At 35.5% G+C, this 62,880-nt stretch overlaps 2 protein-coding genes and 1 non-coding gene across 3 annotated transcripts; 1 reads left to right on the top strand and 2 right to left on the bottom strand.

The window, feature by feature from the left end:
- Positions 1–7,102: 7,102 nt before the first annotated feature.
- LOC138701136 (acyl-CoA-binding protein-like) lies at positions 7,103–44,048 on the top strand. Its single transcript, XM_069827739.1, has 4 exons — positions 7,103–7,242; positions 24,018–24,089; positions 41,453–41,567; positions 43,406–44,048. The coding sequence occupies exons 2-4, from the start codon at positions 24,075–24,077 to the stop codon at positions 43,546–43,548; spliced, it is 273 nt and encodes a 90-aa protein (XP_069683840.1). The 5' UTR covers positions 7,103–7,242; positions 24,018–24,074; the 3' UTR covers positions 43,549–44,048.
- TRNAS-GCU (transfer RNA serine (anticodon GCU)) lies at positions 25,808–25,880 on the bottom strand. Its single transcript has one exon. It is a non-coding gene; the product is annotated as a tRNA-Ser (tRNA).
- Positions 44,049–53,456: 9,408 nt separating the features above from the next.
- LOC138702160 (probable serine hydrolase) lies at positions 53,457–58,061 on the bottom strand. Its single transcript, XM_069829767.1, has 2 exons — positions 57,977–58,061; positions 53,457–55,152 (listed from the first exon to the last, which is right to left on the bottom strand). Exons 1-2 carry the CDS (start codon positions 58,059–58,061, stop codon positions 54,320–54,322), a joined length of 918 nt encoding a protein of 305 aa, XP_069685868.1. The 3' UTR covers positions 53,457–54,319.
- Between the last annotated feature and the right edge of the window lie 4,819 nt (positions 58,062–62,880).

Genomic DNA, 62,880 nt, shown 5'->3' with positions numbered 1-62,880 from the left:
TGAAAATTTAATTGTATCCGAAAAAAATACAAATATCACGAAGGTAATCTAAAATATGAACGACATTTAACCGCGAAATGTAATGATTTCAACGAAATAGCTGTTTTCTGAAGCTTTGCGTCAGTTGTAAACAACGATCCTACGGCGTCTTTGGAGAGAACGAAGAGTTTGAATACTAGTTCTAATTTGCAAGCTCTTTGAATCAGAAAAGGATCACAACAGTTTTCTTTCAACATGTCTTCGAGTGCTGTGGACTCAGGGTGCGAATTAACGGGGTGGGATGGGGGGATTCTCCCCCTGTTGGAAAGTTACCCCTTCTCATAAATTCATATTAACGTCCCTGCCAAGGATAACTTCTATCCCCCTCACAAAATATAATTCTTTTAATACGAGTATACTCTATAAAATATAAAGTAAGCAAAGAAAATAATATTGGTGTATTATCATCACTGGCAATCTGACAACAATCAATAACTTAGGAATTACACATCTTATCTTAAGCCTACTCATGGATGTAATTAACTCATTCAACTCAACTATTTTTAAAAAATGTGATCCAGTCTTGACTTAGATGTGAGTTTATTCATTACTTTATTATTCTTACTTCCAATGTATACATTTCATCACAGTAATGTCAACAGCAATAATAATAATAATAATATTATTAATAATAATAATAATAATAATATATGGTATTCTCTATCCAGGATTCTATCCCTCCTCAACAGAAATCTTAATTTGCACACTGGCTGTGGTTTTCTGTCTCGAACATTGCTAGTGAGAGAATTTTCGACACGTAGGCTATTTTTATCTAATCGACGAGTTCGTTTGTCATGTTCAAATGATGAAACTCTTCTCAGCATTAAAATATTCGAGAGGAGGATAGTTAAGTGTAAGATTTGTCGCTTGAGATTAGATAGAACTCGCCCCGATTTGTGGATTAGGCAGAGTAGCCTACTTTTCAACGTTTTTTTAAACGAGTGTGAACTGGCGATAATCTGATTTTTCCGTATAGGCCTACCTACAGCCTTTAATTTTACGCAGAAATCTCATTTCTAGTACCTGAAATTTAGGCTTACTCTTATCCTTTTCTGTCATTATCTGTTATTCACTTCCATACTACACAGGACTGGGCTCCTACAAAAGACCATTCCGGTTTCGAACACATGTCATTTACGTTCTATGAATCTGAGATACATGAAAACAGCACCAATGGAAAGAGAAACTCAAAACGTTTAGTTGTGGCAACATTGTTTTCCTAGTTGGTGACAATGCCTCATAATAGCGCATATAAACAAATTTGTTCATTGTTGGGGCGAAATGGTTGCTACAGAGGACAGAATAGCTTGATTTCCATGTGAACCAGTCGGTTATTAATGTGCAACGGCATTGCCGAACAAAGTTTGATGCAGATCCACCCAGTGTGTCTACAATCCGTAAATGGCACACCGATTTAAAGGCAAGATTCTTCGCAAGCGGTTGGGATTTCATAGGTAGCGACTAACAGTTGCTGCAAGCCCTAAAACCAGAGGACAAAGTGCTACGAAGAAATTTCTGCATAAGTATGCTGCAGACCTTAATTGAAAACAATGATGAATTTATTCGTTCCGTGATGTTTTCTGACGAAGCCACTTTTCAGCTTTCTGGTAAGGTGAACAGACATAACCTCAGAATCTGGGGTAGGAAAATCCGCGTGCCTACGTGGAACTTGACTATAGGTTTGATGTGTGCCGTATTACCAAGGGGGGACATATTGAACTAAACTTTTTGAGTTTCTCTTTCCATTGGTACTTTTTTCATGCACCTCAGATTCATGGAACGTAAATTACATGTGTTCGAAACCGGAAAGGACTTTTGTAGGACCCCTGTATATAATATTAATTTTGTATGGCATATCCTAATATTTTCACGAAATATTGACCCAATCCTTCGTATTTCCACGAAATATTCACCGAAATTATGATAAAATAAGCACCGAAATAAAGATAAACTAACTACCACAAAATCATATTCCTAAATATTGTCTTTAAAATATTCCTTTTTTTCCTTTTCTTAAAAAAAAAGTAGAAATTTCCCGAAAAAGAAAAATTTCCCTTGACGTACAAACATTGGCTGGTAGAAATTTCCCTCGACTTACAAACATTGGCTGTAAAACAAACTTCTACCTGTTCTGCTAACGGTTATATCGATATACTCATGCGTAATTCCTATTGATAAGCACGAGTCAGGAGTTCTCCAGAGCTCGTTTTATCTTTCCGACTCAGTGAAAGCAGTACAATGACTCCAGCCACTTATCGGGAAGTGACACGGAAGACCTGCTAGCAGCAACTGCTTGCTATGTTCCGATACGCGATAATTCAGTAACGCCTTATTACTGTTAGTGGAATTGGCGCTTCAACGATTCCAGAGCATTGATTTCTCAATTCCAGTGTATCAGAGAACGGAAGCGTACGAACCAAGACAATGAATTCCTATGCTTAGAATGCGACTACATTTGTCAAGTTATAAATCTCAATGGAGCCAATATAGGACACCGAATAGAAGCAATTGATATTAATTCCTGAGAAGTTCAGCCTACGAGAATGTGAGAGAAATGACAAAGTTTGTTTCGTTATGGATAGTAGTCATCGGTGCTGTAGTGCATACCATTCTTGCCTATGGATCCGAAATTCGCGAGTTGTAACCTCGTCTGGCGCCATCGATTTTAAAGATCAATAAAACCTTTAGGACCGCTTTCTTGAACTGGAGTTAATCCTAGTTTAGTTTAAACTTAAGAATTTTTCTTGGTTTAAACTGAGAATGAATTTCTCTAAATTGGTTTAACTCTTAAACTGAGATTAAAGTTAAACCTTCAGGAAGGTAGACTTGCAAGAAGGTTATCAATGGGATTGTTTATGTTGCTTTGCAGCTGTTAGTTTTGCAGAGCCTGTCTCAATAAATTGCAGATACTTTTTTTTAATGGATTATTTTACGACGACGCTGTATCAACATCTCAGGTTATTTAGCGTCTGAATGAAATGAAGGTGATAATGTCGGTGAAATAAGTCCGAGATCCAGCACCGATAGTTAACCAGAATTTGCTCATATTGCGTTGAGGGAAAACCCCGGAAAAAACCTCAACCAGGTAACTTGCCCCGACCAGGATTCGAACCCGGGCCATCTGGTTTCGCGGTCAGACGCGCTAACCATGGTTTTGTAGATACTCTAAGTCATTGGCTAAACTCTAAATGTATTTATTTTATATTTGTTCTTCAAAAATACTGTAGTAGAAAATACACTCCCATACTAGTAATATGCTGTTGACGAAAATGGCATTAAGCCAACGAAGTGGCTCAGTCGGTTAAGGCGCTTGCCTGCCGGTCTGAAGTTGCGCCCGGGCGTGAGATCGATCCCCGTTTGGGCTGATTACCTGGTTGGGTTTTTTCCGAGGTTTTCCCCAAAACGTAAGGTGATTTCCAGATAATCTATGGCGAATCCTTGGCCTCATCTCGCCAAACACCATCTCGCTATCACCAATTTCATCGACGCTAAATAACCTAGTAGTTGATACAGCGTCGTTAAATAACCAACTAAAAATGGCAGTAAGTGTTATATTACAATTCGGAAAACATTTGGATTCATTGTCGTAAATACAACTGCGACAGGGTCATTGAAGGAAACATGATTTTTAAGCTCAATATTAGAAAATAATTTTAACAGCTGTTCTCTTTCTTGGGTGAACTATTTTTTATCACCAAAAAGAACTTTCTCAACTACTGTAATTTCTTTTTGTTGCGGAATGGGAAATATTTTCTTAGTTTTAATGTTAATGAATCAATATATTATTTTGTACTTTCAACATTATCGGACAAGAATTCATCATTAGATTCTATAAAGTCGCTGGGAAAAGGAAATGAATCGAATTCTCGATTGTCAGCTCGGTGAGACTACAAGTTTAATAAAATGTCTCCATCGTTACTTCAGTCTTATTCTGAATACTGTTCAAGTTGGAACCTGAAGATTGAAATTTAGAGAATTTAAGAAGTTAAAGTGGCAGATAGGTTGGTAACACATGCCAGCCAAGAGAAATACTTCAGGCGATCCCATACTCATTAAACTACGTGTCTCAGTAGTCTCCAAAAGCTATAAGATCAGAGAACATGGTAAACTTAAGCTTAATTAAAAAAACAACACATCTCAGTTCCGCTGATCGCTGGACTCTAGCCCACACAGTCAGCGGCAGAGACTTGTTGTCATAGTAGCAGCGTCTATTTGAAGTACCCTCTTGGTTTGAGGCCCCTCTACACGGCCTGCGAACATAAATTGCTACCGGAAATGCTCGTTGTGAAAGCTTGTAATTTAACCTGTGCATTTCTTTTCGACTGCCTCAACGGCCTTATGAAGTTCACGCATTGCGAATTGTTTTAATATCCGACTTCTTGGAAAATCTCCACGATCGTGATTCGGTTCGAGGTTATGTGACAGTGCTGTACATGCACAACTACTCCAAATAATAGGTGTAATTAAATATTGTTCAGGCATGACTGTTTGACTTCGAATTCTCGCCCTGTCAATAGGTCGCTTCTTCTTAACTGTGAGTGCTTAACGCTCTCTAGCTTAGTGTATTAAGCTCTCACACATTTTCATGAGTTCCACGGATGACACATACAGACAGTCCCCGACTTACGTATAGGCAATGGAATCTGATATTTGAACGGCCAAACCTTGGATTAATGTCCAGCGTTGCAATTGGGATTTGACACGAGCGCCAGCGTCCCTTGCTTCTCTCACTCATCCCCATCTGCTACTTGTTATGCTAGCTTTCGTAATTTGTTAAATTAACAACTTCTTAACTTTGCTGTGCTACTAGCAACAGGCATCTATAATGAACACCGATCAAAATACCCTCATATATCATGAAAAACAAAAACTGAATAGACTCTAGTGGACTTCATGTTGTCAGCAAACAGCTGGATACATTAAGAAGATTGATTGATTAACTTTGCTGTGTTATAATTGTAACTTTTAGTCAACTGTCCGAAGACAGGTTTGAACCTCATAAGTAACATCAATAAGGCATCACTCATGAGGCAACTAGGCCAGGAGATAATGGGGTAGAGTGGCCAGTTCCTTTCCCCCTCCAATACATACATCATCGATTAGCTACATATTCCACTAATCAGATTTCAGATGCATACAAACAATTGTTCTTCCTCTGACACATCGTCAAGTGAGATGTACTGCCTCATAATAGATATACATATCAGCCAGAACCTCAGTCAGAGGTATTGGGCTAAAGAGTCATGGAAAAAAAGAAAATTAGAAAATGTGAGAGGTTAAAAAGGGATAGGAAAAAAGAAAAACAGAAATAATATATATGAGGTTAAAGGAAGAATAAAAAAAAATAAAATCAGACAGAAATATTACAAGGAGTAAGAATTCAGAAAAAAATATATAGGCATACTTCAAAAACGAAAGGAAGAAAAATAATGAAAATAGTTCAAATTATGGATTAAATAATTAATTGAAAAAAAATGAATTAGCGAAAGAGACAATTAAATAAAGGATAGCATATAAAAAGAAAGAATGAATGGAATATGAAAATAAAATAATGTAGAATGAAAAATACGATAGAAAGAAGGGTGTGTGAAAATGAAACAGACAAAGGGATATAAAAGTAAAAAGAAAACCATACACAATTTATGAAAGTTTAAGGCAATAAATAACGAAAGAAGATCAAGCGAAGCATAATTAATTAAATAAATAAATGGATAATATTTGAAAGAAATAATATCTACAAGAAAATGTGTAACAGAAAGAAAGAAAAAAAGAAAGAATGAGTGAGTGAGTGATGGAAAAAATTTAAGGAATGAGTATGAAGGAAACTACACAAAGAAGAACGAAAGAAGGAAAGATGGGGAAAACAATCATAATAAATTGACAGGATAGAATACAGAATTAATCAATGAAATGAATGAAAGAATGGAAGAACAGAGGAAGGAACAAAAAGATAATGAAAGAAGAAATAAAAGGAAAGGAAATAAGAGGCAGAGAATATCAACAAATAAGAATATAATAAAATGGAAGGAAGATAGCGCTAAGAAAGAAAGGAAAGCTACCGGCGTGGCTCAGTCGGTTAAGGCACTTGCCTGCCGGTATGAAGTCGCGCTCGGGCGCGGGTTCGATCTCCGCTTGGACTGATTACCTGGTTGGGTTTTTCCGAGGTTTTTCCCAACCGTAAGGTGAATGCCAAGTAATCTATGGCAAATCCTCGGCCTCATCTCGCTATCACTAATCCCATCGACGCTAAATAACCTAGTAGTTGATACAGCGTCATTAAATAACCAGCTAAAAAAAAAGAAAGGAAGAAGCTAGTATGTTTTTTTTCTGTCACTTGAAAGTAGGAACAATTATTCTACAAAATAAAGAAATATGAATGCTTATATTTGACAATGCTGGGAAACGTGTTCTGGCAACAGGTAAGCAAATAGGCCGATAACCTAGCCTAGAGAGATAGTATTTTGATGGAACTATACCAAAACACAACGTATTAAATTCTGCCTTCGTTTACATAATAATAATAATAATAATAATAATAATAATAATAATAATAATAATAATAATAATAATAATAATAATAATAACACAGTCTAGTAAATACAGTCACGAAGCTCAATACGTAGTAAATATGCAAACATTAGGTAGTTGCTCACCACTAGGATCGCTAATATCGCCTCATTACAGGCAATGCAAAATAGTACCGGCACAGTCTATTGTTTCTAGCACCCTCAAAACTCAAGCTTCGTGGCTGTATATAGTAGACTGTGATAATAATTCAATTCTGCAGTAAAAATTGTAAACGTTGCAATTAGAATACTTTGCTTTCATTCTTCTTAGGCATATGTTCACTCATAAACCGCAGATGTGTAACTAATAATATAGAATCTGCATACATTATCCGAATGACATTCAATATACCATAGACGGGTCTGTCTTCCTCGTTACCCGGGTGACGGACGATCTGGCGCTTGCGCGGATGGCCTGCCAAGCCGTTATCATGTAGACGCGCACGAGTTTTTTGCCGTTGCCTAGACAGGCTCAACCTTAGCTTGAGCACAGACCAACTTGAAGAACGGCAGCTTGGATCGTGTGTAGCTCCGGCCGGTTGTGTTGTATTCATTATCATTTTCATTACAGTTGGGCAGTGCTTCGCGTTGGGGAAGGAGCTTGCTTTGGTAGCTGAATAAGATTATTCCCGCGAAGGTAAGGTTAATATTATAATGTAAATACAGTAGTGGTATTGTTTAATTCAGAATGTTTACGTATGTTGTGTATATGCGTGGCTGTAGAAGATGAATTTCCAGGAATAAAAGATTTCTACTGTGTGATATGTAATTGATGTCATAAGAAGGCATGACACTAGAACGCTGCGTGTTACAGACCCTGAAAGAAATATAGGCCTAACAGTTAACCGGTATTTTGTTTTAATTCCATTCTAGTTCCGTTATTATAGATTTTGTTGTATGAGTATTGCATAGATTTTTAGTGTCTTAACTTTTGTGTGTTTTGGATTTTGAGTTTTGAGAGAGGGTGTATATGTACAGTTCAAATAATAATTTAATTGTATTTATCAGTATAATCAATATCGAAGGGACTAAAGAAATATTGTCGCAATAAACAGCCGTCACTATAAGAAAATATAAATAACTACAGTATGATGTCAAATCACTTAAATAATCCCCTAAACTAACCGGCAACTTTGACACATACCTCGGCTTAATGTCAACTATCCCTTATTGAACCCATCTAACCCATAAAGAACGTACGTAAAAAGTTCAGGGGATTATTTAAATGCTATGACATAATACCTTTCAATCGCATCTTTAAAATTACCCAAATTAAAAAAAAAAAAAATTAATACATTCACTATATTACGTATTTTGTACATTGTTAAATTTAGGGCTAATTTGTATTTTGTATTTTTAGATAATTTCCCAGAAAGAGGTTTGTTTAGGGTTTTAGCACAGTCTAGTATATACAGTCACGAAGCTCAGTACGTAGTAAATATGCATGCATAGATAGTTGCTAACCACTAGGATCGCTAATATCGCCTCATTACAGACAATGCGAAATAGTACCGGCACAGTCAATTGTTCCTAGCATCCTCACAACTCAAGCGTCGTGACTGTATATATTAGACTGTGGTTTTAGTATACACTAAGTTTAGGTTTATGTAAAACTGGTCTACGTGCAGCAACACATTGTGGTGAATTACCGTATTTTTATATAGGCCTAGAGTACTACAACTTTTGAATGCCGTTTTTATTTTTCTTTATTATTTTTAAAAATAAAAATACTGTAATAGGTTGCAGAAAATAGTGAAATACGTAGTAAATTCTATAATACAGTATAATATACATACACTACGCACAATTAAGAAAGTGGATTGGAGATTTCTGTGATTTTTTTATTCCGATTTGCAAAATACTGCCTCTGTAAATCATTCTTAATTTTTCCCTAATCAAACCAAAACCATGGCAAACGTCCGCTTCATTCACTTTAGTCCACACCTGTGGAGTAACGGTCAGCGCGTCTGGTTGCGAAACCAGGTGACCTGGGTTCGAATCCTGGTCGGGGCAAGTTATCTGGTTGAGGTTTTTCCGGGGTTTTCCCCTCAATCCAATACGAGCAAATGCTAGGTAACTTTCGGTGCTGGACCCCGGACTCATTTCACCGGCATTATCACCTTCATTTCATTCAGACGCTAAATAGCCTAGATGTTGATACAGCGTCGTAAAATAACCCAATAAAAAATCATTCATTTTATCTCCACACTTAAAACTTCTCTTTTCGTTGCACCTTGCTCCATTTTACTGTATCGTATAGAATATCTGTTTACAAGCTGAATGTCAGAAGTAAACAGTCTGAACTGAATGTCTGGATTACAGTACTGTACACAACTTGGTCTGCTAACATTTTGCAAAAGGTTGTTAGAACGACAGAAGATATATTTACAATTACTAGTAGCGGGTACTTGATTGTTCGTTATTCTCCCATATGAAGCCAGTTGTGTAGACCGTAGATCAATTTACCGACGTCATTGCCCAGGATGCGCCATAGGAGGCTTGTCTATGCTATATCCGAGATGAGACGAGATGTTGGAAATTTGTTGAGATGTCACAGGCAACGAGTTAGAAACAGAATATAGAGCGGCCATTGCGCCACCATGTCTGAAGAAAATTGAACGACCATCCGCCATTAGCTTAAGCGCCCAAAACAAATTGGGCATGGCGATAAGTGAGGTTGGAATCGTCAAGCTCTCAAAATTTCGTTTGCATAAATCAGTTAAACTGAAGTGGAAAAACCTAGTATTTGGTCAAATACGTGCTAGTAACTTAATCTAAAATAAAGAACTTATGTACGCTAAATTTAAAACACTTGAGCAATTCCTAGAAGGAAAGCTTAAAAGAATAACCTAAGCAAAATTGGCATGTACGTCTGACAAGAAGTCCTAGCAAATATACTGAAGAAAATGTTGAATAAACAGAATGGTGAGTACTAAATATTATATGTACAGTTAATTTAATCGCATTAAATCTATAGGCTACTATATAACCAAATCGTGAATTAAAAAAAAAAAAGACATGGCGGTATATAAATATTATAACTATCTCCTGACGTCATCAAGGACATCATACCTTTCCATCGTATCTTTATATTTACCCAATCTTTATTGTTTCCAACATAATAAATGATCTGAATTGTTGCAAAACGTTTGAAACTTATGATAAAGTAGGCCTACATATGTTGTTTTTGTGACGCTAAATTTTTGCCAGTATTGTTATTTTGCTTTTGCAATGTAAGAAACTGGGATGGCTGCCTGACCAGTGTTCATTGTGTAGGATTGTTCTGTATGAAGAGGTGAGTAATGGTGAATTATTTAGATGTTTGAATTTGTATGAGCAACCTTCGAAAGATTGTGATTGTCCTTCTTTAACCAGCAATTGAAAAAGTCCAATCGGACCCTCTGCTGAATTTATATAGCTACTTTAGAATGGATTAATAATAAACGAAGTGCAAAATTTCATGTTAGGCATTGGAGTTACACAACATTTGAAACAAAGGAAATCTATGCAAGTCGAAAAAGTCAAGAAGAAAGCTATGCGAGACGAAAGAAAAAAACCTGTCGACAGGACAAATGATATTGCAGAGTTCTTGTTGATGAGGCTAAGAGAAATCAATGCCGCTGAAAGAAAAAGAAAATAAAAGATTTCTAACCAAACCAGCTCTGATTCGAGTGTCCTGCCTCTGTAATCTATACGCTTCGTCTCTCATTTCTCCAGTCCTTCAGCTTCGTATTGCTTATAACGTTAAAAAAAAATCACGAGATTCGGATTGTCGCGTAAGACTTACATGAAAACATCAAACATTAAAACTTTTTTTTTACAAAATTGAATCAGTCGGAGCTAAAAGGAACTAAGTCACTTTTCACAATCTTTCAGGAGAAACAAAAAATATTCCACTAATAACACAAATATTATATTTTTATGTTATAGAAGACAAAAGAATATTTAAAAATCTTAGTTCCTTCTTCCACCGTTCGATGCGCATGACATCCGTTCAAATTGTTGCATAACCTAAAACTGCATTTTTACTTAGTTCCTTTTAGCTCCGACCGATTCAATTGTATTGCGTTAATTTTCCATAACATTTTCAACTCGCAATAAACCAGAAGCAATAGGTTTATGATAGGCTAAAGTGCGGTTCATATACTTGTGATCTCTTTAGAACACAACGTCGATAGTGGTACTTCCATTCATTATATTCATTGTTCAATCAGGCTCATTTATATTGCCGTAATTCAAAATTATTATGTGATAAATAGCCTATTAAGTTTATAAAGTAGCTCAGTCTGTTAAGGCGCTTTCCTGCCGATCTGAAGTTGCGCTCGGGCGCGGGTTCGATCCCCGCTTGGGCTGATTACCTGGTTGAGTTTTTTTCCGAGGTTTTCCCCAACCGTAGGGTGAATGCCAGGTAATCTATGACGAATCCTCGGCCTCATCTCGCCAAATACCATCTCGCTATCACCAATCTCATAGACGTTAATAACCTCGTAGTTGATACAGCGTCGTTAAATAACCAACTTAAAAAAAGTTTATAAAATACGTAGCACAATCTTCATATTCGGTTATGGATGTAATTGTTTCCTTCGTTAAGAATTTTCAAACTGTGGCGATTATTTAAGCTCAGTGCCATGTATTTTTTTTTCAAGTAAAATCCATTGGTATTTTTTTTACTAAAATTATTATAGTTAATAGGCATCATTACCGGAAAAATTGAGTCTTAGATACTGAATATAAGCAAAATCCGATATCACAGCACTTTCTCTAAGGAGAAAACAAAAATCGCAAAATATGTTTAATGATTATGGTGTATTTTCAGAAGTTAGTCATGCATTGGAACAAAGTCGTGTGCGTATCAGAATTATGCGTGCAGACTATTTCAAATAATCCTTTATCATTTGATGATCCTCTTCCAGAATGGCTCTTAAAAACTGTACAATATAATATAAGTTGCAAAGTAACACGTTATGTATTCCCGGATGGGGTCCGTCGCATACAGCAGCTGTTGCGAACCGTTGCTCATATTGAAGATATTCCATGAATGCTAGTCGACATGTGTCCGTATGAGTTACCGGGGACGCAAAAGAAAAAAAAATCCTGAGCAGATGTTGATAGTCATTCAATTCAGGAACCTCCTTGTTCATCTGCCTAACGTTAATATTAATTGTTCATATTAATATGTAGGTTGTTGTTTAGTCAACTATCCGAAGACATGACATCTGAACGTCGCAAGTGATACCATCAAGGCACCACTTATGAGGTAACTAGGCCAGGAGATAATGTAGTAGGGTGGCTAGTTAATATGTAGGTATTTCCAAATATATTGTTATTATTACATTACCACGAAGCAATGTGACTTAGTGGTCATCACTCCCGTCTTAATACGAGCCTGAAGGTCTGGGACCGGCTATCCTGATTTTGGTTTTCCGTGATTTCAGAAGCTGCGGTAGCACCAATTGCAAAGGGTCATGACCCGCCTCCTTTCCAATCGTAAATAACCCGTCACTATGACTTCTCATATTAGACTATATACCAACCGACAATCTTCGGTAACAGGCCTGCCACCTATACGTGAAATATCGTCCCTCTGTGGATATGACTGTGAACTACGATAAAGTGAAGAAGTACAGGAAAATATTATTTATCACGATATTCTCTCTGGATCATGCACTGGCTTATTATAAGCCCAGAAGTCCCTATTGTAGGTCGGGGGTTTTCTCCAACTGTAAGTCGGATATCAGGTAATCTCATCGTTGCGACGGCGGTAGACTTGTTTTCAGTCCTTGAAGCGTCAAAACTGTTGTGGGATTTAATCGATTAATCGATCAATTTCTGTTGTAAGATTAATCGATCAAAATATTTAATCGAATAATTGAGTCGATTAAAATTAATTAGTTGTACTTGATATTAATTATGATTTTGTTAATACATTCTGCTGTTTTGTTGCAGTTTCTTTACTGAGTTTGTAGATGAAGCGTGTGTGTTTAGTTTGCTAAAGGAAAAAAATCAGATTTCTATGGTCTGTGAAAAGTAAAAACTCCATTATGTCATATGAGAATTTGAGAGGTAAACTCGGTGAAATGTTTGGATTTAAATTGAACAATCGTGGAGAAGTGCTTGACAGAAAGAATGTTCTTTCGTGTTTAGTAATGCAGGAAACATTGTTAGTAAACGTAGAGCGGCACTTAATTCGGAGCATGTGAATGCACTCGCATGTTTAAAATCATGGATGAAGCAGTATTGCTATTAACTAATGTTATTACTGAAAAACTAATATTAACTACGTGAGTCTTCATACTTTTTTATTTGTGTTTGTCTCAAAATCCCCTGAAAAATTGACACAATAAATTATAAGCCTACGGACTGGAAGGTCCGGGGTTCGATCCCAGGTGGTGACAGGATTTTTTCTCGTTGCCAAACTTTCAGAACGGCCCCGAGGTTCACTCAGCCTCCTATAAAATTGAGTACCGGGTCTTTCCCGGGGGTAAAAGGCGGTCAGAGCGTGGTGCCGACCACACCATCTCATTCTAGTGCCGAGGTCATGGAAAGCATGGGGCTCTACCTCCATGCCTCCCAAGTGCCTTCGTGGCGTGTTACGGGGATACCTTTACCATTACCTTTACATAATAAATATGTTAGTAAGTAACTAAAATAGTACTGTTTTGTAATATAACGATGCAGTATAAACAGATATACAACATTTTATACTTATGCTTACCACCAAACACAAATTAAATTTTAACAATAATTGTGTATTACAGTATATTAAAACTTTTTTTCAGGTCGATCAAAGCTAGATTAATTTGTCGATTAATCGATTAAATATTTTGAACGATTGACAGCACTAGTCAAAACCGGATCAACACGTTGCTATAAGCGAAACTGCTCTCATGTCAGAAGAGGCAGAATACGCTCGTGTAACCATACTGGCATAGGCCTAATATAACGCGTTATCGCCATATTTCCTCATAATTAGGCCTGGAATATATGGGCGTAATTTTTCAGTCGAAATGGGCTGCACGTTTAGTTGGCTTGCAGTCGCGTCTTGCAGCTTTTGAAGTCAAAAGGGACGGCTGCAGTTCGTTTGCTGCCGATCCTCGCAGCACTGCGACTTCATATTTGCAGTCCACTCTACAACACACTGTCGTCTGCCGGCAGACTGCATTCTTTCCTTCGTTTCTGTGCAAGATGGACATATAATTCGATCAGAAACTCATACTTTCCCCAAGACTTCACCTCGATCTATTTTTAACTACTGCACATGATACATGAAATTAGGGGGAGGTGGAGAGTGTTGATGGAATGGTAGAGGGAAACGCGAGTACCCCGAGATAAAACCATCTGCCTTATCCATCACAAATAGTCTGACCGGGGATCGAAACTGGGGCTCCTGGGTGGGAGCCATAAATCTACGATACGGTCCTTTCGTCTTTACTTCCCTTCTTGAAGATGTCATGCTAAGGATTTTACATCCTTTAAAATCCATTACCTTTGGCAGTGTTCAAACCCGCGAAACCTGAATTCAATGGCCAACGTGGTAACCGCGGAACCACACAAGAATTTTCTCTAATACTCGTACTTTCCTGAAGTCTTATTAGTGTAATATGTAGCTAATCGGCGATGTATGCAATGGAAGTGGAAAGGAACTGGCCACTCTACCCCATTATATCCTGGCGTAGTTGCCTCATAAGTGGTGCCATGTTGGTATCACTTGTGAGGTCCAGACCTCTCTTCGGACAGTTGACTAAACAACTCATATTTTCAATACACTGTTCCCGAAGTGTAACGTGAAATAAATAAAATTACTGTGATTTAAACGTACATTCTCATTTTGAAATATGCTTTAAAGATAATTTTAATATGTTATTGTTCTTGTTGTTAGTAGGCGGCTTCTACACTGCGCTCTAACATCCGCGTACAACGCGGCTCTTAACGATGCTGTGATAATTGCATGGTTATCTTATACCGTTACGAAATTTATTCTTCCTCCTTTTGTCTTGCTTTCAAGTTAGTGTTGGCGCTTTGGATACGCTGTTTTGAAAATTGTTGACCGGCATTATATAACGACAAGTAGACGAACTCGTTGACCATGTGGCCAATGTGTCGCAAGGCCAGGCGTAAGAGCACAGCTGCGGAGTTGGCATGCTGAACTCTCCAGGAACTGCAAAGCTCGAGAACTTTGTACCAATAAGGCCGCCTTTAACTGGGTCTTCCGAGTAATTGTGTGATAAAACATTAATTACAGTATTTTCCTAATTATTATTGTAATCGTTCTCCGAAATTACTGACCTATAGCACAACTACACAAAAAAAAAACTTGAAAATACTAGAATTAACGCAGGAATGATAGAAGGGGATGATGTGAAAACTTATCTAACGTCACTTTATCCGCTTAGAGTTGCATTGATCGATCGACCAATCGATCGATATAGGAGTCATTACGACTCAACCCTTTAACTGGTCCAGTGTATAGTCTGAGTCTTCTTACTATATGGGCTATTCCATATGAAATCGATCAGTAAAATCCCTCGCATTTTTTATACTCTAATTTTTTCCCTATTTATACAAGGTGCTGAGGAGAGTGCATTTTCAAAAATATACTATCGAAAGTCAAACGGTTTTCGTATTACTGAGCGACAAATTTAGCGTATTTTATAAAAACAAGCCTCTTTCAGCGCTCAGAACTCTGGAACCATTTACTGCAGAATTTTGAACGAGAGCTCATTTTGAAGCTGACATTTGGTAGGTTATGTTAAGAAGTAATCCTTATTTTTATTGTATACAGAGAGACAGATAATCTGATTTTACTTACTTTTAGGCTTTTTGCCAGTTTGTAAAAATGTAAAAAAATATTGAGAGAAAGCCTTGCATTATTAAGAGGGATTCGGTATTGTTTGCTTAGTGGTACGGCAATAAGTTTCGAGGGTATTAAATAGATTATTTTCAACGCCTAGACTTGAACGGCGCAGTACCGCACGCACTGGCCGAGAGCTGAAGATAAGCGAGTGTTGGGCGTCATTTTACTCCTGTGTTTATGAAAACTTGTGATAAAGCTAGCACAGCCATGACTGATAGACGACACATCACGTGTTTGTCTCCTGGCCTTGCTTACCTCGGCTAGCTCCCGCCTCACAGCCAGCTGGTTAGTTCACGCGCGTACTATTTATTTTCTTTATTTGATATTTTCAATACTTTGTTATAAACGTGCCACCAGTAAAAAATGTGTTTATTTGTACTTTCAATGCTGAATCTAACTATATATTTTTAAAATACTTTTTCTTGGCAAAGGCGTCTTAATGAGGTAAAATCTAAATTTCTCAATTTCCATAAAAAGTAAGAAAATCTGTTTATATGTCAATATAAACTTTAATTTCTCAGCATCAAAATAAACCATGATTTTAATCATTGGGTGAAAGGGTTTCGAAGCTACAACAGTTTAAATTTGCAAATTTTATGAAAATGCGATAAATTTAAATATGTTTAATTTAAACACTATGAAGTTCTGATGCCTCAAACTTTGCACAAAGCATTGTATCACAGTTCTCTAAGTACAAAAAAAGTTTTATTGTATTTAGAAATTGTAAGGTCAATTTTCTCTATAGACTATTTCAGTCGATTTGAGATGGAATAGCTCATATACCTAAATGTGAAATCTAACCATTTTCCCCTTGTTTATATGCTAGTCGATTATAGAGATTTTTTAGTTGTCAGGTTGAAATTTTTTGACAACTTTGTTTCGAATTTGCGTACTGAAAGATAATACAACCGGCAGTTGCTTTTTAACTGTTACGTTGACAGCATCGTTTGTCTTTGAAAAGGCTGCCAACATTCATGAAACGAAAGTTAATGGCGAGTGTTATTTGAAATTTGAAAGTAATTGATAATGAATAATATTGATATTAATAATAATACAGTAACAATTCATGTAGTCAAACAAAATAAATTTTAGTTTAGATCTCATGAATCATAAACTGTTTAGTCAAACCAATTAATTTCATGTCACCAAATAAAATACATTTTAATATTACATCAATCAATCATAAATAATTATATAACTATTGATGTAATTTTACCTGCTTTGATGATATCTAGTAAATGTATGCAACATTGAAAAGACGGCCATATTAGCTATTTAGAAGTTAATCTGAGTAAACACCACTATACTACCTCCCATAGTCCCATTCTCAAGCACAACGGTAGATTGTACTGAGGTTCTCTGTGTGTATAATGGGGTTCATGTGAGATTAGTTCCTGAAAGCTAATATGGCCGCCTTTTTAATGTTTCAAACTATTACACAATTTCTAATTACTAAATTGTTCACCAATATGCTTGAGTTAAATCCCAAATCTCTCCGCAGTGCATATGAAGAGAAGCCATTTATGTCATTGTTGATAGTGATTCGTCCGTTGGACGGGGACGTTAAGCCTTGTGACCCCTTCGGTGCTATTCGACAGAAGTAGGCTACATGCCGGCACCGAGTTTCCCCTTCTCCCTTCCGCACCTTCATCATCCACCTTACCCATTCCCTACATTACACTTACACGAACATTTACACATACACTCACCCTAGTACACGACATAATTCTTCACAGATACACATCATGCATAACGTGGCCCGCCGAAGTGGTATGCAACTTGAAAATGGGTCACAGTCCTGCCATCAATCCGCAGTATGCGGAACCCGAATGACGCAAGTAAAATGGGTAGGCATTAGATACACACACACACCAAATACTCGTATCATGGATTCAGGTAAAAGTACATAACCATGAACAGAATAATAATAATAATAATAATAATAATAATAATAATAATAATAATAATAATAATAATAATAATAATAATGTTTGATTGATTTTGTCTGTAATTGGTTTGACTAAACCATTTATCATTTAATGATCATGAGACATATCCTAACAATTTATTTTGTTTCACCATATGAAATGATTAGTTCACACAAGACTGCTTTTTGAAAGTTTAAGTTCAAATTTACTCCGGATCATTTTTTTCTCGCATATTTAGTCGATCTCGTCGCGTTCGATCAATCATCATCCCAGACATCCGAATCGATTTCAGATCTCACAATTCTCTCATTTTCTTTTAAGAAAATCTTTTATGTTGATTTCATCAATAAAACTGTTTTCATAACACAAGGATTAACAAAATGTATTAACAGTTAAATTGTTACCATAGCAACAATATCCATAGTACGTCTATACAGATTTTTTTCATAAGAAATAATGCAAATAAAACTAAAATTGACTCATTTTTTGCTTTCAATGCTCGAACACGACAAATTTAACATTTTGAAAGGAAAATTTCACACAAAAAAAAAGAAATAAAATTTTCAGCCATTATTGTACAGGGTGTGACATCAAAATATTAAATTTGACGTATTCGAGCATTTAAAAGAATGGGTTAATTATAGTTTTATTTGCATTATTCTTTACTTGTGAAAAACCCTCTATAAAACCAATGAATTACTACATAAAATATACTCTTTCAGATGATATAAACAACTATAGTCCGTTATTTAAAAAAACCTCGATGACTTGTGAGTAGTACAGGAATAGTCGAATAAATATTTTGTTTTCATAAAATGATTCCTTTCTAAATACAAGGTTGACGTCTGGTGTCTGTTGTTGATCTACATTAAATAAGTGAAATTGCTTAGGGCTCTTGGAGAAAATACAGACGTCACATTAGCTACGAAGAAATATTACTGTCGCCGGCTGATTTCGCACCCATCTCCAAGGCTTCCACGTAGAGTTGAAGCTATTGTTTATCCACTGCATAGCTGTGGCAGACAACCTCACGGTTGGTTGATATAATTCCGTTGGTTTTTAATATTGTTTCGGAGAAACGTCCATTCGTAAGACTTCGAGTGGAGTGTACTGGATGCGTATGTATAATCCGCATTGCAGTACGCCGCTAAACGATGTAATTGGTTCAGCATCGCGTCACACTACCATCTCTACTCTTACGCTGTTGAAATGTTGGAATTGGGTGTTATTTGGGGGTATATGTACAAACATACACATATGTTTTACTTTTTTCATTCTATGAACTATGAAGTATCCTGATGCTGAAAACGATATTGTTATGAAATTTTCATAGAACTGCAAGTTTTCAACATTCCTAATAACTTAACTGAAGTGGTTTTCGACTTGACTATCAAACTATGTATGAGGACCTTGCCGTCCTCTATTGAATATTGTGTAATCAATGATTTCATGTAGTCATTCACGTAGATTCGTTCTGACACCGGGAATCGAACCCAGAACCCTCAGCTTGGCGCGCTGAGTGCTCTTACCATCTGAGCTATTCCCAGAGCCGAGCCACACAGTGCCTGTACAAAGAAAGAGAGTTCGGCCGGCACTGTGGATCGGGTCTCGGAATAGCTCATTTAATAAAAGCACTCGCGCATCGAGTTGAGGGTCCTGAGTTCGATACCCGGTGTCGGAACGATTTTTTTTTTTCCACTAATAAGTAATGACTATTAAACTGTTCGCTGTGATTTCATCTGAACTATTGGACGTATTTTGTTCATATTCTATATCTAGGAGTCAATTCATTTTGGAATGATTCAATTGAAATACTGTATATTTAAATAAAAAATTAGTAATAATCTACTTTTAAAATACAAAAAAAAAACAATGACGATCCAATTCAGATCTGTTTTCTTTGTCTTCTTTTCTTCACGTGTAACGTCTATATGCGACCTACATTAATAGAAAAAAATGACAGGATTTGATGAAACGGAAATTATACTTAGGCCTATCGCCATGGAAACGTTTACGTCATACTTTGTAAACAGTGGCTAAAACTGTAAACTCAACAATGTGAATGAGTCCATTCCGAGTTCCTACACGTAAGGGAGGGAGGGGGAGAGAGAGATATTTGATTAAATCGTCAGCTCTCCAGTGAGGGTGACCACAAGGATCCTGAATACAGAGCAGTTATGATTTTTAAGTCGATTAATTAAAAAAAATTACTAAATTTTGGATTTGGGATTCGCTAGATGCCAAAATGTCATGTTAACAAAATTATCTTTCTTGAAAATGTAAATGATAGGTGAATTATACATACATATACATACATACATACATACATATATACATACATACATACATACATACATACATACATACATACATACATACATACATACATACATACATACATACATACATACATACATACATACATACATACATACATACATACATACATACATACATACATATTTGCACACATCTGTTATTGGTTTGATTTTATTTTTGAGTACTAGAATTTGGTTGGTTTTCTAACGAAACACTCTTTTATAGTTACAACAATTTCACCTTGACCTAACACCACCTACCTTGTTGCTATGTCGCATTCTTTTTCCCACAATTATATGCGTTCTGCTCATGACTTCCTATCGCGTACAGTTCTCATGTAATCATTCTTGTTCTTTCAGGTTCATTAATAGTCTATGCATTTATTCACGTACGTATAATTTCTTACCAGCTATTGAAAGCTCGAAGCTCTGTACGGGTGAGGACACACTTCGCATGTCCCTAAGAGTCACCAGGCCAAACCAATATGTTTATTTTTTAATTAAAATGGCATTATTATTATTATTATTATTATTATTATTATTATTATTATTATTATTATTATCCTACTTGTAGTCTTCCTACTAACATATTTGCATCTCGTTGTTTAGCACGTTAATATTATAAATGAATCGGTGAGAATTAAAAGGCACTAAGTGACATTTTTTTGGTAAAGTGAGTTATACATTGTTTCTTATGTTAAAGATAGTCCTATCGATTGGTAATGAAAGGGATTACCTACAACAACTGTGTAGGAGAGTAATTACAACGTATTCTTTAGAGTTGGTGAAGAAAGGAACTAACTGTTGCACTTAGTTCCGTTCAATTCCAAAAGTTGACTTGACATTGGCTGCATTTCTGTGACAAATAAATGAATATGTACCTGCATGGAGTAAACCTTTATACTCTTTTAAAGTTTAATTTGTTAGCTTTGCAAGATTTGTTTGGAATTGTTTAGGAAAACAGTAGTTTGGAATGGATCCTAAAGAAGCACAAGTTCAGTTAAGACTTTCTTGGTAAAGGGAAGACTCAAACCATTTAAAAATTTATAGAAAAACTTTCATAAGTCTTCACTTTATACCACAGAAAAGAGTTTCCACTTTTGATCTGAGGCTGTTTTCCTGGTGGAGGACATTAGTTCTTTGATTGTGATGGGACATTTAGCCTTACAAAACGTGCTGTACTTTTATGTTTTCAAAACTAACAATAAAGTAATCTAAAGTGCTAATTTATTGTCTGATACTTAAGTAGAATTGAAAGGAACTTAAGTACAATACATTCATTTATTTTTGTAATAACTCTAATAATGATAATGATGTCTAATCTGTTTAGCGTTATATCTACTTATTATTACAGAGGTTGCAATTTAATTTTATGTTTGCAAAAATAACAATAAACTAATCTGAATTGCTAATTTATTGTCTAGTACTTTCATGTAGAATTGAAGGGAACTAACTACAATGAATTAATGTTTTTCTCTAACTACAGTAAAGGACAAAATTAATATATTTTTAACTAATTTCGGCATCGCAGCCTGAGGCTTATTGTGCCTAGACCCACAACTCTACTGAACACACGCACACACTGCAGGACTCCCCCGTAAAATTAATATTTACATTCAATTTTTAACATCAGTGACCCATTCTCTACTGCTCCGAAAAAATAAACGTAAACATTAAAAACCTAAAGGCTCATTCACAATGAAAATTAAACATAACGTAAGTGTTAACTTAAGAATATAAACGTTACGGTAAAATCAAGAAGTCATACCATCATTCACGATGGGAACATAAACATAACCGCAAACATACTTGGTAACCATGGAAACATAACAACGACGCCATTTCCTCATATTCTGTCGTATACTTCAGCGCTCCACGATTGTGTTCTGTTTGCAAATCACGTAAGCATAAGCATGGAAGTTTGGAGTTTGCAAACTTTCATGTTAACGTCTTATGGTAATGTTTATGTCATTGCTTATGTGAATCATTGTGAATGATCCCATTTGGTAGCCTGGGCGCAAACTTCTGTGTTTATGTTACGGTTATGTTTAATTTTCATTGTGAATGGGCCTTAACTTTCCGACTCTTTTTTTTTTTTTTCAATTTACCGAAAACCACACAAATGTAGTTAGTTTCTTTTACGACTCACCAATTCAAATAAATACATAATTGTGTTTATTGTTAACATCATCAGTATCTGTTCTAGTGTACCTTCACATTCCTGTACACCGTGTCCCGCTTAGAGGGATCGAGAAATAAATGCTCACCACTTAAAACCAGATAAAGATATCGTTGTGATTTACATCTGACAAGATAGAGAAACTGTCCAAGCTTATGCAACAAAGTTTGAAAACAGCTGCATGCGTAACTTTCGTCTGTTTGTTGCTAAAACAAGCCTGGTGCCATTTTGTAAGAGAACACGTCATGTGGACACCACAACAGAAAGTTCAGTGTGTGCTATGGCTAACAGAAAAAAATCTGTTACGCGAGTAGAACGGCGTGTTCGTCGTACATGGATAGGTGGATCGAAAGACGAGGACCCATTGCTTGGCCAATCAGGTCACCCCTTGGACTTTTTTCTAAGACTTTGTGAAGGATGCTGTGTACCAAAGAGGCAGAGCTAACACTTTGTTGAAACTGAGACAACGCATCACAAATGCAGCTGCGCTAGAGACTCCACAAATGCTACAGAACAATATTGGCGGGAGGTTGAATACCATTTAGATGTCTGCAGAGCAACTCAAGGCGCACACATCGAGTTGCATTCAGCATTCTCCGAAATTCGGACAGTTTTTATATCAAGTTATGTAAAAAGTTATGTTAATAAACCATTATTTACACTTGAAATTATCACTTATTTCTCGATCCCTCTAAGCTGAACACTGTGTATTTCAGTCAATCATAACTATCTACTCGTATTTACATTTTCCTGTCATTTTATTGCTATTTCGAAGGTAGGTAGTTTAACTAATATTTCCCTAATACTTATCTTACATTATTTTCTTTGATTACTATTTACGCACTAATCTTAGTATTCGTCCTTTCTAAATGCCATCTACAATAGTGTCTACCTCTTTCTATTCTTATTTAATTATTATTTCTATCCTACTTTCCCATCGCACTGTTTTCTCTAGAACCATAATTTCTTCCTCTATTATCTATAATTTAATACTTCAAGTTGTAAAATTTCTCTGTTTGCTTCTCACTCTTTTTTTCCAGTTCCACTTCATTCTATTTTTGCTTAGTATTATACTTATTATTCATTACTTCATAGGTAGTCTTTTAGTTTCACTGTTCCAATTAATACTACAAGTTACACTCTTCACTATAGGGTAAAGGTTGGTAATATTGTGATACTAGTAATATTGTGATAGTTCCATTTGAGAATTTATTACAATTTTACTGAGCGAGAGAAGAACCAGTTTTGTATGGAAACTTGTCCACGAATATTCCCTTAAAACGTTGACGCAAAAAACTTATCTTTCTCTCGCTCAGTAAATCTGTAATATATTCTCAAAAATAACTATCACAATATTACCAACCTTTACCCTACCCTACTTTATCATCGCAGCTGTTTGGCCTAGTAGCCTACCATCCTTCATTTACCTAATATTTATGATTTTACTATCCCATAACTTAGAGGTCGCTTGATTTTCGGCATTTCACTTTTTTCTACATTGAAACTTCAGATTCTTGCTCTATGAATACCCATATCAACACCTATCTTGTCCACACCTGTGGAGTAACGGTTAGCGCGTCTGGCCGCGAAACCAGGTGGCCCGGGTTCGATTCCCGGTCGGGACAAGTTACCTGGTTGAGGTTTTTCCGGGGTTTTCCCTCAACTTAATATGAGCAAATGCTGGGTAACTTTCGATGCTGGACCGCGGATTCATTTCACCGGCATTATCACCTTCATCTCATTCAGACGCTAAATAATCTGAGATGTTGATAAAGCGTCGTAAAATAACCTACTAAAACCCACCTTATTAGTTAACCACACTTTCAATTTTCTTCTTTCTTATTAAAATCTTCTATTAAATGTAATAACCTTTTCTGAAATAGATAAATCTAATACAGAAGATGATAATGCTGGCGGCAATGATGTTGATTGAAATTGCAACTTAATTACTGGCAGCAGGGAGCTTTATTGCATCTCTTCTCTCTCGGAGCCAATTATCCTCTCCCATCAACTCCATCTCCCCCACCAGAAGCATTAGAGCAAGCTCCCTCGAGCAGTTAATTAGATTCGGTTAATGTTTTAGTAATTATTTTAGTGTCACAGATACTGAAGCCCTTTATTTTCATTCCACAGACCTCTTCTTGGCGAAGAATTACTGCAGAGTGAAGGAAGAATATTGTGATAACCGCCATGTCGCTAGATGAGGTATGTATCAGTGACACTGTCTTCTCTTATTCATTACTAGACATCGGATTTTTAGGCACTAAAAATTGCAGTTTTAGGCGCCTAAAATAAGCTCAAAATTTGTAAAATAAGGCTCTATTTTAATGAAAATAGGCATTTTAGGCACATCAAGGTATCATACTTATTTCTTTCACTGAAATTTTTAGTTATACACTAAAATACGCACAAAAAAGTATGTTTAACCATTAAAAAAGAATACTATATTATATTTATAAACAGAGCTGCACAAATTTAATATATTGAAACTAATGAAATAATGATTATTGATATCAAGATTACTCATTTTAAGTTATTGAAATTCAGTTCCATGCTCAGACTTTATTATAATTATCTGCACAGTACACCACCAGAAATTGTGATTTTATGACACTCTGAAGGGCAGTACAGCTAATCGGTTTCAGACCAAAAACAGTCATTTTTATAGTATAGTATATCACATGTTGTGATTGTTGCCTGCTTCAAAACTAAGGTTGGTTCTTTGTCGGCATTTATGCCTCCAAACATGTTAAATTCGGTGAAATCTATTGCGAGTGTCGTGAGATTCAAAACATTTTGTTTCCTTTATCAATGGTTTCATGGCCGGTGTGAAGCAAATTTTCCACTTTTTAAATGTCTTAAATTTCGCAGTGAATGCATGTATAAATTATAAAAAGTAAGAGTAAAATGCGAAACTTTACAGTGAGTTAGGCATTTTTAGGCGAATATTAACAAATTAGGCTCTAATAACCGTTTTAGGGCATTTTAGGGCACTATAAAACTCTTTGAATACCTTTCAATTTCCATGAAACACAAATATTAATAATTATTTTTACTTTTCTCCTAAAGAAACAAAATAGGCATTTGCCCTAGAATCCGATGTCTGTTCATTACATTGTGCCCCAAATAACTTATTGCCAAGCGACGTATTAAAACAGTTTGTTTTACAACGGTCTGCTGAAATTGTTTTGAAATAGAAATTATGTTACCCACAGAGGTAGTCACGAGATAATGGGTGGGATTTGTGCTCGGGCATGAGTTCGAGTCCCGTGGGCAGATTATCTGTTTTTTGTTTTTGTTTTTTTTTTATGCAAGGTGAATGTAAAATAATCGTATGACGAATCCTTGGCCGCATCTCACCAAATAAGCCACCGGCGTGGCTCAGTCGGTTAAGGCGCTTGCCTGCCGGTCTGAAGTTGCTTTCGGGCGCGGATTCGATCCCCGCTAAGGTTGATTATATCTGGTTGGGTTTTTTTCCGAGGTTTTCCCCAACCGTAACGTGAATGCAAGGTAATCTATGGCAAATCCTCGGCCTCATCTCGCCAAATATCATTTCGCTATCACCAATCTCATCGACGCTAAATAACCTAGTAGTTGATACAGCGTCGTTAAATAAACAACTAAAATTTAAACAAAATCTCACCAAATACCATTTCGGTATCACAAACCCCATCGACGCATGCGGATCTCAAAGACATTTATTGCAGCTCTTGAACTAATATTACTATTCTGATTTTTTTTTTTTTAATTTCCGTAATAATGTGCAGCTGGAGAAAACTTACACACTCTGTATCATTACTGCAGTGAAGGTGATCAACAACGATACGTATTTGTTTCGTTTGAAAAGGATACAGTAGTGCAAATCTAGCTTTTAGGTAAAACTCCCTGTGAAGCAGACTTGAATAAATTCAAGGAAAAAATTGTTCCAGGGCCGGGTATCGATCCCGGGACCTTTGGCTTAGCGCACCAACGCTCTACCGACTGAGCTACCCAGGAACTTCACCCGACACCGTCTCAATTTTTCCATTTTATTCATATAACTCGAGTGGGCTGACAAGACGCCAGAAACATCGAGTGTACAAAAACTCTGTGTGACTTGAAATTGTGGTTTTCTTCACAGGGAGCTTTACTTGAAACTAGGTTTCCATAATACATACGTTACTATAGGTATGTTAACAGAAAACCAGACCACCGAGAACTAAGCGCAGTTTGAAGTAATGAACCTGTTGCATTCATTGAAGTAGTGGAGTATGGTTGTTCTTCTGACCTAAATTTACGCAATAGAACAAATCGATTGTCCAGGACACGACGCGCATATATCCCGCAATTCTTGGAGTCTCTAGAGGAAATAGTTCCACAGCCGTAAAATACATAATTACATAACATATTGATTGTCTGCTCTTTCCTAAGCCTCACACAGTTTTGTATACCCTGCTACAAACATTGTTTCTTGTCCATTTTCACAGTCATGTCAGTTTAAATCCAACCACATCTGAATCACTTTCTCATTATAGATTTTAGGCTATAGGTACATTTCCTTCATCACGTTCCAAATAATATTCCACTTTATGGATCGTTCAGATTTGATCCAGACTTAATTTTTGACCTAGAATACGGTACTTATTTTCTTGCACCAAATATGAACACCCTTTCCTGGATCCGTGGTAAAACAAAAAAGGGCATAATTTCAAATGCTTACTGTAACACTATAAGCTTCAGCCGAATGTTAATGCTTGTTATACAGGGTGAACCGTTTGGGTATGGATAAAATAACACCGTAAAACATTTACTGCTGAATTTTATTTGTTGAAACTTTGTGCATACAACACTGAAAGATGAGAGATTCCTCAGAGCTCAACATGACCTCCATTGCGCACCCTGCCCAACTCATAACGATGATGCAATTCAGCTTATTTCCGCTGTAACATAAGAGGGGTGATTTGTTGAAAAGCTTAAGTTTTACTCTCAGATCATCAATGTTCCTGTGTTTCTGTGCACAAAGAAGTCAGGAGGGGTTAGATCTGGGGAGTTTGGGGACCAAACCAAGAGCTAGCTGCTTCTCGTACTGGGTTTCGCCTGCGACCCCAGCATGTTTTTTTTTTTTTTTTTTTTTTTTTTTTAACACAGAACCTGTTTCTACAAATGTTCGATACCACAACATTATGGAATCGTATTTAGGTACATTACGCACACCATACTCACGTCGAAATTCCCTTTGAACTCTTTTAACACTCTCAAATTTAGCATACCAAAGAACACATTGTGCCCGCTGTTGATTTGTAGTAGCCATTTTAATCATCTACAATTTTCATTTGCCCTTTCAGATTATACATTGTTGATTGTCATATATGGAAACTCCCTTCTTTTAATCATAATATAACCAGCAAGAAATTTTTCCTACTATCATAATAGCTTTATAATAATAAATTAATATTATCCATACCCAAATGGATCACACTGTATTAGTAGTTAGGCCATGAACCAATGTAACTTGTGTGACCATCCCCAATGATGCCACCTCCCCTCCCTACGAACATGACGGCGCCGAATTTGAGTATAAAATTAGCCGTGCTGCGCGTCTCCTTTAAGTAATATCTCGACATCGATAACTGCAGACCTGTGCTGCCACTCGTTTGATTTATAATCGCAAGTTCTGTAGTAGTGTTGACAGACACGTACGATACACTCTGAGTGAACCACAGTGAAAAATTTGTTGTAAGCTGGGACCAATTTAGGAATGTCACTTCATACGAAGAGAAAATAATTATATTGCATGCCTTTCATTTAATTATTACTTCTCTTATCATAGACCCATACTCTTCATTTGTAAATGAAACAGAAATAAAACATTTCAAATGATAACACCACAATATTTTTCGTACATTGAAATATTTTTTATTGTTGGGCCTAGTCGGAGCCACCTTCAGTTACAAGCCGGAGTATTGGTACGTTGGCAACGCTGATTGGAGGCGATATAGTAGAGCACGAGGTTTTGCTGTGGTTTGACATTATACTCGTAGTGCATTATAGTGTACATTTTTTACATCAATTTAGGCCTATATACAAGTAAGTGGATATGATCAAGATTCAGAGTATTGATGTACGTAATTTATTACGTAATCCGAAGATATTTTGAGTTTCAGAATACCGTGTAAGTACTTACGTACAAAGTGCCACTTAAAATAACTTTAAAAAAATTAAAGCATGCGTGTTTTTAGTGATGATACAAGGGTAACTAAATAAATACATAAAGAAATGTTACTTCTACGAAAAATAAATTATCCAGTAATACAATAAAGACGTACTTTCGCAGTACCATATTCCAATCAATTAACAAATATGTAGCTGTGAATTGACAATGTTTTGCCGCTTTATGGCGTTTCACCTCTGACGTGAAAGGTCTAGAATATCACATACATTTTAATCTCATGCGATTATCTGTCGTGCTTTTCTATAAATATTTCAGATGCCTAGGAAGCTAGTTTTGGTTTGAACCTGGCCAGTCAACATAGCAATACTGTTCTCCTGAATTATTTGTTGTACACTTTTTCAAATATAAGTTTAAATAAATATAACTACAGAAAACCAGTTAAGAATTTACACTATGCAAATAATAAAAATATAAACAAAGAAAACTATCGACATATAATGAAGTACTAGGATGTAAACGCAATTAGACCAAGTATAAAAATCTATGAAAAAGTGCAAAAATATACCTTTTGCATAATATGTAACAAAACACATAATTATCTATTAAGTATGTGTAATTAGCGTAAACTCGGTGAAGTTTAAATCCTGTAAATACGAAGTGAAAAGAAACATGTTCACAATTACAAAAAAATAATAATAATAAACAAACCTTGAAAACCGGAGAGGGTGTTTTTAGTATATCAACAACTTAGGTTATTTAGCGTCTAAATGATATGAAGGTGATAATGTCGGTGAAATGAGTCCAAGGTCCAGCACCGATAGTTACTCAGCATTTACTCATATTGGGTTGAGGGAAAACCCTGGAAAAAACCTTAACCAGGTAACTTGTCCTTACCGGGATTCGAACTCTGGCTACCTGGTTTCGCGGCCAGGCGCTCTAATCGTTACTCCACAGGTATGGACGAGTGAGTGTGTCCATCTACAATATTTATAGATGGTTCTGACATATAGCAGGCATTCCGAGTCTTCAACAAAACTGCAACATTTATGGGATCACAAAATAGGTGTTTACAATGAACTTGAAATCAACTGAGTAACTTTATTCCTACATATAGCAGGCGAGATTCTAAAAACTTGGCTGGAACAACATTTCTACTAGACCACAAACCACAAGCAAGACTATAAAAATGTAGTTTATAAAATATTTAGTATCTAGAAGAATTATTGTCAATCACTTTGTCATCATTAACCGTAAAAATTGCCAAAGACTGCAGCCATTTATGTCCATTTATTGTTTTGCTTTTATCGCCAATACGCACTTAGTTTATAATACATAAACAATGAACGTTTGGTACAACCGCGAACATAATTTCATCGACACATACTTATGTTACAACATTCATTTAAATTGAAAATCAATATTAACACAAACACATCCTTTTGTATTTTAGGCCTCCGCTTGACAGTTATTTACAGTGTTGCCGACCCAAGGCTCCGGCTGTCTATGTAGATGACTCTGACTTAGTCTGTTATATACGCTTTTATTTTTTTTCATTGCGCGTCTTTTATTTACGTCAGAAATTAACAGAAGACAAACGTGACTGAAATATTGCTGCATAAGGAATTATTATTATTATTATCTTAATGATATAATAAAGTTTTATATAATTAAAAAAAAAGGAATTATCTCAATATGAAAGGAACCAGTGGTGCTAAAATAGATAGAAGTCTTGTAGCACAATTCTAAGAAAACTGTTGTTTCATTCCATAGTTTTAAGTGGTGCAAACCATTGTAATTTATTATGAATGCACTATAGTTTATAGCTAAGCATGTCATATGCATATCTCACGACTTTTGTCAATGAATAAAAGATTCAGTACGTTGAAGAACTTATCAGAAAAACCAACGAATCATTAAAGTGCCCATTAAACACATTGCTCACCAACACCTAAATTTGTCAAGTGTGTGCTCTTATGGATGCCCAGAAATCTGACTGAGGAAAATAAAGCAAGATGAGTTCAACTTTGTTCCCAACATCTCCAGCGCTAGAACCAAGAAGGTCATGAGTTAAGGCATATATTTTACGAGGAAATTTATAGTTGGATAGAAAATGAACTTTCAACTTTCAATTACTTGAACATCCATTGGAGCCCCTATAACTTAATCCAATTGAAGCATTGAATTTTATATGAGATTGAAAGCAGTTCTCTGGTATTTTTTGCCGCTGTGAGACTTACATTGTGTTAGAATGGCGTGATCAATACATTTGGGACCGATATCCCAGTAAGCCCTACTTGTGGAGCCGAGCTTAGCGCCAGTCGGTCTGTATTGTGGTTTGGGGATTCTGGGATCGATTCCGTGAAAGTGGGCCACATCAGTAAAGGTATTGAAGCTTTTGTACAAAAATACCGAACATTTCTTCTTAAGTTAAAGTAGTCGAAAGTACAAGAAACATCAAGGATGTAATTAGAATGTTAAAAATGGGGATCTAAAAATGTGATCAGGAATCATGAGCAAAGCGAGAACGATTTTTCGAAGAAATATATGAAAAGATGATGTAGTGCGATGGAGAAAATGTGATGTTCACAGGGAATTGGAGTCAAGTAGCAGACATCGCAATGAAATTTATACATGATAATAATGTAGCAGAACTGCACGATACCTCCATTCTGGTTGGATGATCGTCCACCTCTGCTTCGGCATGTGGTCGTGAGGCCAGCAGCCGGCTGGTCGGTCTTGGTCCTTTGTGGGCTGTAGCGCCACGGATTATTATTATTATTATTATTATTATTATTATTATTATTATTATTATTATTATTAATGTAGCAGAACGGCCTTTCTTTCTAAGATTAGCATTTGATTATGACAATAATGAAAAAAGATGAGTGTGAAGTACTAACACAACTTGCTCAGCAGATTGTCTGTTATATGTCCTGCAGCAGGAAATCGAACTACAATCCTTTAAGTAAGAATCACTTTAAGATTGAACTTCAGTAAGAGTTCAACCGTTCCATTCTGATGACAATTTTTCTTCGCACTAACAACTTCTTTGACTGTGACGGTAAACCTATGTGCTGCTCCCACGCGAGGTGGGACAGCTCTTTGATCCATGACTGATGTCTACTGATGTGCGACCTCGAACAGGACTAACCACGAAAGCAGGGATTTAGTATTTGTTCACTGCCAGTCTGTACATTAAACCAAGCCCTTCGTGATGTATATGAAATATAATTTTTCAATCGTAATAAGATCATCCTAGGAAGTCTTGCTTTCTCATTAAGTAGAATGAATCAAACTTAAGTTACCGGCATTCTTACCGAGCCACGAGGTTGCTTTCTGACGGGCAACGCATTGAGTTTTTCCGGTTGTTTTCTCTAAGCCCGGCGTAGGATACAGAGCGTGGATTTTTTAAATAACTGTTTGCACTAAGCTGAGTGCACAACGTTACTGGCTCTTCGCGTTGTTACTCAAATTTTAAGAAATCTACTTTAAAGTAATTGTTGGTAACATTCAGAAGTCTCAATTCCTTAAACAGTTAGTTAAATGACGTTTTTACACATTTAAGTTATCCATTGTTGAACTAAATTATTTGTTTTATTTTGTCAGGAATGTCTAGTTAATTTTGTAATTTTTTTTACTTTCTTTTAAAGTCATAAATTTCCCCGTAATAGTGGTAAAATGGTAAACATTTCCCTTTTCTCTACCTTATAAAACCTATAACTCGATTTCCTTGAAAAAGGGAAATTTCCCCCGACTTATCATTGGGCCTAAGTGACATCTACACACATTTTTTGAAACAGAGGAAGGGTGGCCGGTGAAGTCTTTCGCAAAGGGAAGAAAAATATTAAAGTTGGAATATTAGCTGGAAGTCGCAAAACAGTTTCTGCGCTTTTATCTTCACTTTTGTCAGCTTTATGCTGTTACAGTGTTTTGTGCCAGCAGTATTGTTTTCATGATTTAACGCTACAGTGTATACCCACAAATACTGGATTCTGACATTACAGCACATGTTTTATTCCTTGTGACACCAGGAAGTCGCATCAACTGTCCGAAGTGATAAATGACGACCCCTGACAGTGCTACAAACATTACAGCCGTCACTATGAAATCCTCCACTCTTATAAACTGTAATATTTTCGTAGCCACCGGCGTAGCTCGGTTGGCTAAGGCGCTTGCCTGCCGATCTGAAGTTGTGCTCGGGCGTGGGTTCGATTCCCGCTTGGGCTGATTACCTGGTTGGGTTTTTTCCGAGATTTTCCCCAACCGTAAGACGAATGTGAGGTAACTTACGGCAAATCCTCGATCTCATCTCGCTAAATACCATCTCGCTAACACCAATCCCATCGACGCTAAATAACCTAGTAGTTGATAAAGCATCGTAAATAAAAAAAAATAGAGTACTGTATATTTTCGTAATTTGACAAGTGAAGGTCAAAGTGCTGGAGGTGTAGCATATCTTCTAGGAGATCCCGCAATTTTAATCCGCGTGAGACAGAGGCTCAAAATATTTGTGTAGATGTCGCCTGCACTCTGATACAATATTTCATTGTTACCACTCTGTATAGTGCTTGATGCAGTGTGGTCAGGGAGTACCGGTATGTTAACTCAGAAATTAATTATGGTGCGAATGAAGAGAATGATGATCAATGGTCAACACTGAGCTTTCCGATAGTTCTTCATTAGGTCTATGTACTAAATTTCTTGATCTTCAAATAAATTGTCACATGAATTGGAAGAAACATAATGAATATAATATATAATCCCGAATTTGGTTCAGCCTGTTATGTTGCTGGGTCAGTGAGATTTTAATTTCATGGTATGGGTTTCATTATTAAATTGGATTTCGCAGAATTTCTTGCCATCATTTCTATGGTCTGCCACGATCTCTTTACCAGTTACTTTGTAGTTCAGTATTTGTTTCGAAATGCGCGTCTCTTTCGTTCGTTCTGCACGAGACTTTCAATTTTCTCTGTTTTATTTTATCTATAAATGAAAATACATGATTTATTTTTACGTCGTTATTTCTGAAATGGTATTTAAAACTACATTCCTTTAGAACTCTTAAACATTTCAATTTCGGAGACCTGCATTTTTTAAATATCTTTCTTTGGGGAGCGTGTTTTGCTTCCGTACATTTAGGTCGGTAAAACCATGATCTTAAAAAAACTTCAACAGTTTTCTCTTTCAATGTCTTATTCTTTAGTACAGTATTATTTTATCCGCTTTTGTTACGTAATATTGAAATTTCATATTAATAAAAAATGTTGTAATGTGATAATCTACGACACGAGTGCGATAAAGTGAAACACACGTTGAAATAGGTTAAAAGTAATATTTATGTATTATACAGATTAACTACTTTTTTTTTTTATCAAAGTGAGTCAAAATGTTGGAGTTACACAGTTAATACTCTCCTCGACATTTTAAATATTGATATTTACAATTATGCAAAAATGATTGATAAAAATGAAATATATTTGTCTCGTGCGAATTTGTTTATAGTGGCTTTATTACCAAAACTAAAGTAAATTCACTTGTTTCAATAATCGCATTGTAAACAAAATCCTGTCGCCTCTCTCCTCATAGAGATTGTCAAATCTAATAAGACTGTAGATTAAAATAGCGTAAAGTCAAATAACAGTGAAATTTGAAAGAGGATAGATCTTGTACAATAGGCATATAGCAAATAAATATGAATTGTTCCGCGAGCGTAATTAAATTTGTTTAGTTTCTGTTGGATATCTTGAATCTTAATATTCTTATGTTAGTTTTCAAGGTTATTTGTTTAGATTTCCATGTGGCAATTGTGAGAATACAACTTTTGATTTTCTAATTCTGGTTTAACATCCCTATCTCAACTACCCATTACGCACGCACACACATACACGTAGAGTAAAAAATGAACCGAATTTTGCCTGGCGCTGCCGTGCCATTTAGGCAACTTCTCTGCCTCGCCTTTGTGGCGGATAGTATATGTCTTCAGGGTGAGATGATCCCTAAAGAGCATCATGTAAACATAATTATATTCAAAAGTATAGGTGGATAGAAGTGAAGGGGTGGAACAGAAAATTCATTCAGCAGTGGTTTTGAGCTTTCTCCTCGAAAACTAAATCAATGGGCTGTCATTCAAAGTTGTGTCTCCTGCACATCTAAACTTATTCAAAAGTGGAAAGTTTTGAAATGAACATAAGGTATAATTTCTAAAATTGTTTTCGGTTATTTATTTGTACAGTTTAAGTTGGTTACAGACCCGCAAATGCACAGCCAGAGCGCGAACTGCGCTTTCAAGATACCGCTCAGCTGTGTTTACGCCCTAAATATCTTGCGAATGGACTACAATTGAATATAGGGAAGTCATTTGTGCACACGAATATTTATTTATATAATACTAAATAAGGCTCTGCTTAGCACGGATGCAACACGTTGCAGTGACATGCTTGTACAAGGAGCTGTGAGTCAGCTGATATTGATTTCAAGCTGATGGCGCCACACGTAGTTTATCATATCTTTGGTCAAGGCAGCGACCTTTCCTCCGCTACAACTCTGACGCCTGACCAAGGTAACGCTGGAATATACAGGGTTTTCATTTCAAAACTTCCCAGTCTAAATAACTATTTATTTTAATTAAATTAAATTTAAACAAAACATACACAAATTTAGATATTGGGAGGAGGAGTTTAAAACCAGTGTTTCATTTTAGATTTCATCCCGTCACTCTCCACATCTTCCCTCTTTGAAATTTCAAATTGCACCCCTATTACACTTCCTACATAATATTAAAGAGTATTTTATTGTTTATACATCTCATTCCTTTCACATCTTTTGTTTTCTAACGTCTCCTGGCAACCTGGATTGTTGTTATTCTCTGTTGTGGGATGAAAATACAGTTTCCTAAATATAATTAATTAAATTTACTAAATTAAATGTACAAAATGTGCTCCATTCTTGACTAGACAGTAATACAGCCTATTTCGGAATTCCTCTACGTAGCATTGCCATAGTATCAAAACCGTAAGTTACACGTGGCTAACGAGAAAGACAGGCTACGGCGCGACGTCACATTCACAGTCATAACCTGGCCAACATTGAACACGTTTATATATAAATGCACGTTTAACGTGAGTTTAATATATCAATTCCTTTGTTTTTTTTTTTTTTTTTTTTTTTTTTTTAGAACTTTGCACATGTATTTATATCAGGCGATTGTCAAGATGGCCATTACTAGACATGATAACCACGTGACTCCTATTTGCGCCGTAGCCTGTCTTTCTCGTTTGCCATGAAGTTACATGAATGACGTAAATCCAAATTTTGGCTTTTATCATCCTCTATCTTGTTTAAATTTTAAAAAATTGTATTATAATACACAACCATAATATCTCTTAATATTAGTTTGTGTTACTATCTTAAATAGCCTGTCTAACAGTGGCGGCTGATTGACTGAGGCAAGTGAAGCCGGGCCTCAGTCACTTGGCTTAACTGAAATGAAATTTTGTGTTTTTATATAATGTATTAGTTATTTGAATGAAGCAGATATCGCTGTAGAAACATTTGAAAACTTTGTGATGTATATGGATCTGTTTTACAGTAAGATTTGTTCCTGAGACCAGGATCGCTCGTGCCGGGTCTGGCTTGTGATGTATATAGACCTGTTTTGCAGTAAAATTTGTTCCTGAGGCCAGGATCGCTCGTGCCGGGTCTGGCTTTTGGATTTCTTGTCTTTTCGCGGGCTTTGAGTTTGCGCTTAAAACGATGTAGCTGAGGCACAATTCGTCCGGCCTCGTGGCCTGGTCAGGTTTCACCCCTCCCATCCATGGGCCAGCCTCAAGGGTAGAGTGGGGTGGGAATCGCAATGGTGACTTGTCTTCCTAAATAGGCCATAAATAACAAAAATTCCAGCTCTTTGGCAGGCAGAGACCCACACTATTCTCTCCCCTTATATCTTAGTTTATGACTTACGCGAGGGTGTTCTACTATTGTACTTCTTAGTACATTAGTGAATCTGGGCCAATGTTATTTATTTCGGGAAAATATAAACAGAAACAAATGCAAGAAATAATGCTGGTGTAATTAATTCATTGTTAGTGTCCTTTTTCGAGAAGAAATAATATTGAAAGAAAGGAATTTTTAAATAGAGAGCCTACCGAGATACCTACGACATTGCTGACAATTTTTCTGGCAGATAATCTTAAAACGCGAGTTTCTATTGCATCCTGGTATGGGCAACATAAATGATTAAGTGGTAATGCGGTGCAAAATAAACTTCTCTATTGGCTTTGTTTGTTGCTGTCAAAGAAAAAATAAAAAGAAAAGAAAGAAAGGGGAATTTCCACACATAATATGGGTTGCTTCATCACACTGAAACTCACAGCATAACAGCTTATTTGGTGAGTGAAATTATTATTTTTCATTAATAGTCATAATAATAGAATAATAATAATAATAATAATAATAATAATAATAATAATAATAATAATACAGTAATAATGGTATTAATAATATAATAACAATAATAATATTAATATCATAAATAAACATTTCCTATCGGAGGCACTTAAACTAGTTGCAGCTGGCCTCACCGAGGATTTCGATCACCGGCCGCTACTGCTGTCTAATCAACAATAGTCTTTGAAATTTTCTCTTCAGTTCTATTCAACAAGAACAACCAACAATAAACCGAGCCAGTTGGCTCAGAAGTGACATATGAGACTCTAATTCGGGAGGTTCTGGGTTCAAACTTCTTGGCCGACCAATCTGACTGATGTTTTTCATTGTTTCCCTCAGTAAAAGGGCAAAACACTAGCAATCAGAACAGGTACATTTTACCCTCAGCAATTACAAATAATTATGGAAAAAGACGTCTATATTACGAAGTGTCTTTGATTTTGAATCAAACTCCAAAATTCGGAAATTTTAGGAATATGAAATTATTAAAGAAAAATCTGATATGTTGGTTAAACAGAATACATATAGATTAAGAAATTTTTACGTTATGTACTCATAGTTAAATATAAAAACCAATTATGTATATTATTATGTATGTAAATATGCATAATTTATGTTGTATAATTGTGTCTGAAGTTATGACCACAGTCTACTATATACAGTCGCGAAGCTCAATATGTAGTAAAAATGCAAACATGGGTAGTTGCCCACCACTAGGATCGCTACTATCGCCTCATCATCGCAGATCTCTCTCCTAGCAGCCGAAAAAATATGTTACACTTTCGTTGTCGTGTTCTTTTGGAAAAATTAACACCTTCCTTCCATTATTGAAATATTAAATGCATAAAGTTAATTTATTATTTTAATGAAGTATATTAAATTCCACCATAAACTCGAAGATACCTGCAAGAAATAAGTTAATATAATTTTTGTTTGTGCAAAACGAACTGAAATTACTATAATAGCTTCATTCATTCAAGATTATAGCGATAATTAACTATGAAACCAATAAATATTAATTTGCATTTCTCTTTACAACAATAATAATGGAAATATGAATTAATGGAGTAACTTACGTGTACCGGTACTTGTAGTGTAGGCTTACGTAGTTAACAAAGTGGGATGAGGTTAAGCAATAATAATCACACCAGAATTGGAAATAAAACGTGATCAATAAATTTTATTGTAACAGACTTTTTCTACGTCTCTAGTAAAGCAACAAATAAAAATAACAACAAAATTAACAGCTATAATTAAAAACATATCCTTTGAAGAAAAAAGTAGGCCTAAGCAATAATAATCCCACCAGAATTGAAAATAAAACGTGATCAATAAATTTCATTAAGACAAACTTAATTTTTCTACGTCTTTAGTAAAATAACACATAAAAATAATAACAAAATTAATAGCTACAATTAAAAATATATCCTCTGACAAAAAAAGTAGACCTAACCTTTATTTCTCTGGAAATTTAGCAGCCTAAGTGACAGAACTTTAACCGGTATCTAATGTCCTTTCAGTTAGACTGAAACGTTTCATTGTGAAATTTAAGGATATAATGCATTCTAACAGTCACAAAGAACTTCAAATTAACAGTTTTGTTTCTGCACAGCATTTTTGTGGAAACCCAGGAACCTTTCTGAATCTTTCGGAAATCTGAAAAAGGATAACTCTGGCCTCTTTCTCTTACTGTTGCTACAATTTATAACACTACAAACGTCTCCTTCTTGTCCCATATTATTATTCCAATTATTATAGTTTAGCCATTAACATTTTTATTATAACCAATAACGAACATTTCACAAGCATCAATGTGAAATACGCAACGAGCTAGCACTCGATAGAAATACGACACAATCCAAAGTCGACCATGGACAGTTTATTGTTTCTAGTTGCTAACCGCTTGGAGCGCTTTATCACGAGATTTGCAAAAAAACACCTCAAGCTTCGCGACTGTATATAGTAGACTGTGTTATGACCATGTAAGAGATATATAATCTTACGAAAATTTGTTGTTGTAAAATTAATTGTATGTTCAATAAATCTGATTAAGAAAAATAAATCAAATGTATGTGTACGACTCATCAGGTTTCATCAGAAAAAGGTTGGCTGCACCTAACGAAAATGACTTGACAACTCTGTTATAAACATGGCTTCAACTAACATCAACAGGTTATTCATTATCACTGCTATAAATGTATTATACTGTTAAAAATACAGCATTTCAATTTTTTCTCGAAAATTCAGCCTCCTGTGACTGTTAGTTCATATTAGGCTATATAAATTCCGTTGATACTGCAACAATACAAAAAATTGCTAAAGAATTTTTGTTAGTCACAGTCCGTCTTTCTCTGTAGTAGATATCAGACTGAAAAAGATTTCCATCACGTGGCGGTAACCTCGGACTATACGGCCTGGTCATCTTCTCTATACCCGTCATCTCTCCTAAATTTACTATATAGATGTAATTAATTCCATTTTTGGAAGTCTTATGCCTCTGTAACGTTATTACATGAACTAAATAGTGATCTACTAGTTAATCATATTTATAGTCATTGCTAACTCTGAAAATTTAAAAATTGAAGTGATGACTGTGATAACCAGGGAAAGGATTTATATGTAAATACATATTTACTTATAAAGCTAATATAATTTATATTTTGCATTATCTTTATGTTTCACAATGTGTAGGGTTGAAAAATCCTACTTTTATTTTCCATATTTTTCCATATTTTAGAGTTTAGTACATATTTTCGTTAATTTCCATATATTTTCCATATTTCATATAAAACAGTCCATATTATATTAGGTTTAACAATAAAACAAAACAAAATTCCATTAACTTTTAAAAATACATTTCAACAATAGAGATTTAAACACATGTTCAGTAATCCCTTTAACATCAGAGTTATTTGAAAATTAGCAGTCCTATCAACAATGGGAAAGTAAGTTACAAAACTGTATTAATTTAATTTAAAATTTTTAACAGACTTCAGTTGTGCAGCTCAACAGTTAAATGCCAGTCAGAGTACACATAGGTTCAGTTTTGTAAATCATACTATAAAGACGGTAAATATGCCAAAAGTACGTCATTCAGTCAATTTAAAATCAAAACTAACAAGTTACATTTCAGAATTTAAAGAAGATGGTTTATCAACTGACAATAAAATATTATTTTGTAATTTGTGTCAGTGTGCAGTATCATCTACACAAAAGTTCCTGGTGCAACAACACATTACAACTAGTAAACATCAGGCCAACAAACAACTAAATTCCAAGCAGAGACAATTGTTTTTAACACAACCAACAACATCGAATGTAAGATCTGAGTTTAACATCGACCTGTGCCGTTCTCTCATCTCTGCTGATATTCCTCTCTACAAACTAAAGAATAAGGTCTTCAGGGAATTCCTTGAAAAATATACTCAACATACAATCCCGGATGAGTCAACACTTAGGAAGACGTATGCTCCATCCATCTACGATGAGACAATACAGAAGATAAGAGATGAAATTAAAGATAGTTCAATTTGGGTTTCCATTGATGAGACTCCCGACAAAGAAGGTAGACTTGTTGGTAATGTAGTTATCGGTTTGTTAAGTGAACAATATTCTGAACGAATTCTTTTACATTGTGATGTTCTAGAAAAGTGCAATAACAAAACTATAGTTAAACTGTTCAACGAAGCTATGGGTATCCTGTGGCCAAAGGGTATTATGTACGATAATGTGTTATTCTTTATTAGCGATGCTGCCCCTTATATGGTCAAAGCTGGACAAGCATTATCTGTTGTATATCCTAAATTGACTCATTTTACTTGTGTGGCGCATGCATTTCATCGTGTGGCAGAAGTGGTCAGAGACAATTTCCCTAAAGTAGATTTGTTGATTTCATCAGTGAAAAAAGTATTTCTCAAAGCTCCCAGTAGAGTTAACGTGTTGAAAGAAATGTACCCTGAAATTCCATTGCCACCAAAGCCAATTTTAACTAGATGGGGTACATGGCTAGAAGCAGTTGAATATTATGCCGAACATATAGACTCTATTAACAATGTTCTCCTTGCATTGGACTCTGAAGGTGCAGTCTCAATTGATACTGCGAAAACAGTTACCTGTGACATAAGTGTGAAGAATGACTTAGCTCACATTCAGCATACATTTTCATGCATCATAAAAACGCTCAAAAGTCTCCAAAATAGGCACCTTTCACTATCTGAAAGTTTTGAAATTATAAATAGTACTGTGGAACAACTGAATCGTGGTAGAGGTAAAGTTGCAGATGCAGTAAGAGCTAAGGTGGACACTGCACTTTCAAAAAACCCTGGATATGAAGAACTACAAAAGGTTGTTGCTGTGATGAGTGGTGAATCAACAGTGAAGATTAACTTGGACTTATCCCCAGCAGACATTGTGAAATTGAATTATGTACCAGTTACTTCTTGTGACGTCGAACGCTCTTTTAGTCAGTATAAATCTATCCTCAGAGACAATAGAAGAAGATTCACTTTTCAGCACTTGAAAGAAATGTTTGTAACCTATTGTTATGGTAACAGACAATAAAAATTGTGTTTTGTTGAAACTACATTGGAAGATAAGGTACGTCCATTATATTTTTTGTTTAGTTTGATTAAAATGTACCAATATTTAACGTACATAGTCATTTTTTTATAATTTTAAGTCCATATTTAATTCCATATTTTGGTAAAAATCCATATTTAATTCCATATTTTGGTAAAAATAACTACATATATATTTACATATTTCATATATTTTTAGTCCATATAAATCCGTTCCCTGGTGATAACATAGTGACATCCATCTCACTGTGGACCCTTACTCTTGCTTCGTCAAGGAGATTTTCGTCATCCACCTGAAATCCTCTCGACTAAAATGAGACGTGACCTTCATTGACATAAGGAAAACAGTAGCTGCCATTTGCACTCCTCTATAGCTGTGCTTTTTGTGTTTGCAGAGGTTCAACAAGGCTGCAGAGGATGTTAAAAATCTGAAGACTCAGCCGACAGATGAAGAGCTCCTTGAATTGTACGCTCTCTTCAAGCAAGGTTCAATTGGAGATGTGAACACAAGTGAGTGTTACTGTACAAATAAATGAAGCTACCTACGTAAGAAATTTAGTTAAATCCGACAACATACATTTTTCCAGAGTGCTGTACATCGTTATCATAATCATCATTATTTAATATCACTGTTACCAGCACCTACACTCAACACTACCGCTGGTACCACAAACACCATATCCACAACCACTACCACCATCAACACCACAGCCACAACCACTGCCACCATTACCAGCACAACCACTGCCACCATTACCAGCACAGCCACACCCACTGTCACCATCAACAGCACAGCCACAACCACTACCACCATCAACACCACAGCCACAACTACTGTCACTATCAACAGCCCAACCACAACCACTGCCACCATCAACACCACAGCCACAACCACTGTCACCATCAACATCATAATCACTGCCACAATAATACCATAGTCACAACCACTGTCACTATCAACACGACAGTTGCAACCACTGCCACCATCAACACCACAGCCACAACCACTGCCACCATCAATACCACAGCCACAACCACTGTCACCATCAACAGCACAGCAACAACCACTGCCACTGTCAACACCACAGCCAGATTATGATTACGATAGTCACAACCACTGCCACCATCAACAGCACAGCAACAACCACTGCCACCATCAACACCACAGCCACAACCACTGCCACCATCAACACCACAGCCACAACCACTGCCACCATCAACACCACAGCCACAACCACTGCCACCATCAACACCACAGCCACAACCACTGTCACCATCAACAGCACAGCAACAACCACTGCCACTGTCAACACCACAGCCAGAACCACTACCACCATCAACACCAAAGCCACAACCACTGCCACCATCAACACCACAGCCACAACCACGATTACCATCAACACCACAGCCACAACCACTGTCACTATCAACAGCACAACCACAACTACTGCCACCATCAACATCACAACCACAACCACCATCAACAGCACAGCCACAACCACAACCACCATCAACAGCACAGCCACAACCACTGCCACCATCAACAGCACAGCCACAACCACTGCCACCATCAACATCACAACCACTGCCACCATCAACACCACATCCACAACTACAAAGTTGCACGCACTACAACCATCAGCATCACAGCCACTATCAATGTCATTGTCACTATCATCACCACCACTAGAACCACATGCACTGCTATGGCCAACAGCCTTTGGGTTGTTGTGCATCTTGAACATAGGAAAATTATTATTATTATTATTATTATTATTATTATTATTATTATTATTATTATTATTATTATTATTATCATTATTAACATTATCATCATCCATCTTGATTAACACTTTTATTACTAAAAATTTGGTAAATTTGTTATATAAACAACTTTCCTGTCTTAATTGAAATTATGCTGGTAATTCACCTTATAAATCTGAAGATGGTCGAAATTAAGCCGAAACCAGTCATTAACTAAGGTAAATTACCAGCATAGTTTCAATTAACACAGGAAATCTGTTGTTTATGTAATAAATTTACCAAATATATTATTACCATTATTATTATCATTATTATCTTCATTACCAATACCATCATCTGACTTTGCAATGGCAGAAGATGCAGGCATCAATTATAACCCTGAAAATTTCTATGATTGCATCTTGAAATATTTGCTCTGTAAGGTCAGAGTTTGTGTCAATGGACATGATGTGATGTGTATGTAATATTCCACTTGCTCTGTAGTAAGATGCATTCTCTATGCACAACAGAATAACAGTGCTTGATGATTTCTATTTATTTGTAATAAAAATCCAGTAAAATTTGAAATTATTTGTTGCCTTCAGCACGACCAGGAGGACTTCTGGACTTCAAAGGCAAAGCAAAATGGGACGCATGGAACGGGAAAAAGGGGATGACACAAGACGACGCTAAGGAAGCGTACATTGCCAAAGCCCAGTTGTTAATAGAGACATATGGCACCAAGTGAAATTACACACACTGAAGATGCTTTTGCAAAAGTTTCCTGCGAAAGGTGCAATATTATAGGTAAACACCAAATAATGTCCAATCTGATAGCATGGCTTTGAATATGCGTACATAAATAGTTTTCTTGGTGCCATGTTCATAGTACCGGTATAACTTTTGACACTTCGAAAAATTGAATCGCTCAATTATGATAAAGACTTGTAATATTTGTAATGGATCTTTCTATGCCTTATTAGTGTACAAAAATAAGATGGCCTTTTACTGTTTTATAATGAATATATGTTTTGCATATTTTCTGTTTACAATATATATGTATGAAGTTAGAAGTGATATTTAAATGATGTAGAGTCACGTTTTCACTATTGTCATTAGTGTTTTTATACAATTCAGAAACCTAATAAATAAATCAGATGGATGTTTTCCCGTGTTAATTTTTAGTGGAATATTTTTCATGCATTTAATGTAAACTTTCTAATGATTCATTAAATATTTTGTTCTGGACTTATATGTATTATGTATCCTTTCCATTTTCTCTCCCATATGTCAACAGACTGCAACATAGAAAAGAAGAAAGAAAGGGAAAAGGAAAAGGCTATGAAAAAGAAAGAAAAGAATTGTTTATGATACAAGTGTTAAAAATGGCGCTTTATTTTATGAATAGGGATATTTTCAAAACAAGGCCGCAGGCAGATTGTAGCAATGTTATGAACAAAATAATATCATTTTAACATGTATGTCGTACACTATTTTTAGATAATCTTTCATCTGTGCTGGTATAGAGAGAATTCCTCCTCATTGTAATAATTAAAATTCATTCCATTAAAAGCAGGCAGTGTAGCTCAGTGGGAAGAGCATTCGACTGTTGAAAAGATTCTTGGTTCAAACTCGGGTAGCTCCTAATTTTATATAATTACCTTCAATTTTTAATTGTTTCATATAGGCAGGGTTTAAGCTAGAAAATAAATTGTCGCAAAAATGCATAAACGTAAAATTATATTTGTGCAAATTCCGAAAAGCTTGTGCAATATTATAAATAATTCTACAGAAAGATAAATTTAATAAAGTATGCAGAAACAAAAAGTTACGTAATTGTTTCTTGAAGTTTTATTACTTTCAATCCATCTTACCACACACTAGATATACTTATGTAAGTAAATCATTATACATAGGTATGTTTAGAATCAATTACTGCTGAATTTACATCACATTAAAGTATGGTACGTCATTTTATGAGCACTCTAAACATTGAAATTCTTTACTAGTAGGCCCTTCAAGATTTATTGTTAGCAGAGTGCTCTTTTTACTGGAAAGCTGTTCCTAATTCAAGTTTTTATAAGATTCATGCAACTAAATTCTCGCTCACAATTTACAGTATGCGATAGAATTATATAAATCAATTAGAAGAAACTGTTCACTTAACTTACACGAATTGCACCAACTCTTTGAAATTCATTCCTGAACATTTAATGCTTAATACCTTTTTGAACATTGCCTATGCCATTAGCATTCAGATTAGTTCAAACACATCTCTGATTTCATTTTCTACATTACCACCTTCGTTTCTGAAGTCCAATGTGGTTGTCGCATTTTTGGACATTTACATTGAAAGTTTGTTGCATTTTTAGAAGTCGAGTAGAAAAATGCGACTGGCTTAAATTCTGCATGTAGATATCAGTGAAATAGTTTTTTTAAACAATTTATTTAATTTGGGTACGTTTCTTAACCAAAAACAGTCTAGTATTAAAAGTACTTTTTGCACACTACTCTGTATAACAATCAAATTTTAACACTCTTGTTTAGCATTAAAAGATAAACTTTTAGCAATGGCTGACTAAAAGGATATTATGCTTCACTTCTCATACCCAAATATGTTTTGACAGCTGCTAGTCAGTTGGTAGCTATATCAGAAATTTTAATTTGGTTGGGCAACCCTTTTTCCTTGTGCCCTGCCACATTAAAATTGTTATGAGAATAGATTATTCATAGTCATGGATTTTTGTTCTTATATTAAATATTAGTACAGATTTTCCATGCAAACAGTTTTCTCTTTTCACACGCCTAGACGTCAAAAAAGGACATAGAAAGAAATTAGTAATATGAGTAAGGTTCAAAGAAGTGCGAATTGATGGAGATCGTCCTCCGTGCAGAATATGGAGTCCTCTGCTGAAGAGGTATTAATTTGTTCTTGATAGGGACGACAATATGCCCTTCAGGTGCCTAGTGTATAGTTTCTGTATTTTATTTATTACTGCAACACAAAATAGAAACGCTTTCTTTCTTTAATCTAAGTTGAGCATGACAACAATACGAGTTGATCAACATTGCTAATTAATATGGACAGTATTTTTATCGACAACTAAAATTTTTATTGTCCTCTTCTGGAGAAAATATTCAATTCGCACCCTGGGCTCAAGTTTAATGAAGGTTTATCAGCAACAGTAGCTGCTGTGTAGTTCCTAAGGGAATGTTGACTAAAATATAAGCAACATTTAAGTAACAAGTGAATTGGGTTGGTGGGATCTGAAAACAGTTTTTAACTGTGTTTCCAATATTTGTATGAAGTTGGAAAAGGTGCTACCAGAAGGATAGGCACTACACTATAGAAATCACCTGTTGAGGTTACTGAAAGTCTTATGGGAAAGCTGTCTTTCCAGTTTTCGATTCTTTAGCGTTGTCATTCAGGAGCACAACAAAGAACAGTTTGTTGGAGAGGGAGAGGTTCTTGACTGAAGTTGTGATTTATGGTCCTTCACTACTGACATCGTCAAACACATCAGCCTGTGTTTTGTTCCCTGAATGTCTAATTATGTACTTGGAGATTATGTGCGGTATCCACGATAGTGAAAGCCTGAAATTTCGTAATAGCATAACATGAGCATGCAGATACTCAAAAAATCAAGTCTTACCTCAATAATAATAAATATCCAAATTCAATTACCAGATATAGATAGTAACTCCAGAATTTATTATTACAAATATTAGGGTTTTCATGAAGTTCGAAATTATGGGAGCTACTCTTTCTGGATGACGTATGTGAATGTAATGGGCACCTTCATCACCATGATATTCGTATATTTTAGCAGATTTCTTAACTATTTCAAGATATTCCTGATGTCCTTGATCTCTCTTCAAGTGAATGCCCTGATTAGCTGTTTAGAACTATATATCTTATATTAGCAGTGAAATTAAGAGCCTTTGATTTTGTATAATACAAACTAGTAATCCTCTTTAAACGCGTGGATTCCTACTAAAGACGTATCTTCCATCATTCTTCCTTACAGTCCCTAATCGTGTTAGAATTTCAGAAGATTCTTTGTTCGTCCTACTTACATACTTTCATGCAGAATATTAACAGTTCCATCTTATGTGTATGGGGGCTTACTGTTTGAGTCTAGGGATTCTATTCGTAAGAATTCATCTAAGTATTCTACATGCTTCTTAGTCTTTTTGCTGGATCCATCTTAAGAAGTATAATTCCGACTAAAGCAATATATTTGTCAACAATTTCTGGGAAGATAGCACTATAAAAAATGATAAAATAGCGTACTTACAAATGAATGGCCTAATAGAGAAAATCTCTCCCAGCTGTAATTAGCAATAAGTTGGATGGTCAGAATGAAGTCCAACCATGTCCAGGGAGATCCACAGCTATCCTGAGGAAGCAGGAGTGCCAATCTGTCCCAGGTTCCAGCATTATCTTGGTATCCATGTAAGCAAAGCACTGGCTTCGTATCTTAAGAACCCCACCATTTGCCTGTAAACAATTGATGTGTCTATGAAATCCATGTAAAATTGGACTTTAACTCCCAGATCAGAAGTGCTAAGATAGACTACCGGTAACGTACAGAAAGTATAAACATGATCCAGAACGAATATTGAACTAGAGCTAAAAACCCGGGTTCGAATCCTGCTGCCAGAGAGAATTTTTCTCTAATTTTTCTAATTCTAATTATATTCAAGTGTTAAAAGTGGTGTACGCAAGATTCAAAATGAATTTTTCTCTGTTCTACCCATTCTTCGCCATATGGTAATGCAGAATTCCTGCACGGAAATAACATATCTAGGCTACTTCGGTACGTCGTAGTTATAGGATATGAATTATTTAACTGCCCAAATTTTTAATTCTTTATGGATCAGATGTACCCCAGAGTTACATAGGCTAACACTGATATGAATCTTCAATTTGTTTTAAACAATTTGATTTTTTTCTTACATATATTTTTTCCGGAGCATGCCTCCACATTGGGCGGGCATACATTATTATTGGTCTAATTAGCCTTTTGTAAATGTAAATGTTGTTTTTCAAATTTAGATTTCTTCTACGAGACACATTATAATATGTTTTTCTGGCTAATAAAGATTATTATTATTATTATTATTATTATTATTATTATTATTATTATTATTATTATTATTATTTACATCCTACAAACTCTAGTCACTGAAGATTCTGCAATGAAATATTATAGGCCTACTACAGTACATTTTAGCATTAAGCTGTGGACATTATAGGCCTACTGCATTCCATGGCAGTGCATAAGAAGAAGACTTTGGGGGCTTAACCCCCATTTGGGAAGAAATCAGAGAATATGAAAGTGAAATATTTCAATGTGCTATAGTACTGTAATTAAATACCGGAGGTATAAGCCACACACCATTTGAAGTCGTGAATGATTCCCATCACACACACAGAACACCAAATAAACCGCCACATGCACAGCAAAACGTCAGAGCTACGTCATGCTCAAGGAACATCTGGATCAGTGTTGCCAACTCGATTCTTAAAAATCCGCTATGAGACAGTGCAGAAACCGCTAAATTGCTATATTGTCAATGTAGAATTAGATTATTTTGTCGCTGTGAGTGCTAAAAATACCCGCTAAATCCCTATATCAGCAATACAAATTTCGTAAATTTTATCCGCTAAACTAACACTGAAAAACGCTAGATCTGGCGGGAAAACCGCTGAATTGGCAACACTGATCTGGATGAGGTGCTGCAACCACGGCACGTCGCGGAACTACGATGTATTCAAGATTCACGCGGGGAAAGTTCTGTTTGGTGTCGTATGAACTACATCTTGTATCTTTGTTTATAATCGTATTATCAATGAAAAGTAATACAGCTACATAATTTCATTTGTAAAACAAATTAATGGTAATAATTTTATATTGTATTATTAAATTAATGAAGAATCATTTAATTAATTAGCTCTACAGCCCTACCTAGATGTACGTGGATATATAGTAGTTACTCTTATAATGTGTGTGCTGGATATATTATATAGCTTACTTACGGCTTTTAAGGAACACGGAGGCTCATTGCCGCCCTCACATAAGCTCACCATCGGTCCCTATCCAGAGCAAGATTAATCCGCATTGTTAGTGAGGTATCCGTATACTGAAATTTTCCACATCCAGTCTTACATCATAATATGTGTGTTGTATGTATGTCTTTCTTTACTGCAGTTGTTTTTGTAGCCTTGTAGTGCCATTCATGCCGCATAAACATTATTCTTGACAAGTTATAACATATTTATACGTATTACGATACTATTTAAGTTACTCGTCTGCTATGTATCTTCATGGTAGGTACAGGGATCTGCACCTCATACACTTGTCTTACCAGAGGTTTGGCCGCCACATTGGAGATTCATTGTTTCTACACTGGATTTCCTTACAGTTCTTGTTAATAGTTTTAGCATCTGAAATATGAAAATTAACAGGCTCCTTTATTATTAAGTGCAGTATAGAGTGGAGCAATCTGAGTAGGCCTATAGGCTCTATTAATTCGAGGAGGTAAAATAGTGTCCGCAAAATACTTAAGAATTTTAATTACTCATACTCATATTGCTTTCTAGACTTACAAGTGGATGTAAGAAATTAAGATGTTTCCCAGTATGGGAGTTTTTGGTTTTCAGGGGGGCGATAAATTGTAAGGGAGGAATAAAAAGACGTTTAGATTTTACGAGTAGGCCTACTTATTAGAAGAATAATTTTATATTAATAATAGGCAACAAAATATTTATCAAATGGGTCTTAAATTGATTTTAATATTTGGATTCTGTAAAAAAAAAAAATAGAAATAAGTAGTTACATGGTATCATTATAAAAAAAGACACCTTGGCACAACCTTCATAAATGAAAAACGTAGTTTTTAAAAACCTATTCAAAATATTCTTTTTTTTTTTTTTTTCACTCCCTATAACTTTCATATTGGTATATAGTTTTTCTTCATAAAATTAAAAATAGGAAAGCTACAAACTGTGTTCCATACTTTTTACTCACCTTGTGTGATTGATTAAGGTGCTTCAATTGCTGTTTAAAACTGTACGTTTCCGGACATGGGTTTCTACTCTACAAGACCTAGGAGTTTGTAATGAGCATATCGACACACCCTGTGTTAGATTACATGGCACAAGAGTATGGCATACCATTGTATCTCTGTCCAAGTAACAGTAAGTGCTCGAAGTGTCTGTATAGGTTGCAATGCACGCTCCCACACGTTACATCATGGATTGACGTACTCTTTCGAATGTTCTGGCTTGTATCTGAACTTCATCACAGACTGCATGCACACATTGTCCCAGAGTCTGCACATTAGGAACTGACTCAGTGTACACGACACTTCTCAATAATGCTCCCACAGGTAAAAGTCAAGGGGATTTAGGTCTGGTGATCTGGCAGGCCATGCAAGGGGACCTCCTTGACCGATCCATTTTCTGGAGAAAGTCTCGTTCAAATACTGATGAATGATAACATAGAAGTTAGCTAGAGCTCCGTCATGCAGCAGTCATATGGCCTTCGTATTACCAATAGTGCATCTTCAAACAAGACAGGCACTATGTTCTACAGGAACTGCAGATACAGTGGGCCATTAAGGTGTTGCGGAAAAACGATGGGTCCAAGTAGGTGATCACTGCGAATCACAGCAGAAACATTGCAGCGAAGCTGTTGCTGATGACGAGATTCGATCATTCCATGGGAATTCTTTTCAGCCCACAGAGGTGACTTGTGGAATTTGATGATGCCAATCCTACCTTATGTTGTTTCATCCGTTCATCCATGAAGAGGAATGATGACAGAAATGCCTTAATGATGGTGGCCTGTTGCAAGAACGAGTGACAAAACCCTTCCCTTGGGGGAAATCATTTGGTGATTACCTGCACACGCAGTTCTCAATATCATGCAGAATAGCCGACACAATCTTATGATTTACACTACCCCGATAGGCTGTATGCCTGGAGCTCACATGTATTGGAACAGTTGCAGCTAATGCAGCTACCCTCTGTCTACATGCATTGGATCAAATGACCTCATCTCACACATGACGATGATCTGCTGCAAATGTTATGGTATGAGTGCTGTTTCAGGGCAGGAATAGACGAAATTTAAAAAGTTTCAGGAGCACCTCATTTTATCCACACATGCAATGAAAAAACCATTTGGTAATACTCCAGAAAAGCTACACCAAAAGAAGGCACATTTTCTTTTGTTTCACTGGTTTCTTGAAATGTATATAGTTTTAAACATGTGGTTTCAGTTTTCGATCAGCAAATACTTTCAATATAAAAATCGTTTGATACTTACTTATATATGTCCCCCAAGTTCTGTGGTAGCACGACTGTCTCCAGACTAACTGGCCCCTGGTTTGATTCCTGGTGGGGTCAGACATTTTTGTGTAAAATTTCTACCTTGGGACTAGGAGAGATGGTGGTGTACAACTTCTAATCACTAGATTGTGCACCAATATGTCTGGGTTAAATTCCAAATCTCTCTGCAGTGCATATGAAGAGAAGGCATAAGAATTTGCTGTACACAGACAGACATATGACATGCTATAACTATTTCTTTGATATCAGCATTTGTTGAAAACGTATTTCCTTAAAATCTCGAAATGGATTTTTTTTCAGCATCAGTGTTTCACCTTTATAGGCACTTCATATGGTGAGGAAATGAAAACTGGAATTCTAAAATTAAAAAAATGTACATTTCATCTAATGCTGAGCTGACATTCTGTCGGAATTCCTTCTCCAGATTGTTTGTCCATGGGTCAGGGAAGGACCACAGCTTTATCGAGATTGATGAGCAGGATTGGTGTGAAGAAATGAAGAATTTTACCAAAAACATCATCAGCTTAAGGTTGGAATATACACGTAGAATGACAGGACTTAAATATAATTTATTTTATTAAAATAAGTAAAATTACATTTAATGAAACCAGCCTCATGATCTAGTGGTCACAGTTTCTGGCCACAGTTCATGAGGTCCCGAGTTTGATTCTCAGTCAGAGCACAGGGATTTTTCATGTATCCGTCCATGGTCTGGAATTTAGGTTAAGTATATATTTAAAACCTGTCCTGACGCTATGCAATCATGGTCATCCCTGCCATATCATTGATGCAACGTAAGTCTGCCTTTCAAGTACTCAATCTCAGAAGTGTGTTACACATAAGCCACTGCTAGGAGAGAAGACTAGTGATGTCTAAAAACAACTGGTGATATTGGGGGAAAAAAAAAGTACCGTATAACAAAGTAAGTTAGAGTAGATGAAGGTATATCAAATTTGTTGAGAGCTAGTTTTGTAGTTTTGATTAAACATAGTAAAACGATTTATGTGAATGACGATTTTATTCAATAAATTACATTAGACAGATTAGATTACATGAGATAGATATTTTTCATTACACAGGATAGATCACAATAAATTAGTTTAATGTGCATATCTAAGCATGACGTAAATTGCGATAGATTTAAGTCGGATTTATGTCCTGGTCTGCACGTACTTTGTCACAGCTCTTTTCTCTGTTCATTTCATTTTTTATTTCAGTATTGCTGTCTTTATTTTCATGGTTGCTATGTTGGTCATTTTGTAATTTATTACCTTATTTTATTGTGTGCAATATGTCTAGATCAATAATTTCAACTTCTAACAGTTCTTGTTGCAGGTTAACTTCTAAGTATTAAATTGTTCATCATTTGGAAACATTTTGAAGTTAAACTGACCACCATATAACAGAATAACTCTGTTTTCTTCTGTTATGGAATACGATGCTTTTTTGCTCAGTCATTGTTATAAGAACAGATTGCGATTCCTTCAGCCCTGATATACACTTCAACTTGACGTGTCTTTGTTTCCTTCTTTTGTCCTTAAAAAGTCACTGTCCTTGAGCCAGTCTGAATCTGCGAATGCAGTTTGTTACGAGACAGAATATGCAAAACTCAATAAGTGCTGATTTGATTGGCTCACTTCTTCCCTTTCCTCAATATTTTTGTTTACATTTAATTATATAGCCATTCCTTTACTATTTTGCCCCATTTATATTATTATAGTATATATACTTATTATAGTACTAGCCGTACCCGTGCGCTCCGCTGCACCTGTTAGAAATAAATATAAAGTAATTACATAATTAAAATAGGACATTTGATCCAGGGAACATTCGTGTTTGATAGTTTGAAGGATAAATCGTTTAATATGTTACTTAATTTAAATTGCATCCAAATAATTAAAATGCGATCATTTTGGTCCAGAGACACTCATTTGGTGCAATGACAATTCCTTTAACATGTTTCTTAATTGTTATTACATGCAACCATAGTTTAATGAAGATTGACATCATTTAGATTTAATGTGTATATTTTATTTTACTTGTTATAGGTTTCCGTTGAATTATGGTAATAACACTAATAACTTAATTTTAACCCTTGTTTTCTACGTATTCAGTGAATGGCGCTTGGCCCACTATGGTTCTGAACCCTTCAAATAACTTAAATTATATTATATTATATTATATCATATCATATCATATCATATCATATTATATCATATTATATTATATTATATCAGATCAGATCAGAAGTTACTGTAATAACATTATAGCATTATGTCCATTTAGAGAAACTACACTTTCCAATGATGAAATAATAATTAATTATACAAATCGGTTCATTTAGCTTCCGATATTACTTCATACAAATACAAAAACATTCTCTGTAGGCTATCTTTCATAGCTTTCGATTGTTGCTGTCCAAGGCCCCTTATAAACGAAGTCATTTGTTTTTTAATTCATTATACGGCCTTAGATGGCAGTTATTTTAATTTTAAAACTCATTTATCTCATTAAATATCAGTCCTATCAAAATTTTTCAAGGAATAAAACTTATCGCAAATTATTTTTAAAGAAACTTTTGTTATGTAACATTTTTCACAAAAATCAATAATAAGCGAGATATTTCTATTTATTTAATTCAGGCCCCCTTATAACCCCCCTTTTAAATAATGTATTTTGAATGCCATATAGCCTAAAATCTAAGTTACAACGAACTTAATTTATATTCAAATTTTCATCGAAATCCGTTCATCCATTATCGCGTGAAAAGGCAACAAACATACAGACAGACAGACATACAAACAAAAATTTCAAAAAAACGATTTTCGGTTTCAGGGTGGTTAATTATATATGTTAGGACCAATTATTTTTGGAAAATCGAAAATTACCAGAAAAATTTCGGCTACAGATTTATTATTAGTATAAATGATTTATTTTCCCTTCATTTGTTTGATTTAAATTTCCTGCCCTAGAGCTTTTGACAGTCGAAGTAAACAACAAATTTAAAAGCAATCTCATAACTCAATAGAAGCATGAAATTTCATGATATAAAAGTTTGTATACATATAGAGACACAAAAACTCAGATGCCCTCAATAATATTAAATATCCTAATTCAATTCTAAATTACTAGAAGATAATTAATTATTATGTCACAAATATTATGTACTCTTCAAAAACTTGGAAATTATGGGAGCTACTCTTTCTGGGTGATCTAAGTGAACATGATGGACACCTTCTACAGAATGATATTCGTACCTTTTTGCAGATTTCTTAATTATTTCAAAAAACTTCTGGTGTTCTTCAGGTGTTTCGAAATTCACACCTTGTTTAGCTGTTATATTCAAGACTTCACAACTTACATTAGCAGCCAAGTGGAGGACATACGACTTTGTATAAAGCAAACTAATGATAATCTTCAAACGTGGGTCTCTACTAAAGACGTATCTTCCATCATTCTGTCGTATGGTTCCTCTTCGTGTTAGAATTTCACAAGATTCTTTGTTCGCCCAGTTTCCTATGCTTTTATGCAGAATATTAACAGTTTCATCATACGTGTATGAGGGCTTACTGTTTGGGTCTAGGGACTCTATTTTTAAGAATTCGTCTAAGTATTCTCCATGCTTCTTCAGTCTCCTTCCTGGACCCGTCTCGAAAGATTTAACTGTATCTAAAGCAACATATTTTTCAACGTGTTCTGGGAAGTTAGCACTATAAAGAAATGATAAAACACTTCCATACGAATGGCCTAACAGAGAAAATCTTTTCCAGCCGTAATAATTAGCAATATGTCGGATGGTCAAAATGAAGTCCAACACGTGATATGTAGTTCCTAATGGTGCATGAGAAGACAGTCCATGTCCAGGGAGATCTACAGCTAACAGGCTGATATCATGAGGAAGCAGGGGTGCCAACCTGTCCCAGGTTCCAGCATTATCTTGGTGTCCATGGATGCAGAGCACCGGCTTCGTGTCTTGAGAACCCCACCATTTGCCTGTAAACAATGAAAGTTGTCTCAAATTCAAGTAAAAATTTACTTTAACTTTCCAATCTGAGCTGCTAAGATAATGTATAAGAAGTGTGAAAACGATTCAGAATATAATAACGAGAATAAAACAAGTTCAGTGAAAAATTATATTTGTTTCCACTTTCATCTGGTTTTGACGGCACTTGATTTGAACTGACACTTCATGCTTGGATCGATCTCTGACATCATATCCGTTTTTCTTCTGGTTCTATAGGTGCCCTCCTTGTAGTTCCCAATTTATTTCTCGTACCCAATCAGTGACTTGTGACTCAATTTTACCAGTCTTCCAGTGCCATTTTAATACATGAGCGAACCTGGTGACTGTCTAGGGTTATAAAAAAGCCACAAAATGATGACAATAACAATAATAATAATAATGACAAATACAAGGTCAAATGAAGTATTCATTTTTGGAGCAAAACTTAATTCATTGAAGAGTGATGTAATTATTTGTTGCTGCCTCTCTGTCTTCACTTCTTCAACTTAGCCTTGCAAGTCTGAGACCTTTCAATTCTCTCGCATGCTATTTTTCTCTCATCTTTACGACGTAACAGTAGAGCGATTTAAATAAATTACAATTCAATAAATATTTTTATGTATTATATTGTACCAGAGATTCCAGATTCTTTTATCAATTAATGGTATACTCGTACAGGGTGAACCATAAGTAATGTTATTAATTTCAAGGGGTTATTCTTTGAGATATTTCAAACAAAAAGTTTAATACAATTTTGCTCGTTTTTGCTTCTTTTTCGAGAAAAAAAAATATTTTATATGATACATTTCATAGCACACATTTTGAGAAAGCTACAGAATTAATTCTCAATATGCTTAGTCAGTTTAAGAGAAGAATGTATTTTGATAATAAATTATTGAAATAATTTTAGTTTGTTTCTTTAAATGTGCAGAAATTTGATCCGAACAAATGTAACTTCTTTTCGTTCTGCAAAGAAATTTTAAAATGTTACATTTGTTAAGATAAAATTTCTGCACATTTGAAGGACAAAACTAAAATTCTTTCAATCATTTTTTATCATAATACACTGCTTCTTTAAATTGACTGAGCATAAATCAATGGCTTTCTCAAAACACGATATGAAATATGTTTCATTATCTCGAAAAGGAAGCAAAAACGAGCAAAATTTTATTAACCTTTTTTGTTTGAAATGTCTCAAAGAATAATCCCCTGAAATTAATGCCATGTAGCTCAGCAGATAGGGGTGTCACAGTCTTCAGTGATAAGAGGTACGGAACAAATTAAAATTAAAACCTTACAAAATTCATGTAGTTCAGAGGTTAACGGAACCCGATTATCAGAGCAGACTTAGGTTTTGCATGTGGTTCCAACAGTCAATGTATGATGAACTACTTGACCCCACCTTAATTTTTATAGTAACGAATTATGGTTCCACCTAAGTGGTTAAAATTAAAATTTACGCGAATAACCCACATTCACTTGAGGAATTCAAAATATCTGGCACAAAATTCATGCCATTTCGGAGAAAGAACTGCAGCGAGTTGCTGGACATGTCTTCAGGAGATCTGCAGCCTGCCGGATATCACAAGAACGTCATTTCGACCATAAATTGTGAATTCGGTAAGTATATCATTTTGCAGTACTAACTACAAAAGCACGAAACGAATCCTCTGCATATGGTAGTGTCGTTATGTATGAATCAACCACCATGAGTGAGGTTAGGAGTTGTGGCTGGTTCACCTTGTATAAATGTATTTGTATCGCAAATAAACTAATTCTATTCTTAAAAGAAAGATTGTGCATCCAGGGAATTAACTTGCTTCACTTGTTCTATTGGATTATAATTATCAGAGAAAAATGATGTAACTTGCCTAATTAATTTCTAAATTTAATTCCTAAAATTCTTAATATTTCGTCGCCTGTTTCCTGGCAGTCGAACATGCTGTGGTTTAGCTTTTGTAGTGCATAGCCAGCTCTGGGCGAGCTAACAGGAAAGAAGCTGTTGTTAAATGTTACGAATTTCTTACAGAAGGTACTGAAAACGTTGTCTTTCAGCTTGTGTACACTATTGACATCTGCTGATGAAGTTTCCATTGCTCCAGCACATTTCATATTTTCAGAAATTGGAGAAATTTCGTTGTGAATGATTTCCTTTAATGCTTCCTGAGTGTGCAGGTTAGACTTACACATTTACTCATTTAACTTTCCCTACAGATAAAGATTGCAAGGATAGAGTTAGGAGAGTGGGTGGACATACATTGTTTGTAATTGCTATATCTTGAAAAACTTCAAATAAAGCAGTCTTAGATTGACGCACCATTGATCTTTTGTGGAAGAATTAAAATTAAAAAATGTTATGGTTTATTTAACAACGCTCGCAACTGCCGAGGTTATATCAGCATCGCCGGATGTGCCGGAATTTTGTCCCGCAGGAGTTCTTTTACATGCCAGTAAACCTACTGACATGAGCCTGTCGCATTTAAGCACACTTAAATGCCATCGACCTGGCCCGGGATTGAACCCGCAACCTTGGGCATAGAAGGCCAGCGCTATACCAAATCGTCAACCAGGTCGACATTAAAATAAATGTTTCGCATCTTTTATTTAAATTCCCCTGTATTAGAATATTAATAATGAATTATTTAATTAACCTACTCTATGTAGATGCACGAGGATACAGCTCTTGTCATAGCTAAGTGTTGTATGCACCTCTTTACTTACTGTAATTGTACTGTCATTAATGCCACATCCACATAAACATTATCCTTGAGCTAGTTACATTTTGTGTGACATTGTTGAAGTGTCTTTATTCACCTGCTATATGACCCCACGGCACAGGGATCTTCACTTCATATGCTTGTCTTTCCAGAGGTTTGGCAACCTCATTGTGAACGTACATATTCAGTACTTTCGCACTTGGTATCCATACAGTTCTTGTCAGTAATTTCAGCATCTAAAATATAAAAAATTAATGGACTACTGTACTGAATAATGAAGAAAGAAGGATTAATCAAAATAAAGTATGTTATGAAACTGAAAATCGTTATATATCGTATCATATTTTGTCATGACAAATATATCATTAATTACTTACTTTAATATTTATTTTTAATAAATTATATGAACACATCGTTGATAGGACTAGTATTTCAGCACATGTAGACCTGCCTATCCATGTCAATGAAAGAAATTGTTAACTAAGGAACTCAAGTGTGAAATGACTTCAAACTCTTCACATTTCTGTTTGTAACTCTTCTATTTTCATGTCTAGTGCGTGGTGCTTCGTGGCTTTCAGATTGATTACATGATGCATGATAGTGTATAACTGGAAAGAGGATTACGAAAGTAATTATATATTATGTACTTATTTAGAATGTCTCAGTGGTGACTGCGTGGTCTAAATTTATCATCCTGTGGCAAACAAGGTCGCAGTTGACAATTTTTCTTTGGGTTCTGCTGTTTCCCTACACCAGGCATCAACATTATTCCATCTGATTCCCATTCCATCGTCATTTTATAGCAGGGAGTTTGAAACATTTTTTTCTAAGTACCACTAATTCTGAATACAAATGACTCAAGAACCTATAATCTATCAGAAGAAGTGTAGGTAGGATTTAATATAGTACTTTCATAATTAAATTTATTAGGTTTAGGAATTAGAAAATATATTCTTAATGAGAAACATTGCCTTGTTTTGATGACACAGGCTTTTAATGTCAGGAACAGTTTTTAAAAGTTTTAATCTCAGATCATATTCAATTTTATACTTTTTTTTTTAATACTGAGAAGAAAAACTACTTTCATAAAGTATGTTTTCATGAAAGGTAAAAAAGTAAGTCTACTGCATTTGTAGCCAATGATGGGTACTCCTCTTGCCTTTGAATCCAAAAACAACCAGATTTGTTCTAGAAAACATCTAAAGACCACTTCAAGGCAAACTTTTTCATGGGTAGAAATGAATTTTTTTATAGCTTAAGTTCTGAACTAAGCTCTTCTGTGAAAAACCTAGCTCCAAAACTCTGTTCTTAAATAATGACAGTTCTCCTTTATCTCAGCCATCAGATCAGAGGGAAAAGTTTCACTTTCTGTACCTTTCACATGATGACGTAAAGAAGGCAATAACGCCAGTGGCGGTTCCTCGGGGGAGGGAAGGGAGGAACGTCCTCCTCACATTTTCTTCTTTTGAAAGTAAATACCAAATAAAATATGTGCCTTGAAATTCGAGGAAGATTCGATAATTTTTAAGTTCACAGCTATAAGAAAAACTCGGTTGATCGAGTTTTAAACGATGCGCGCTCATGTGCTGTAGAAAACTGTGAGAAAGATGCGAGATTGTCTGTGTGGAGGAAAGGCACTGCATTCCTCCTCTACTGCAGTTAACACACATAGACAACAGCGCGCTAGCGGCCAGAGAAAGAAGCAGAGTTTTAAAGCAAGTAAATGAACGGAGAGGGAGGAGATCCTCCTCTGAATCAGTCATGGGCGGGAAATAGAAACCGACTGGTCGTGCAGCAAGCTCGCTGCCGCTGCCACGTAACGATGCTGCATTCAACCAGACTATAACACATCTAGGAGGAGACACAACAAAAACAGTTTTAACGCAACGCTATGAAAGACACCATATAAACTTTTTTTTAAATTATAAATCATAAATATTATTCATTGCACTTTATATAGGCTACTATTCATGGTTTGAAACTTTCGTGGATATTTGAAAGTTAAAGTCGGGTTTATGTAAAACAAAGATGAAGTAGTTCTATGTAGTTGGCCCCTGAAATTCACTTCTATTCATTGTTTACTAGACAGGGCTGCAGCAGTCAAGTTGTCAGTTTTGTACAAATATATTTGAAACTGAAAGTAGGTACTTCAAACTACATCATTTTTAACATAAAAAATTAATCGGCTACCGGCAGCTTTGAATAATAATGATAGTATGACTTTACAAGAACTGACATTCTTCAAAAGCATGTGATACTGAACTTGTAAAATGTACATGTGGCAACACAGACCACGTGGGGGCAGTGTTCTCGCTTTCCTCAGATTATTTCCCATTCCAATTTCCATTTCCGTAAAACGGTTCCGGTTACGAGTTAGTAGCTAGTCTCTTCCAACACATGTGATGCTGTAATGTGCTCGAAAAATGCTACGAGTTTGTGAATTTCCTTGTAATTGTTAATTTGTGCAATTATTCAAAAATGAATGGAAGTGAAAATATAATATATTTTGGACAATTTAGGAAACTCAGTTTACAAGAACAGATTATTGCTATACAGAAGGGAAGGCCAACCCCAACACTACCTGGTCTTACATGTATGCATGTAGGCTAATTTGTAGCATGTTTCATTCAAGAAGGTGTCATTTCGTGCTGTTAACTTCTTTCCTCCTCATAAGAAATATGCAGGAGGCGCCACTGAATAAAGCGTATTTCGACTAAAGCTGAAGGATCAGATCGGATTGGAATAAAACTGCTCCAGAAAATTATTGATGTAATACTACCAACCCTGACCCACATTTTTAACGCCTCACTAATAACCTCTACATATCCTCGACTTTGGAAACAAGCTCTCATTAGACCTATCCCGAAAAATAAAATTCCTGAATCCCCAAACGACTACAGACCAATTAGCATCTTACCAGCTCTGTCAAAAGCACTGGAGCACGTAGTACATAAGCAACTGACTGAATACCTCAATGAGCATTGCTTACTTGACGACTACCAATCTGGTTTCCGTGCAGGACATAATACTACTACTGCCCTTTTAAAAGTGATTGAAGACACTCGAGAAGCCAGCGACAGAGGAGAATTAACACTACTGACATTACTAGACTTCAGCAAAGCTTTCGACACAGTTGACACGGATCTCCTTTTATGCAAACTAAAAAACTACAATCTTTCCAACAGTGCCGTTGCTTGGTTCGATTCCTACCTTCGCGAACGCCAACAATGTGTATCAGCCGGTAGTCATTCTTCCAATTGGCGTACCGTCAAGGCCGGAATCCCTCAGGGCTCGGTTCTTGGGCCATTACTTTTTACGCTTTATATAAACGACATAACAAAGATCTTAAAATATTCAAAACACCACCTATACGCTGACGACTTACAACTTTACATTCATTCCCGAACTTGTACAATCAATGACTCTGTGACCAGAATTAATGAAGATCTAGCATCTGTAGCTCAATGGGCGCAAAAATTTGGACTCAGACTAAACCCAGACAAATCACAAGCTATAATAATGGGCCACCAACGAGCATTAAACAAAATAGATCTAGCCACTGTATCAAATACAAAAATAAATAATACTACAATTACATATAGTAAGACAGTAAAAAATTTAGGGGTATATTTAGATTCAAATTTAAATTTTCAAAGTCAAGTGACCTACATATGTAAGAAAACTTTTTCCATAATTCATTCCCTCAAACACTTAACCAATGTTTTACCTCTCAGCCTTAAAAAGAACCTGATCCAAACTTTAGTGATGTCCCACTTCGATTATTGTGATTCTTTATTCACGAATCTAAATACTGATCTTGCCCGTAGACTACAGCGTGTTCACAATATCTGCGTTCGTTTCGTTTGTAACATTAGAAAATTCGATCATGTAACACCGTCACTAGAATTGTTGTCTTGGAGTCCACTTAAAGAAAGAAGATTCTTCAACTCTCTCTTATTACTATTTAAAATCATCCACACCTCCACACCCTCTTACCTAGCATCTCGTTTTGTTTACCTTTCACTACCTCGAACCCGAAACATGTACCTTCTCTCTATTCCTCTGCACAGAACATCCTTCTACTCATCTTTCAGCATATCTATTCCACGCCTCTGGAATTCTCTCCCTGACCACGTCAGAGACTGTCGGACAATATCAAAATTCAAATTTAAATTAAAAAATCACATTCTAGTTCGTGGAATTATTTGTTGAACACATGTCAGGTTGCGCAACTTCACCTTAACCCATGACATATAGTAAATATTGTAACTATGCTGTTGTAAAATTGAAAATTAATATGTAATGTATTTATTATTATTATTATTATTATTATTATTATTATTATTATTATTATTATTATTATTGTCAGTTATCAATATCATCATTGCTATCTCTGTTTTCTTTCTTTTCGTTGTATCAGCTCGATGAGAGCACTATAATGTACTTTTGACTGTTGACCCTCTATAGGGCTTTAACTTAATTTGTATCATTTTCATCAGTGTTTGTATTTCTTTTTTGTATTTATATGTGCTATCTGGTAGGATGGAAGAGAAGGCCTTATGGCCTTAATCCTGTCAGATTAAATAAATAATTATTATTATTATTATTATTATTATTATTATTATAATTATTATTATTATCAGGATTGAGACAAAATTCGCTAGCTTGGTTTGACAAGGTTCTAACTGCAAAAACCATTATTCTGAGAAAATTGAGTTTAAAGTTTCTTTATACTATAACTTTTTTATTTATTAATATTTTTCAAAATCATTTTATATAATTTCTAAGATAACGCTGGAAAGTAGTTTTTATGAGTTATCTTTGAAAAATCCTTTTTTAAATTGTAGAATCTGAGATAGCGAAAATGCAGTTAGAACCTTGTAACTTTAAATTTGACGCTTCGGGAAAGTTACAAAGGTGTAAGTGCACATAGAACCTTGTCAAACTAACTTTTTAATCACTATTCAAAAAATGTGTTAGTTACAACTCCAGATTATAGGG

The sequence above is a fragment of the Periplaneta americana genome, chromosome 6, assembly GCF_040183065.1.
Source record: "Periplaneta americana isolate PAMFEO1 chromosome 6, P.americana_PAMFEO1_priV1, whole genome shotgun sequence".
In the NCBI taxonomy this organism is placed as follows: Eukaryota; Metazoa; Arthropoda; class Insecta; order Blattodea; family Blattidae; genus Periplaneta; species Periplaneta americana.
Note: the sequence above shows the minus strand (reverse complement) of the source record. Positions and strands in the feature narration are given on the sequence as shown.

Coding starts and splice junctions, on each gene's coding strand:
- LOC138702160 (XM_069829767.1), bottom strand. CDS start 58,061: ATGTACGTTCACAATGAGGTTGCCAAACCTCTGGAAAGACAAGCATAT. Junction 55,153..57,976: donor GCCGTGGGGTCATATAGCAG/GTGAATAAAGAC, acceptor CATTGTTTACAG/GCAAATGGTGGGGTTCTCAA.
- LOC138701136 (XM_069827739.1), top strand. Junction 41,568..43,405: donor AATTGGAGATGTGAACACAA/GTGAGTGTTACT, acceptor TGTTGCCTTCAG/CACGACCAGGAGGACTTCTG.